Genomic DNA, 72,089 nt, shown 5'->3' with positions numbered 1-72,089 from the left:
AGGAATGTATCGCTAGGACGCTAGGTTTTAGACTAGTTCTTTTGGTTACCTTCACAGATTTCCCAAAGATAATTCAACGCCCTTGCGATTGGAGAACTATAATATAAAGATGGGCAAATGGGTTCACTTTAATGAACCGTTCAGTGACCAACCGTTCACTTAAGTGAACAAGTTCTTTTTAGCAGTTCACTCACTCTTTCGTACATTAAAGGGAGCATGTAAAAAAAAGTGTGAGATGTTATGTAGCACTGTTCTTTTCATTCATAAAATGCTGTTTGTTATCAATAATTATATGTCCGAATTTTGTTAAAAATATTTTAGCAGAATAGAAAACCAAACTATGATTTTGAAATTTTGATTTAGTTTGAACCGTGGTTCATTATTTTCAGCACAAACTAGCGTTGTGCTGCTTTTCTTCAATGTTTTGCAATAACTGCTATAGCAAAACTGTACTAAAACGCGAAAGACTTTCTCGAAATTATCGAGCACAATATGATATAATATAAAAACATTTCATATCAGCGATACAAATTTTTATTTACTGTTGAAAAATACTGTCTGAATCGTTTCGCTTTCAACTGTATTTTTTGTGAGGTAGATTTGCATATCTTACTGAAATATTTCCCCTAATTTAAAAATATGAAACTAAAACTTTATTTGATAAATAATCGAACAATCCAATTTAAGAACCATCGTATCCTGAAATATGTCGTTTTATTATGAAAACGACTATATCTTATTTTTGTTATTTCATGGGGCTATCGTTTGTTTCCTTTCGTTAATTTGAGGACTATTTACCTTGCAGCAGCATTCGTCTATCACTCGTTCGCTCGCCTTCCTCTTATTCACCGATCCCCATACACAGTTCGTTCTGAACTGCACGCACAGTCCAGTCAGCAGTCAGTTCGTTCTGAACTGTATACACAGTTCCGCCAGCGGTCATCGTAAACAGTTCGTTTTGAACTGATTCTGAACTGCATACACAGTTCATCGTTCACCGTACAGTTCGTTCTGAACTGAACTGTATACACAGTTCAGTCAGCGGTCCTCGTACACAGTTCGTTCTGAACTGGGTAAGCAGTTCATGTGAACTGTTGCCCAGTAAAAAAGAACGACCGTTCGTTCACTCTTTTTGGTGAACGAGTTCTTTTGAACAGTTCATGAATGGTTTGCGAGATGGCTCTACTATAATATGTACGCGGAGGGAATAACGGAACATATCGCAGGTTCTATTGATTATAAAGGAGTTCATGCGAGTAGTCGATAGGTCGTGTTTACATAATCACATCACTTACCTTAGTGAATCCTGATTCTTACCTCTACCCACTAACAACTATTCCATCCATGATTATCGCTAGGGAACCACGCTATAGAGGCGACCCTTTTGGCCTTCAGGCGGAGATTATCATACTAACATTCCTTCCCTTCCCCTGGTGACTGTAAGGCCGGCGTCGTTATTAACTATTTAAAGCTTGAATCACCGAAAATTACACAACGAGAATGATTTGCTAGTCCCAAGCGTCATTCTGTGTGTTCTTTGTGCAATGTGGTTGGTTCTGGTCAATCACGGAGAGCAACTACGAATTGTACAGTCTACCCAAGCTCAAGCTCAAGCCCAACGTGAATATGTGAAAACAATACGATCAACGAAGGAAAATATTAAGGAACTATCAACATCGAGTTACTATGCGGAAGAACTTGTTAATACCAAAAGAGCCCCAATTCGCATGTGTTATAAATTTGCTCATGATACGCTCGCGTATAATCAGAATTTTACTTCATATGCAAATGCAACTTCTATATATACTTATTAGGGTGCCAATGAAAATGGTCATCTCGAGTTTCAAAAAGTTACCCCATAAAAATGTTCACCACCTCGAAAAAACACCCTATGCAAAATATCAGCTCAATCGGACTTAAGGGAGAGTGGCGCAAAGCGGTCAAAGTTTGAGTTTTTTGAAAATCGAAAAATCACCCAAGGGGGGAGTAAAGGAAATCGGGGTTTTCGAAAAAAAAATTGATGCCAAATGTTATAAAATTGCATGAAACGTCGAGATCTAGTGTCATCTCGAATTTTTTTTTGTCAAAAATCGACACTCTGGGACTTTTCTTTTTCTTTTCGGTAGTTATCTTTTGGAAACCTGAGAAGGTTACCGACAGAACTCCACTAAAATTAATCGACCAAGAGATTTGTTTCGTTATTCAACTCGTGCAGAAATATAACCCTAATCGCGGCGATGGATTTATGGATTATTTTCGGGAAACCTGAGAAGGTAACCAAGAAAACTTCCCTAGGACCAATCAACCGGGCGATATGTACGGTGTGTATGCGTGAAAAACTATTATATTTATGAAACTAAGCATAATATTTAAAATACATTTGGCATCAAACTTTTTTTTCAAAAACCCCGATTTCCTTTAGGGGGGAGGGTGATTTTTCGATTTTCAAAAAACTCAAACTTTGACCGCTTTGTGCCACTCTCCCTCAAGTCCGATTGAGCTGAAATTTGGCGTAGGGTGTTTTTTCGAGGTGGTGAACATTTTGTATAGGGTAACTTTTTGAAATTTTAGGGTCGATTTTTCCCCATACATTCATTGGCGCCCTAATATTTATATTTGAGGGGCTTAGAATGCAAGGGGTGTAAGTGACTTGATCGATTTCTCTCCATCGACTTTCTCTTTTGATCATAACTTAACTGCAAACACATTTCCAGCTTATTTGACAATGTGGACGATAGGTCAGAACCTCAATTATCGGATTCTATAGCAAAACCAAATTGGAACGTTTTTGTGTGCTGAGTTATTCACGAAAAAAAAAGTTGATGAAGAGAAATCGATCAAGTCACTTACACCCCTTACATTCTAAGCCCCTCATTTGCAATTGTTCATCGGAACACATCGCTCATACATTTTACTTTAGTATTGTATTGTTATTTTTTTCAAATGTATTCTAAGACTCGTGTCGGTGAAATACCATACAGTCTGATAAGTTCGACCTTCAGCTTAACTATACGAGGGTCGTTTAAAAAATAAGTTTCAGTGCCTTAGGAATTGCGGAAAAATAAAGTTAGGACAAAAATAAACTGACCAGACGTACCGCGTTACGCGGGACAGTCCCGCATTTCAACGAAATGTCCCGCGTAAGATTACGTCCCGCGAAACGTCCCGCAATTGGAAAAAGAAACGAAAATGTTCCGCGATATCAATATATTTCAATATAACAATTTGATCATGATGATTTTATTAAATGCATTAACCTCAAAAAAAAAAACTCTTATTTGGCAGACTGTTCAAGAGAGCTTCCAATGCATCCAAAGATTAATACGTTGAGTTGGTTTCATTGCACCGACAGTGGATTTTTTGTTTAGAGAGTGTCAAAGAACTAGTGTATACTCGACAGGAAGAGGCAGGGTTGTTTGATGAAGTATCGTAAATGAAGCGCTTGGCGGCCTTACGGAAGTTGGCCGGAACCTCAACCATGGCCGACCATGGCCGTTGGCGTGTTCTTTTACACAAAGTGCCTCAGGATGTCCAACTCCTTCGCTGAGGTGGAGCTGGCAGTATGAAAAAAATCATCAAATTGCTCATCAAACTGCTGCTGCTGCGAATCAACAACCTTGAATCATTTTTGTTGTAGGCTAAATATACGTTAGATTTAAGGAAAATTTGTTCCATTAAATTATTTTTTGTCGTTTTTTTTTCATCGCCATCCGAAATTAGTCCATTTTTTTAATGCATACGTTAACGCTAATCGATGAAAAATGGATTGGAATTTTCGAGCATTCCATTCGATAATTGGAAGAAAATTGTAGAATTTGAATCGTGCTTGCCACACTTAAATGCTTTGACTGAGTGATTTTCAGGCGTAAACAAAATCTAAACCACCCCAAAATCACAACTGAGTGCAGATACTTATAAAGAAATAATACAGATCAGGTTTAATTGCAAGGACACATGTTGAGAGTTTCACGAAAAAATGAGACTCTCTAAACTATGATTTATTTTCACATAACGTATATACATAACGGTTTTGTTTTTTTTTGTCCCGCGTTAGACCTCTGACCATCTGGTCACTTTAGACAAAAAACAAGGTGATTTTCGTTTTATTTTCTGTTTTTCTACATAATCGACGTAACGTTCGAGGCCGTTTTCATAGCGTGGCGTGAAATAGAAAAACATTCTGAGCGCGAAGTGCGTTGTGTCCAACTGTTTGAAGTACGATCTAACTGCGTCACGAATTTCTTCAGTGTTATCGAATCTTTGATCGCCGAACGCCTGTTTCATGAAAAAAAAATTGCTCGGGTGAAAATAAACAACTTAAACCGAACGATCCGTTCACGAGCACACGTCGAACACACATCGGTTTTTATTTATGAAAATTGAAATAAATCGTTCCATATTTCAAGACAACCGCTACTATATACAATGTTACACTTACGCTTGTGCTAAATATTTCACAATGCATGATCGGTCACGGAGCAACCAACATTGAAGTTCCAAATTTAAATTTTATTTGCTAGTATTAATCGTATCACTCACCTTACTGCCCCTGACTGGCATATATTTGCAATGCCGATTTCCCCTAGGCACCTTAGTTTTGGAATCTCTGTTAGAGAACACATTTCGGTGGGAAAAAGCCTTCCCACCCTAATTTCATGTATTTGCAATTAAATTACATACTAACTACATCCAAATGGCTCCTGAAAGAGCTGTTTTTGTTGATTATTTTCAACATTTGAAAGTTTCATGCATAACAGGGTGTCTCGATTAGCTTCATATGTTCTAAGAATAGGGTGATTGATTTTGATTTTGCAATTGCAATTGATTTTTAGATAAAATATCTAAATTTAAGCACTGGTAAACTTCACTGCCCCTGTTTATTCTAACCGCATTTCCCCTATTCATTACAAACATTTTATTTCAATTCATTACAAAACACACTTAACATTTTCTAAATACACGTAACTGATCAATTGATATATTTAATTTAAAAGTTCCAGCCCGAAACTCCTCTAAAATCTTTTTTGGCGAAAAACATTTCGAACACAAATAGAAATCCAATTGTGTACCGTAAAGACGCGAAACCGGATTCATTTCTACTCTCCTAACCTACTAAGAACTTTTACTGAAACTATCACAAGCGTGCTTCAAATGAGTTTGTCAGGTGCTTTTGCCAATTAGTTTGTAGGACAAGAAGGTGATAGTAACTGAACGATTAGGAACATTCATCAAAACATGGTCCAAATAATCTCAAAAAACCTACAGTCGACTTTCGGCAGTCATCCGATTTTGGTCGGTACTATCGCTGGCGCCACTCGCATCGCTAATCCGCTGGAAATCCCTTACGATGCGACCCTCCCGCATCTCTATTTCCTGATTGATAGCAGCCACCCGTCTCCGTATTTTCTGTCGGAAACTGTAGCACACAAAACCAACGGCTGTGAGCAAAATCAGAATGGCACCGATTGTCATGCCAAAGATTGAGGCAGCGTTGAGCTCTGTTGAGCGTTTCAGCTCACCGGTAATCTCTATAGTAGCGTAATGCTCCACCGTTTGTCCGGCTATTTTGCCAGCGCATGTCCACTGGCCGATATCAAACGGGCTGATATTTTTGACTACGAGCGAGCAGGATCCTTTCTTGGGATCATGATTGGGTGTGGCGAAGTAATTTCCAAGAATCGCTTCTTCAGAGGTTACATTTTCTCCAAGACTGAACGCCTGACCGGAGGGTGTCACATATCGGCAGTACTTCAAAGGAGTACGCTTTGGGATCGAAGAACATTCTAACACCAAAGCAGCACCTAGGGTGGCTCGTAGTGTGTTGGACGAACCAATCATCTGCGAATTACTTATTCGTACATTGATATACCTCGATACTTCTAGTGCTGAAAATTTGCTGCTGCCAATATGGCAGCTCCACTGCCCAGCCATGACGTCCGCAGTTGTGTTGAGTTCTATTCCACAATCACCCATCTGTAAGGAGATGCCATGGTATCGAAAACGGACACCATAAGCATTGTCTACAGAATTATCTGACACTGAGTATATATTCCCCGATGGATCCTTGAACCAACAATAATCTAGTGGTTTATTGGCGTTGCACTGAATGGTTATACCCGTTCCATTTAAAACATCAACGTCTTCAACGTTTATTATGGAAAGTTCGGCTTCTTGCTCACTACCATCCAGGATGGCTCCAGAAAATTTCGTTATAGTATCGTTCCCATATCCAAGCGAACATGTCCACAACCCCTTGTCGATGGAATCTGGTGTATCTATTTGAAGCCCACAGTCTCCGGTTTCGAATCCATTTCCATGGTAGTGATATCGATCTAGCCCTAAACCTTCGTGCAAATTGATACCTCTGTTGTCGGACAGCCGTTGGAAGCGGCAGAATTTGACCGTTTTAAGAGAACCCCGAAGACTGCACAACAGTATGAGGTAATCCCAGCCTCGCATAACCGTGGTCACTATTTGTTCCTCTGAAAGCAGAGGGATAGGAAGAGAATGAATGAACTAAATTTTAATGAAGACTTCTCTAACCCACTAACCTCGATGTTCAATGTCCACGGTAAACTCAATTTCACGCAAATAACCCCGCACTCCCGCTATCACATTCCATCGACCACTGCTGGTAGGGTCCATATCGGACATTTCAAGCGTACACTGACCATACATAGGAACATGTCTGTTCGGAGCGTTTGCATTCCTCAAAACGTAGCAATAGTCCGTTCCTCGTGGCGTTATTTCTTCCAGCCCACCAATCGCGCCCATATCACTGTTGTTTTGCACCGTTGGCACGTCAATGACATTGATCATCGAAAGACCCCGAATCATTGTGCTTCCGCGAATCATTGTTAACCGCCAAAATCCGGCATCAGCGGGTTCTATTTCTAGAATATCGATTGAACATTCGGTACGGTTCGCGAGCGAATCTGCATGCACATCGATATCTTCGACGGATCCTGGTCGACGATACAAGCAGCGATCGTTCGGATTCATGGGTAACACTATTCTCAAGTTAACGGTTCCACCGATGGCCACGGTAACATTCTCTGGGAAAACATATCCATGCTGTGTGATTCGGCTCGACATCAGGTCTTGCGCTAGAACTAGTTTTCCGTTATAGTTAGAAATCGTCTGTTTGTCAATTTTAGACAGATTTTACCGATGTATACGCCTGCAGTTAGTACGAGAACTTCAATGGACGTTTTACGCGTGTTTAGCATTTTGAACTTCGTTTGGAATCGATAAACTGAAACTGTTGCAGTCGGTAGTGGTTCTCCAACTATATTTACTAAATTGGCGTATCGAGCAGACAAAGTATTCTTATCGCCAATTGCTATCTATAACTTAATCCTCGACAGGCTTCCAATGTTCGTCGTGTCAAATATATTATCGGACAGAGTTGAATTCAAAAGTTTTCATATCGCTATACTGCCATTTTACGCATAGTTGTTCCATGTTACTTTTTGACAATTTTCACTTTTCTTCATAGAACTATGCAGACTTCTGGAAAAGCAAAAAAAAAATAGTTTGTTCCAAGCTTTTATAAAAACATCAAGCTCAATTGTCCTATGTTGATATTCGATTCATAACTGTTTCACCATATATATTTTGTAGATCCATATAAAAAAATCGGTTCAAGTACAAGAATTTTATGTCACGCTTTCAGCAGGGCTAATGTACTCATTTCTGGTTTGGAAGAACTAATTCTCAAACAAATAAAAGAAAGTTTAACAGAACACGTATACACCTTGTTAGCGAATGCCTAATAACAATGAGATTTACATTCTGCAATGTATTGCAGATCACTCCCTTCTTCATAAAACGATATTTTTGTGCATAATCTATCGGAAAAATACAACAAACTTATTGTTTGTTCCCAGTATTTCAAAAAACAACATCAAGTTCAATTGTCCCATGTTGATATTCTAGATTAATGAGGGGATTTTTTCGCATTTTATTAGACAATAGTTCTTTGTTTATAAAAAACCTAGTGTATTGCTAAACCGAAAAGCTTAAAGCTTCTGGTAGACAAATATACCAGAAAACTTTGAATGCGTTTTTCTCAGTTACTGATTTTGGAACATGGGACAACTATGCGTAGTGCGGCAGTATAGGCAGTGTCGCGGTTCCTCTCGCAAATTTCGTGGTATTGGTACGTTCGTCTCTCGTCAGTTCGTTTGACATTTAACTCGTACCGAGTAACTGACAACGTATAAATGGGCCTTTATCTTAACCAGACTTCCTGTGCGCGCGCTTTATTTTCGAGAGACGAGTATCGATTTTCTCTTCCTCACAACCCTTCCATGTGTAAGCGATGAGATCGGGCATTAGCACGTGAGCTTGGGAATAGCTCTTTCTATTTTCTTTCGTAAAATATTCAGAGGTTTTCAGACTTCCTGTGCGCGCGCGGCTAAATTTCGAGAGACGAGTATTGATTTCCTCCTCCTCACAACCCCTTCATGTGCAAGCGATGAGACCGGGCTATAGCACACGAGCCTGGGTTCGCCTCCTTCTTTTCTCTTTCGTAAAATATTGAGATGTGCTCAAGAATACCTCGTTGCACCACTACATGAGTGATGCACAAGTGTTGGTGCTCGCGAGACTTTCTCGTGTGCCTGCCTCAAAGTGACATTTGGTGCTGTCGGGGGAAGTTGTGCTTCTGTTGTTAAAATTTTAATCTTCGTAATATGGCACGTAGAACAATTAGTGATGAAGAATTGTTTCACATAAATATCGCTGCTAAAGTGCTGAAATATGAGGTGAATAGGGCAAAGCACATTGTCTCTTCTACGTGCTGTGCGAGATCTCAGAAGGCCTAACCAAATGTCACTTTGAGGCAGGTACACGAGAAAGTCTCGCGAGCACTAATACACGAGCATCTCTTCGTGTACACAACACATGTGCATCGTCCGCATCGAAACGCGATGGGGCATTTCCTGAACACATCACAAAATTTTACGTAAGAGAAGAGAAAGAGCCAATCCCAAGCTCGCGTGCTAAAGCACGGTCTCATCGCTTGCACATGAAAGGGCTGTGAGGAAGAGAAAATCGATACTCGTCTCTCGGAATTTCAGCGCGCACAGGAAGTCTGCTCGCTCGGCTGCCTTCTACCTCGTTCATTTTTTGCAGACAGCTTCCAATAACTTTGTGATCTGAAGCCTCCATTCAATAAACCATGCCTTGACTTTCCGGATTGGGTGAATTGATGCTAAATTACTCAATTATCACATTGTTTTTGATGTGAAAACAGCACTAAATGATTCTGAAGTACTTCGTTGCACTTGTTCATTCGTGTTGATGAAAAGCTATCCGAATCAGGCCGTTTTAAAAATATTTTCCTCAAACCATCAAACAGCCGCCTGCAACGTTGAAATATTACATGGCACGTTCCGTAAGTCCTTCCAGTATGACGAAATTCTATTCAAGTTGAATTTCTTTCTATCAGAGAAGTTCTCCTGAAATAGTGAGACCAATGGGATCACATTAGTTTTTGGACCCGCAGCTTCGGAGATGGGATTTTTATGGTTTGGGGAGAATTTTCTCAAAGAGGCCTGGTTTAGATAGCTTCCAACAGCACGAATGAACAGTTAGAAGTGCAACGATGTACTTCAGAATAATTTACTGCTGTTTTCACATCAAAAACAATGTTGTAATCGAGTAATTTGGCATCAATTCATAAAATCCGGAAAGCCATGGCGTGGTTTAATGAATAAGGGCTTCAGATTCTGGACTAGTTTGTTTAACAGATCAAAACCCTATCAAGAACTTATGAGGAGTGATCGTACGAATAGTAGAAGCAGCTTACTAGCAGTATAAGGGCCTGATCACGAACGTCACTTCACGGTGAAAACGAAATGAATTGTATGCAATTTGTATGCATTTCACTCCGTTTTCACCGTGAAGTGACGTTCGTAATCAGGCCCTAAGTGATTTGAAGAGTTTAAACGAGCAGTATCCTCTGCGTAGAACGAAATACACACTACAACATGGCGCAACTTGGTCAAAACCACCCCGAATGGATTATTTGATCTGATTGAGAACTAAAGATGAGCTACGAATTAGAAACTTATTGTAATTCATGTGAAATTGACGTTAATTTTGTAAAGGAGTGAGAGTTTTTCCATCTGGTTCTATAGTTATGAAACACTGGAATTTTAGTTTTTTTTATTGTTTCGCGCTTGAACACAACAATAAAGTTTAAATGGTCAGTATTTTAAATGAAGATGGTTATTATATCCTACACTATATACTTCAACTCAACAGACTTCTTACATATCTCTGGAAACTCGGAGAAAATTAGTGGTTCTATAGATGTGAAACGCAGTGTATTAGGTTGGGGAAAAAGTTATCCATTGTTTTTTCGATAGCGGCCTTTAGTGATCAATATCTCGCGTAATATCGATCATACAATTTCAAGTTTAGGCTCGTTGTAAAGGTGACATTTTACACTAAAAAACATTCGTTTACTGTTTTCGTTTGTTCCATTCAGTTATGAGTTACAGGGTGTTAACAATGGAGGTCAACAAAGAGAAAATTCGGTACATTGTACACTTTTTTTTATGAAGGCGAAAATGCAAGCCAGGCCGCTGAAATTGTGAATGGTGTTGATGGTGCCGATAAAGCAACAGAAAAATATGTGCAATTTCGTTTATTTAAAAAAATCTTTATATTTTCTTTAGTACAATACACTAAAATAAGATCACTTAATGGTCCGTTTGAAGCCGATTGACCAGAAACGTCCAGAATTGACCAACAGAGGAGGTATTGTGTTCCATCAGAAAAACGCAGGGCCAAACGATTCCGAGAGCTTGATTGGGATGTTTTAATGCGTCCGAACGTGGTACCAAGCGATTACCACCTTTTTCTCGCATTGCAAAAGCCCCAGAGTGAGCCCCAAATTGAGACTAAGAGAAGATTGTAAAAATCTGTTGCTAGAGTGCATAAAGCATAAATTTCTGCATAACTCAAGAACTAATCAAGCAAACGGAACCAAATTTGGCATGTGGAGGTTTTAGGAGACAAGAAACGTTTCTAAGGTGGTTCAACACTCCTCCCATCTCTCTAAAGGGGGAGTTGCCATACAAATGAAACACAAATTTCTGCATAACTCAAGAACTAATCAAGCAAATGGAACCGAGTTTGGTATATGAGGGTTTCAGGGGGCAATAAATGCTTCTATGGTGGTTTGACACTCCTTCCCCTCCCTAAGGGGAGCCTGCATTACTCGAGAATCTATCAAGCAAACGGAACCAAAATGGAGGTTTTAGGGAGCAATACATGTTTGTATGGTGATTCGACACACCTACCCCCTCTCCAAGGGCAAGGGGGCTGGCATACAAATGAAACACAAACTTTTGCATAACTTGAGAACTGATCAAGCAAACGGAGTCTAATTTGAGATGTGAGGGTTTTTGGGTGCGAGAAATGTTTCTATGATGGTATTACACCCCTCCCTCCTCTGGAATAGAGAGGGGTCCCGTAAATTTGAACCAAACATGACAATTGAAAATTTTCGGAAAATTCTGAAAATTTTTAAAGTTAGGCTCACAATACAGATATCATGCTTTAAAATTAGACTCACAATACAGATATCAGTACAGATAATCTAGAAAAAAATTATTATTAAAGATTTTTTGAAACGAAAACCCAGATTTCATTATGGCAACCCTGCTAAGCAGGAGGTCATGGACATCCTTACGGAGTGTTTCAGCAGCTAGCGGTCGTAGCCTAGTGAGTCATCCCGTCATGAATGGCTTTAGTGAGCTAACATATCTATGCGAGTAGATGTTGGTGATGTCATGTTTTACACTATTAAGGGCTGAGCTTGAAGGATGGGTTGATAACACGAGGTCCCACTGCTTATATCAATTCCAGTTAATGTTTGAATATTTGATGAAGGTACTCGAATGAGAAAACGGGAGTACCACCTTCCTTTAAGAGGTTATAGAAGGTGAAGAGCAGTGATTTTCAACCGGTGGGGAATTCCCCCTCTAGTGGGGAATTTGGTCATCAAAAGGGGGGAAATGTGCAAGGGAATATTGCATAACTAATTCGCATTGAAGATTACAATGATTAGCAAAAATTGTCACAAAACCTTCTTGGATACGCTGAAGTTTGCGATCCTCGGCAAACATTTTCAAATCAGAAATGTAATGTTCAATTGGACCATTGAAAAGCAAATTGTACAGCATTTGTCAAGATTTTTTACATCAAGTTAATCTTGAAACATATTTTCCATATATTAAAGAACATGATTTGGGCAAGGTTTGAAATCCCATTCGACAGGCAGTGATGAAGGTTTCGGATCGTTTTCAGAACAAACTAATCGATCTACAAATGATCAATTTTTATCCTGATATGCGAAATAAGCGTTACGAACGTTGTTGTCTTTTGCGTAGTATTTATGTGAATCTGGGTTTTCTACAATGCTGCTGATGGAAACAAAACATCATAACAGAGTGGATATCGAAGATGACAAGAGGTGTGCTTTTCGACAACGTTCTCAAGAATTACAATTTTGGCGGAAATCATTCAGCCGCAGGTGCCTTACTGATTTTATATACCTTTTTTGTAATCAGATACATGTATAAAATCAAATTTGTTACGAATAAAGCTTGAAAACCGTTTATAATCTATTATTTTACTGATATGCTACAGACTTTCTTTCATAATACTGATAGGGGGAAGCACTGGAATTATTTTTCGTAAGGAGGGGAATGGAGCAAAAAAGGTTGAAAACCACGGTTGAAGAGGATTGTAAGCCTTGTGTGAAAAAAAAATGTACCATTCAGTTCATGTGCACCGTTGTATCATACATGACTGGAACACGTGACGGAACAACCTCTCTGCAGAGCATTGGGGTGGAAATTAGGCGAAGAACCGTCTCGCCAGCCTGTGTATGAGACACGATAGAGCACTGACAAGAAGGTAATACCAAGGGCACTCAAATGAATTTCGGATGAAAAAAATTACGACACATATTTGTAATATATCTTATCAAAACATAAATTCCTGCGTTTATTCGGATAAAGGAAGGAGTTCCCCTAAGGTAGTAGACATTTTCTTCGAGCCCTTCCCTTTCCCATCGAACCATTCTGCTTAGTTCTAGTTCAAGTTCGAAGGGGGAAAATATTTATCAAAAAACGTTCCCAATCTGGAGGAACTGCATCTAAAAACAATCGTTGGATTCAACGTCCGAGAATACAAACACAGTAAACAGTATGTAGTTTGTTTCTGGCGATAAATCAAATTGTCTGTTTTGATTCTAGAGAAAACGCGAATACAACAAACTCTACGCAGACTCATTTGTGTCACTTGCACTTTTTCTACATTTGATGTAAAAATATGTCCATTTGATTTGCCTCTTACTCAAAATATATTTTTTAGCGAACAAGTAGTAGTAGTACAAAATAATTTATCATTTTGGATCTCAGTAGATATTTGCTCACACTTCCAATACAGTAACTATGTATATGCATGTTTCACAAAGATGACAATGGTTTTGTTTTTTCTTTATCTTATCTCGCTATCAATAACTATTTCAACATTTCTACTTTTAGACCAACGTAAGCATTTCTGTTCGTTCAAGGAATCTTCGCATTTGGCTCTTCTTCTTCACTTACGGATCTTAAGTATGGGGAAAATATCTTTAAAAACACTTTTTTTGTTATTGTATAAAAATTTAATCGTTGCCTTTCAATTATCACCGGTAGTGTTGTTGCTTTCTTCCTGCAAACCGCACGTCTCTCTAAAGATTCACAAGCAAACATATATCATGGTAATACAAAAACAGGGATTTAAAAAGAGGAAGCGTTTCAGTCTTAATGGATTATAATTTCACCGGTAGAATTGCTGCAAAAGTTTTCGGAAATTTTATGCCTAATCGATTCGCTACTCCTAGTTTAAATTCGTTTAAAAAAAAGACGCAAAATTAAATGCTTATATTGGAATGAATGTCTTCTAGAAGACGTAATCCATGCTTGAAGCAGAATGTTTTGTTCGCAACTGTTAACGAGTGCTAGAAGAGAAGTACGAGGTATGGCTATTAAATAACGAGGGCGCCCTAGAGGGGTGGGGGGAAAACGAATAGTGCGTTCGGTAGCTTGAAGTGTCTGCTATAAACGTATGAAAACAAGTTTTTGTCACTATAGTAGTTTGCGAGCAGCAGTGGTTTGAATGAAACGTGCTTTGTAGTGCGTGTCGGAAATCATTTGTGACGAAAAACACGAACAACAACGCACCTGACCATAACGCGCTGTCGGTGAAGCAATTTTTAACCGATAAGGGCATTCCAGTGCTCGACATGTCCCGTACTCGCCAGATCTAGCCCCATGCGACTTTTTTTTATTCCCCAAGATCAAATCCATGTTGAAAGGAAAAAAGCGACGCGGCTTTTGAACGCCATCACAAAAGAAGAGTTTCAGCACTGCTTCGAACATTGGAAAAAACGTATGGAAAGATGTGTGAGGAGCCAAGGGGAGTATATTGAAAGGGAGCATATCGTTGTACCGTGATTTTAAAAATATAACCATTTTTCGTGACCAGTTTCGTTATTTAATAGCCATACCTCGCAGAACGCGCAATTAATCTAAATAATAAATAGCTACACAGATACACATCGATATTGGAGAAAAAAGGAAGTTTGGCGCTTGTGGGAACGGTTTGTTGAGGTTGATAATAATGACGAGAGCCCTGTGTTTCATGATTTCATTTCTTGCTTGCTTTCATGGATAACATCTAACATTAAGGTATAAATATATTCTTTTGTTTTCACTTAACTTTTTTTTCTTCGTTTTGCTTCAGCAAAAGCAAAACCTTTCGTTTGCTCAATTAGCTAACAGTTGCACGCACGCACTTTTTATCAGTACAGGGCGCGCGTCGTGCCCTATGTTCAAACAACATGAAGTTAATACATATTTCAAAAAATATTAAAAATATGTCTAAACTATTTCTTTTTTTGTTTTCAATAAATTCATCATCTTTATGTGTGTTGTGATATTGTATGAATGGATGTGTTTTCACAGTTACACCCGTAACTGGCAAAACATTTTTTGAATTATATGTTTCTTCGTCTTAAATTAAAAGCAATAATTATAGTTATTATTAACATAAGCGTGTTTTCAGTATGTTTCAAATGTGCGCCTCATCATTGTTTGAGTTCTGAAATTACTATCTGTGTGGAACATCAAGTCACCAGAGTTTTGTGCCACGATTGCATGATATGTTCCTGGATCATCGAACACCAACGCGATTCCATCGAACACAAACGCGATTCTTTCAAAGGTTGGGTACATGGATATTACAGTTTACATATGAAGATTCTAACTTAAAGTAACAAGAATATAACTTCGTTTCACAGAAATAACACGCCTGCTTGCTGTCAAGATAGATTTTTTTGTTTGATTTTTAGAGTGGAGAGAGAACAAGTTTTGGGGTAGGAGTAGAATGCATTCGCTGCTTTTATGTGATATTGTATGAGTCTTTGAGAATGTGTGCGCATTTTACTTTTTCAATTTCGTTGTCCGCCCGTCATGATTTCGTTCAGAACAGCCCGCAATCCTTGAGATTGTTTTTTATGATGACGTCGGACACGGCATCGAACACGAACTGGATATTGGTGGTGTCTGTTGCACAGGTAAGATGTGTGTAGATCTCTTTCTGGTCTTTTCGTTTGTTCAAATTTTCGAACTTCATTCTGATGTAGCTGGAGGCTTCCTCGTATGTATTCGATCCTGGAATAGGAATTTTATATAAATACATGTATCTGTATAGATGTGCGTACCGCTAGATGCAATATCCAATGTAATCCTTCGCTGTCTACAGTGTTTGCGACAGATTATTCTTCTGATTTTATTGTTGGCGGTGAACATGGTGAAATAATAAAAACAGTTGCGCCATCGACTCGGAAAGTTGGCGACAGTAATAAAAATAGGAAACTGCTTCCATACAGGTAAACCTGGGTTTTGGACGAAAGATAGGGATCGTACGAAAAACCACATAAAAGTTCGAAGAAAACTTCACGAGTAATTTGAAAAAAAGTTTTTGTTTTCCTGCTGTACGTTGAGACCGGTTGCTTTTTAGCTGTCTGGTTTAACTTTCTATGCTTTTAGCTGCATGTAAGAATTTCTTGCTATAAGGAATCATGTCATGCATAACATATTGCATTTGATGGAATGATGGAATAATTCAAGGAGTGGATAAATGAATGCAAACTCGGAACTGAATTGTGAACAAACTACAATTCACGCTTTGAAATGAATCTTATTGCAATGGTCCAGGAACGTGAATGTCAATTATTATTAGATGTTAAAATTAGAACACACGTCATGCTATTTGTTTATTTTTTGACTTTATTACAAATTCAACTCTTTGCTTTTCAATAAACCCCTTACACTTAAAACAAAGAATGAAACTGGTAATTGGCTGGAACAACTAGTGATGTCGTTTCGATTATTGATTGCGCAGTAATCGTTCGATTAATAATGAGTTTTTGTAGTCAGTATTCGAATAATCGAATAGTAAGTACAGTAGAACCCCGATTTTCCACGAAACAGTCTGGAAAGGTCACATCTTTGGATTGGCTTTGGACTAGAGGGCGCTATATTTTTTATATATTTTTTTTTTTGAGAGCTGAGATTTTTTCACATAACTTATCCAAAAATCAACGATTTGATTTTTGTCGTTTTTAAGTTATGATTTTTCAAATTCAACCGACGGTCCGAAAAATCATTTTTTGCCTTTTGCTTTTTCAAAAATTCATCACTTTTGAACTACTGGACCGATTTAGATAATCGACATGTAGAATAAGCTAATCCTTTTTGAAAAAAATGTTACACCTGCGAAGAAATTGGATTCTAGTCGCATTGATCTAGTCTAGATGCATAGAAATATTGAACGAATACTGAAAACAAGTTAAATTTGAAAAATCATATCTCAAAAACGAAAAAAAACACATCTTTGGTTTCGGGCTATATTATGTAAAAACCTCACCTTTCAATAAAAAAACATAAAAAAATAAAGCGCCCTATATCTTTAAACGAGAAAACTATGAAAAACTAACACAATCAATAATTACAAAAACGAAAATCCAAATTTTTCGCATGTGTAAGAAGACCAGACCATCGAGTTCAATCTGATATATCATATTTTTCCAAAAAAAAAAATTGGCTTTAATTTGATATATCGATTATTTGAATCCGTCCAGTAGTTCAAAAGTTATTAATTTTCGAAAAAAGTTATTGTAAGGAAAATGGCGAAAAATAAACTTTTCGGACCACCCTAAAATGGAAATTAGCAAAATCGCAGTTTTTACTCTCTTTCTCTCTCTCTCTTTCTCTCTCTCTCTCTCTCTTTCTCTCTCTCTCTCTTTCTCTCTCTTTCTCTTTCTCTCTCTCTCTCTCTCTCTTTCTCTCTCTTTCTCTCTCTCTCTCTTTCTCTTTCTCTCTCTTTCTCTTTCTCTCTCTTTCTCTCTCTCTCTCTTTCTCTCTCTCTCTCTTTCTCTCTCTACATATAGATTTGAAAAAAATCAGGATCTCATTTCTTGGAAGTGAATTATCTGTACGAAGAGAAACATCATGAGAAATCATGCTTCGTCTTCTGATTGAATTTAGTCATTAACTTTACTAAAACAGAAACACAAAAATGTATTATAGGCTATGTTTGTGAAATATTTGTTATGCTTCGATATAACGTACAATTCGACACAACGTACAATTTTGAAAGTGAAATGTACGTAATATCGAAGTTACCCTGTATTGCTTTGAAAACAGGCTATTGAAATCACAAAAATCTGTATATAAACAGGTTTCCGCTCGGTTTTTAATGATAATTGATAATTCGATTCGCATTGCGTGCAAATGGTGCCATTGGCTATGTATTCGATATTGGAGAATTCGAAGTTTTGATAAGGTGGTTTCTTTAATATGGCGAAAGGCCTTGTTTGATAAAAGCAACAGTGCCGATGTTGAATGTACACGAAAGCTTGGAACAGATTGGTGCGGAAGCTCACATGGGCTCTGCAACTTCAAATAAATGATTACTAAGTCAACGGTAGTCCTACGTTCATTTTGCGGTTATATCTCAGTTATAACCTACCTCTAGTTTTTGTAAAATTTTATTCTACTTATTTTTTCCTAACATCAATATATCCTGTTAATATTAAACCCTCAACTCTTTATTGATCTCTTACTATGGCTGAGGATCCACCCCATCGATCACACGCCAATGTACATTTTTGACAGCAGAACCGAAGAATGAAGCAGAAGTTGAGAAAGTAAAATTCTGGATATGAGGAAGGAAGTTCCGAGGTTGAGATAATTAAAGAAAAGCAGCATTTTCACCCAAAGGCTTCTCCCTAGATTCCTGTGGACTACAAAAGCTCATTCATTGTGTACTTGAGATCAAAATACAAACTTCTTAACGTGATTCGTAACTTATAAGAACATATCCTGATGGGACGAAATAGACGGCGTAATTACTAGACAGGGTTTGATCCGTGAAGTTTCACAGCCAGACAAGCTGTGGAGGAATGGAGATAGAAATATTTCTCGTACCCAAAAACCCTCACATCCCAAATTTGGTTTCATTTGCTTGATTAGTTATGCAGAAGTTTGTGTTTCATTTGTGTGGCAGTAGAGAGGGGATAGGTGTCTCACATGCCAAATTTGGTTCCGTTTGGGTGATTGATTTTCGAGTAATGCAGAAGGAGATTGCTTTTTTATTTTAAATCACATCAGGATTCATAATTTGTGGTTGAAAATGATTGTTATCATTCTGAAATTCGAAGTTTCGAAAATTCATAAAAATTCGATGTTCCACAAAGTTCGCCAAAAAATAGTTTTACCATTTGTATCCGTTTTTTAACTTTTTTACATGACTTCTATTTTATATGAAAAAATAAAAAAAATTAAAAATGTGTATATTAGATATTGCAAATGAAAGTGTTTTTTGTAAATAAAAGAAAGTACTATTTTTTTCTCAGTGTATGTTTTTTCACGTTTGAACATAAATACTCTATAACTCTTTCTAATGGCGGGTTTACATTAGGGAGATATACAGGGAAACTTCGATATAACGTACTCTCGTTATAGCGTACCCTCGATATAACGTCACTCGATATAACGTACATTTTACCTCGATATAACGTACACATTATCAAAGTCCAAAAAACAATTTTTTGAATATTTTTTTTCTGAAAGAACAATAAATTATCTGTATTTTGATACTATAGCTTGTGTTGTAAATTCAAACAATCCAGAAATACAACTGTTTTGAGCTTCCGGATTTTAAATGAATCAAACTTCAATCAACAGAACGAAGCGAAACATCATGAGAAAAGTTGGCTCCGTCTTCTAATTGAATTTATTCATCTACCTTACTCAAACAGCAACACATTAAAGTAATATAAGCTATGTTCCAGAGTTCTTTATTATGCTTCGTACGTTATATATGTACAATTCGATACAACGTACAATTTTGAAAGTAAAATGTACGTTATATCGAAGTTACCCTGTATAGCTATAGATGGATTTATTCACGTGAAAATAGGTGTAAACGGGTGAAAATAAATATGATACACTTATTCGAGGTATATATAACTTGAATAAATTCAGCATATTGAATTGTGAATTTCTCACTTGTGAGAAATCACTAAAGTTGGATGCAGTTCTACTTCAGGTGAATAAATTCACCGAAGATATGAATATATTCATTATAGAAGTTCACGCTAGTGTAAACGGTTGATGCGATTTCTATAAATCTCATCATATTTCTTCACATGAATATATCCCTAGTCTAAACCCACCCTAAGACACTATTTCGATACGACTCATAGTTTTTGAGATATAAATTATCGAAGATTTCTCTTACTAAAATGGAAACGCCCTTTTCAAAAGTTACACTTGACTCAAAACATTCCCTAATGCTGTGGAAAACTCATATTTCCTCCAGCCCAAACAGAATACAAACTTTCATTCGAATAAAAAATACTCATGTTTTGTCATTTGTCGATTTCATTTGGAATCGCTCGTATGGTTTTCCCAGCCTTAGGACGGATCATATCCTCTTGGCCGGGGCCTGGGTTTTCCGAATACATTAATTCGATTTATCAGAGCTACCAAGGAGCAAGTGATGTGTTTCGTGCGAGTTTCAGGGATACTCTCGGGTGTCTTCTAATCGCACAGAGGATTACGCTAAGATAATGGTTTATCATGTTTGCTGTTTAAAATCACCCTTGAGGGTGTTCATTGACATTAATATTTTTGAAACTTCATTTTGCCATCTATCGCTTCTCAAAGTACACGAGAGACTATCACCAAAAATCTATTTGCGAAGTGGATGCGGGTAGTTAACTTACCGGTGTATTCCGGGAAGCAGATGGTTAGTGACGATCGGGTGATTTTCTCCTCGAACAGATCCTTCTTATTCAGGAACAGTATGATGGAAGTATCGACGAACCATTTGGAGTTACATATCGAATCGAATAACTTCATCGACTCGATCATACGATTCATCTCTTCGTCCTCCGCAAGTACTAGATCGTAACCTAAAACAGGACACGATACGTGTCATCTTCAGCGTTCTTCGTAGCGTATTGAGTAAGACAAACCTGACAGTGCTACGCAGAAAATGATTGCCGTTACACCCTCGAAACAGTGTATCCATTTCTTCCGCTCTGATCTCTGTCCACCAACGTCAAACATTCTGCGAACGAGTACAAAATATAAACATTTGCAAACGTAACCATCATCATCATCTAGACTTACTTGAAGTGTATTCCCTTAAAGCTAAAGTGCGTTTCGACGATACCAGTGGTTTTGACACGCGTCCGAAGCACGTCCTGCTGGGTGGGGATATAGTTTGGCTGCGAGATCCGATCCAGCGAGTTGAGGTAGTACGCTGCGGAATCGTTCAGCTGGTACTCGCGCGACCGGGAGAAGCACAGCTGTACGCCCGGATCGGTCCAGAGTTTCTTCATAAGCGAGACCAGCTCGGGCGTCAGTTCGCCTTCCTCTGTGGCGGAGGCGTATGTGAAAAACTGGCGGGCAATGTCCTAGCGATGGGGAAATTTGAAAGCACATTTATGAGTCAATAATGGAACAAAAATTCACATTGAGAAGGTACGTACTGTTTTGCTTGGGTCTGCGAAGTCGATCCGCAGCTGTCCCATCGCCCTGATGATTGCCATTAAACTCTGGATTGTGTTGCTGTACACCACTGGCCTATACTGTTCGCATTCCTCTTGTGAGTAGCCTGTCTCGTGGATAATCTTCATCTGTTTGACTATTGTTGATTTTCCGGACTCTCCCGCCCCTGAAAAATTCACAAAAAAATGGGGATTAGTCGTTGGGAATACATTGGTGGATTTAAAGAAAAGCAAATAAGTGTGAATAACAATCGTTGAGTTCCTTTTGATTAGGCAATTAGAGTGAATATTTAAAATCATTTTACTGATTATTACAGAGCTTAATTTTGTTCGAAACTGAATTCACGTGACTTATCTCAATGTCGTATTAGATCTTACAAAGGATTCTGCTTTGCCAGAGTAGTATTACTCAATGATAAGAAGTGTTTCCATTTGGGTATCAGTCTAATTCTGTTATACTCACCCTGCGACCCTTCTGTGCCCTTATGATTGGCCCGCCTGGTGTTCCTTTATTTTAAATCATATTGAATGTGTATGGTTACGTTTTTCAGTAAAAGTTTCAAACCAGAAAACAGGGAACGGTTTTATGAAATAGTTTTAACGATTTTTGCTGCGACCATATTCGAGAAATTCGATAATCGAAAATTTTGGAAAATGGAAAGAATTACTATTTTTGTTCTGCCCATTTGTGTGCTTATCTATGCGTGCTGTCAATAACGGGCAACTAATGCAAGACACATAATTTATATACGGAATCGATTATCTACAGTCTCCGATTTCTTTTCACTGTATGTAATCGAATCCTGTATATAATAAGTCATTTTTTTTTATTCGTATCACCAGTATCACCAGAAAAACATGACAGGGTGTATAGGTTTCCTATAATTTCATGGGAAATATTTTTCCATATGGACCATAAAAGTAAATAAACGAAGAGTTAGGTTTATTATATCGGTATTTTATTTATTGCTTTGTAATACAAAAAAACATAATAAATTTTAATAATTATCAGAAAGTATAATAAATAGTTAATTATGGTATTCTACGAAACAATTTCGGTTACTTGTGAAGCACAAGTGGACATTGCACCTAACAGATTTATTATGTGGCCGGTGTTAAGTCAGACCGGATCATGTTTGACAGTTCTTTTTTTATTCGTTTAGAAACACATTTGTTGCCTTGGACATACGTTTTATTTTGACATTCAGTCAAAAATATCGATTCAATAATAATTGAACAATCGATAACGGTTTTTGTGGAAGGGTAAAATATTTCATAAACGTTAAGGTCATAAAATACATTTGTCATATAAAAAATCCGAATTCTTTCAGGAGGTGATAGAGGATCATGATTGATGAACAAAATTCTTCTGCGCATATGTTAGAATTTCAACAATGACAGAATTATCGAACTTTTTCTCTATTTCGGGCCCTCTTCACCTTTCACTGGCTCTAACTCGAAAATTCCACTACGTAAAACAATTCTGCTTCCATTTGATAAGTTAGAAAATGTTATACAGGATACGGTTGCGAAACTTCCAAATAAGTGAATTTAAGTAACATTTCAGAAGTAAAAACTTAAAAAGTTAGTGATTTGTAAGATCAATCAAATCAAAGTTCCTTAACCGCTCTACAATTCGTTCTTTGACACCCAACTTCAATATTTTTTAAATTTCGCTGCATTATCATTTTGAACAATTCTTGGTGAATATTCCACTAGAATCCACCAAAATTTTTACTTCACTGTACTGATAATAGCCAATAAACATTCACTTTAACGTTGAACATTCGAAATGTTTAAAAAATATTGTAACTGTATATAATCAAGTCCGACCCTGTACCACTGCGAGTCCGGTACGCGTGAATCGCTCGCTTGAAATGAAAATGCAGCGGTTGTTCTACAGACGATGTGGATATCACAGAACTCACGATTCATCAGTTATCCAGCTAGCGATCGTATGGCAGCAAGGCTTTCCAAATGGTCATTCTGAAGGCCAGGAGCTTAGTTTAGTTCTTCAAATTGAGGCTAGATTCGATTGAACTGGGAAATTTTGAAATCTCTATAATGCAAAACATCATCATCATTCAAGTCACACACTCGATCCAGCTGGCAGACTGCAGTCTTCCTCAGAGCTGATGTTACAGACAGCGGTTTTGCTCGATGAAAAGGAATAAAGGAAGAATGGAAGATTGATATCGCACATAGCGGTGTGATTTTGTTCGGTGGAGACACTGCGTTGATTTTCATGCCGTCTAGCGTACAGTGCTTTTGTATTTTTTCATCACATAATTTTTGCATTAGTACTGGGGTGTAAGTGAAAAGTGTCCAAAATGAGAGCGTTACGTTTGGGGTTTGGTTCTGAGCGTTAATACCTCTTTGAACAAAGCGAAGTGGCATGAAAATCAGTTAATTCGAAAGGTAAAAAATGTACGAACGATGTTTGTTACTTATTGACTCAATTGTTTGAATAGTTCAAAAATTGCTTTGAAAGAAAATTATTGAAATCCCAAAAATTTGTAAACATAGGTACCCATTTTACAGACGAGATTTGAATAGCTTGCTTGAAAGTCCATTTCAGATAAGACCGACCAGCAATTGATGCATGTCTTCAGCTGGCAATGAAAGTACTATAAATATTGGGCTCGCTCCGATTTTGAAAGCAAAGCAGAAGTCGGTTTCCATACCGTTAGTTGGAGATTGTTTACGTATGATTGAATCACACGTACGAATTGTTCATTTTATGCTCTATCAAATAGATGGTGGTGGACAAATATATAATCGCCTGGGACCGCACTGCGTCTAGCACAGTGATGTTAAATTGCAGCGCATTTCGGGCCGGATGTGAAGAAGTTATTTTCCAGTGCTGAGAGCTGTTTTCTTCAATGAAAAAGAGAATGCGAAAGTTTATTCCGTTACGATTGCTGTCGCCAGTTGTTTTTGGGTGCGTCGAAGATGTAATTTTGCTAAGAGATGCTAAATAACCACTTGGATATTCAATAAATCCATTGTTTCAATATCGCTCTAGAAAGCGAGCAATAAACAGTACATGTTAATGCTGATAGTATGAGAGTGTGTTCGCAACCTACAGATAGTGAAAGCATTCATTCATCGATCCTTGCCAATGCTACCAAATGTTTGAAGTGAAGAATATCGTTCTTTATTTTTCAAATGTATGCTCTCGTCGGTTATAATTTCGTTGTCCTACGTTAACAATACCGTCGTGTCTTAGACATCATCCTTCTTTATTTGTTTTTGCGGCGACACCATGATCGTGTGTCTGTTTTCTTCTGATATGAAGAAAAGATTGAGTATCGCTGTTCTAGCTGGTATGTCTTGTTCTTTGAAAGAACGATTTAGTACATGAACTAACAGCTTGAAATTAATGTTATCGTCATAGATATAGTCATATGAGTTCTAAGATTTTGACTACCGATTCCATGTCTAGCAGCCTAATAATTTTTCCCTATTTATGGTATGGATGTAGGATTTGCATACCTACAAAGATACAAGAACTAGAATTTAGCGGAACGCTTCAAAGAATGTTCCGGTAAATTTATACATCGAATATACCGGTTAGCAGTCAAGATTCTATCCTAAACGGTTAAGAACTCAAACTAGATGATGATGTAAACAACCGGATAAAGCTTTTTTTAGACCGCTGAAGGAAGAAGCATTGACCGTTGATTCAAACGATGAGTGAAAAATACTTCAAGGATCTTTGACATGGTTCTGTGTGAAAAATTACTAGAGACAAGTCCAAAAGTATCTCACAGTAGCGATTCTATGAGGTTCACGTTTGACGAATGATGCATTTGTATTTCAACTGAGATAGACAATGGAGAACCAGCTGTTGGCAAGTGTTTTTAATAAATTGGTGCGTAAGTTTGTTTGAAGTCAGTAATGATAATTTTAATAAGTTTAAAAGTGATTCATAGTATTGGGAAAGTAATAGCGTGATATTAATTCAAAAGATATAGAAGATAAATAAATATCGACCACAAATGAAGTGGGGGGTCTTCGTAGCCACATTGGTTGCGCGTTCGCTTAGTATGCGATCGATCATGAGTTCAGAACTCAGGGCCCTCAATTGACCATCTTTGTGTTGTTATAGTGTAATAACAGTGTCGGTTAGGGTGGTAGCGAAAATGGTCATGTCAAATTTCAAAAACCGATCATGTCCATTTTGTTTATTGGCCCAAAAAAATTATCTGTGCAAAGTTTCAGCTCGATCGGACATGATTTAGGGGTGCCTCAAAGCGCTCAAAGTTTTAGGGAATTTTTTTTTCGAGATGACGACAGATCTCGACATTTCATTCATTTTTAAGTCATTTGGCATCGAAAAAAAATATCGGTTTTCCAAATTTCCGTGGAAGATTTTCGAGGATCAAAAAATTAAAACTTTGATCGCTTTGAGGTACCCCTAAATCATGTCCGATCGAGCTGAAACTTTGCACATATTATTTTTTTGGGGCAATAAACAAAATGTACATGGTCGGTTTTTGAAATATGATGATGAAATTTTTCCCATACATCCATTGCCACCCTAGTGTCGGTGTCTTGGCCTCTATCTATATGCAAGCTTTGTTTGCAACAATAAAAACATCGGGCTGTTGTGCTATAAATAAAACAACAATGATCACCGTTTCATTTATTCAGTAGACCGCTGTCCGGTCTACCGAATAATTGAATAACAAAAGGAATACTCTTATGCCTTAATCGGCTACTACGTAATTTACAATTTATAGATATCATAAACATGTAACATGTACACGACTAAATCCGGCTCCGTTACAGCTAAAATGCTAATGAGCCTAAATAAGCAAATGGGATAAAAAAAAATTATAGGAAGTTGTGTCCAAGATACGACCGCATTGTTGACGTAGAACTACGCTGTTATTATATATAAGTCGCTTGTTTATACCTTCGGATATTATTCTATAATGCTGTGAAATTTTAGAAACAACTGCTTAGTAGAATAATCTCTGGAATGGTTTTTTCATTGTAGAATCAGTTGACGATAATTGATTGATGATTCATTCTTACCCTCGCAAAACAATACACTAGCTGATCGCAATTTATTTCATGTCAATGCATTGAAAATTTACCTCGAATGCTATTCCGGTGGCCTTTTTCGCAATTGACATAGACTCGGCTACAGTCGATTATATACATGTTGCACCGTACCATTATTCCACATCTCATAACTACATAAATATATCGTTGGCACCGCATGGAAACAACAACAATGGCAACACATGCAAGTGTCAAATATCATCTTCTTCTTCTTCAATGGCACTAACGTTCCTAGAGGAACTTCGCCGTCTCAACGTAGTATTACTTGCGTCATTTTTATTAGTACTTAGACGAGATTTCTATGCCAAATAACACGCCTTGAATGCATTCTGAGTGGCAAGCTCTAGAATACGCGTGATCACAGTGCAAGTCGGAGGAAATTTCTTTGACGAAAAATTCCCCCGACCAGAACGGGAATCGAACCGGAACACCCGGCATGTTAGTTATGACGCAAACCACTCGGCCACGGGAGCACTAATATATCATGCTACATGTTATTTAGCATTGCCTCAAAGGAATCGTACCTCTAGGCATCGTTCGAACAACGTAAACCAAGCGCCAAACAAGCGTTCGCCATAGCATGCATACAGAGCCATGCATTGGTGGCTTGAAACTAATAGGAATATACCACTTCTCATCATTTTGCGCTATTCTCAAAAGAAACGCTTCTGTTAATATTACTGGCCTCGAAAAAAGTTGCATTACTTTTTCATGCTTGAGAGAAGCGCAGCTGTAACCCTCAGTGAAGGAAGTTTTGCTACTGGCAAGCGAAACCTAATCATATACAAAATTGCAGAACGACATTTACTTTCTTGGTGACTAAACAAGCGAAATAAACTATTTTGGTTAATATCAACAACTTCGAAAACAGTAGCATTGCTTCATTATGATCAATATTAGCTCAAATGCAATCCTAGTTGAAGGCAGTTTTGCGACTGGCACGCGAACCCAAATGACTTATAACATTCCAATAAGACATTCAAGATGCTTAGTATTCCCCAAATAATTTTTTGGCGCACAACCTTAACGCCTGCTTCGCCATAACGTCAGTTTAATGCGTTGATGCATTCTCAGACACCAACGAAGTCCTTATGATGACGGAAAACAAACAATGTTAACTGCTTGGAAAAAGACTGAATTATGCCACACAGCTTGTATACTACTGTAACACCCATCGATGCGAATTTGTTTGAGTTTGATGAGTTTGTCAAGAACGACCGCCTTCACCACCAGCGGGGGGAGCTTGATTTTGGTTGCTGCCTGGGTAACGGCGTTTACATTTTCGACCGACGCGCCGAAATCGCCTACTTTGCTGTTGTTCGATGCGGTGTCACACTCGCGAAGGCTCGGTTTAGTGCGAGCGCTTTTCACTGCACCAACATCGCGTGCATCAATAGATGACGCTTGCCTCGAAATTGTATTGCCCCTGGCAATGCGTTAGTTTCTTGCAAGGCTCGAGCCTGCCTTCCACCTCTTCTTGTTCATCACACACTACGCGAAGCGTCCAATTTATGACGCGGAAAGAAAAAACACGATACGAAAAACGCGAAAAACGAACAGAAAAACCAAACGGCGATATCCAAGTTGGATTACCACTGGTGGGGTCCAATCTTAGATCGAAGCGCTACGAAAGCAAAGTGAACTGGATTGCTCAACAGTCCGATGCCGAATGAAGGTTTGCCTCAGCGAGATCCACTGTTTATACTCTAGGCAAGTATTCCCCTTTATTCTTCTACTTTTCCTTTGTTCACGGAGACTTTAAATCCTACGATTTCCCCTTCGTTGGTCATCGATAAGTTGCTCGTTCTTGACAGCTCTGTTCGGGAAAGCACACAAATGGACAGAACAAATGTGTGGGAAAATGGAAACGCTTAAAGTTTTCATGAATTTTAACCATTTACAAACCAGGGGATTCTAATGTATAGCATATTAAACGAATCTTAGGGAATTTCCGATTCGTTTAGTATGTAAATCGTCAAAATCCGTTCGCGGCAACGATAGTTATTAACGTTAACTTTATTTCATAAAAACGTGACCTGTTTTCTGATTTGGCACCCTTCATGAAAGACATAGTTCTACGTCAAAAAACAAATGAAGTTATTACAAATGTCAGTTATTAAATATTCAATTCATTGATCAAACCCAGATTTACAGAAAGTAAACTGTTCAATTTTGTAAATTTATGAATAATTTTGATAAAAATTGTTGTAATTATAAATTTGCCATGTGTATATTTTCTGTATGTTTCGTACATTTAAGCCTCTTCGTAGCAACCACCTTTCGGTGAATCAATCTGATCTGTGTTCATCCAGTTTGTAGAGAACTGATCCAATTATTGAAATTCTAGATATTACTCACGAAGCTGTCACTCCAAGCATCTTACGCTACGTTCCGTTCCGCATCTAACAACAACCATACATCTTCCTTGATGATACCATTCGCCTTGCAATCTGAGCGGCATTCTGTGGGAGGGAAGGGGCCTCTGAGCACCAGTTGCTGAGTCAAATTTTTTGCCATCCACTATATATTTACGAGCGGCATCAATGGAGCAATTGCTGAACGTGAGCGGAAAAGACTGTCGTACACGGATGGACGAACGAACAGACAGACGAATCCCACATAAGAGCAGACCGTGGTGCGAATGTGAAGTGCGATAATTGACTACATTCGTGAGTGACATTCATGTTCGTCAACCAATTGGCACTACACACATCAGATGTGTTCGAATTGCTTGAATACGGTGTCGAGCAGCTTGTGAACAACACGGTTGGTAATATATGAAACAGATGGAAAACTGCAAATACGCAGTATTGCAATTTCGAAAAAAAAGAATCAATATTTAATTCTATCCAGATTCGTACCCGGCGTAAAGAAATCTTGTTTATCGTTGGATTAACCAACAATACACAACCCTATTGCAATTCATTACACTGGTAGAAGCGCAGTGTGTTCTGTGGCACGGAACGACAAAAACAACAATGCGTCAACAGGAGACCACCACCACGACGTAAACGAGCAATTAATTGCCGTCTTCTTGCATGGCGCTAGTAAACTATTCAGCACTTGTTATACTGCCAATTAGCGTCAAGTGTGCGAGTTTGATGATGAAATAGAATCGAACTCTTTTTACCTATCGATAAAGGTGAGAGGGAACGGGTTTTTACTATGTTTTCAACGTTTATGTTCTTTTAATTACCAACCGTGTTGAAATTTAAGCAATTTTTGGATATTTATGTGATACCAAAGGATATGTTTTTCATCGATATACCACGCAGTTAGCGTACATATTTGTTGACGAATTCTAATCAGACGTTACCAATTAACCTTTTCAAAAGTTATGCATGGAAAATGGGATGTACGATTTGTCGAAAACGAAATTGACCATACGAAGACATCGTGGCAGAGTTGATGTCCATCTGAACCTGAATCATTGGGCCTCGAATGAAAAAATACTCTCCAAATGCTCCAGGTTGAATAATTCTATTCGAAATGACTGCAATACCTAATATTTGTGTATACATTGAAACCTTTCTTGACAGCAGTTAGTACGCTAAACCGGAGTAATCCTTTCTCTTCAACCGACAATGGACCAAATGGCAGCATAATAAATAGGCTCACATGAGGGGTTTATGTTTACCTGCGATCAGCCCAAAGCAGGAACGTATGTCAATCGTGGAAAGACGAAAGACCCAATAGACTTCATCCCTGAACTGGAATCGACTTCACTCTGATCAACACGACAACGGACTTTGCCACTAGGGTCGAATACACGTTGAGCCAAACCGTTTTGAAGTATTTTCCGGAGTTTGACGGAAACTCAGAAGATTGGGTGCTTTTTAAAATTTCAATTTATCCACCCATCTATGTGAATTTTCAAATGAGAACAATGTGCTTAGGCGGCGAGAATGTCTTCAAAACAAATCTCTAGAAGCGGTTAAATGTCGTTTACGCCATTTCATCGAACGTAAACAAAGTGATAACTACCCTCAAGATACTGTGTAGAAGGCCTCAAACGGAAAAATAAGCAATCGTCAAGAAGATTCGATAATTGCCGGCTCCTAGTATTGACAGAGACTAGACACTGTGATCCATTTCGCGCTCAACCTAGAACATCGTGTAGTTACTGTCGAAGCCTGTGAGATCGGGGATTTTATGAATAATTTTATGAAATATGAGTTAGTGGAGCGACAGATCCCGATATCTAGGAAGCTGGACTGGGGAAAAAGGTTCTAGAACAACCCAACTACAAATATCTAGGGCTGAATGTTATCTATATCAGATAGCCCAAAAAAACGTCTGCAGACAGAAAAATTTATATTCATCCATCAACCATCAGAAACGAACAAGAAAGCTAATTCCCAAAAACAATAAAATCGATTGTTTGATTTTGCATTGCGTAGTTCCGGAGTCTCGATAGTGTGTCTGTAAATAAAAGATGTCGCACATCGCGGTCCATTTTTTCTCAACTTCCAATCCGGTGAAATGACACACCGGATTGGTTCTCATGCCGTCCACTGCAAAGTGCTTTTGTGATTTTGTATCACACGCACACATTTGTTGTTGTTTCCATGCGTTATCAAAGTAAGCTTATAGTGGTTACCATGATATGTTTTGTTTATTGGAAACGTAGAACAATGGTAGTAACGAAACAAATGAATAATCGTGACCACAAAGTATCAGCTGCGCAAAAGACCGTCGCGTTAGCTGTTACGATCAAATATCTGTTTATGATATCAGCAATCCAACATTTCTCTAGCCAGCGAACACTCAACAACAAATGCAAGAACTGAACTTCTAAGGCGTCGTGCACAAATTACGTAACGCGATAAGGGGGGGGGGGGGGGAGAAGGTAGTCCAAAATCCGGATTTTTAGCGTTACATAATTTGTGCACACGACGCCTAATTTGCATTTTGTTTCCTTAGTCGCTGTGCGAATCGTTCGCGTCGCTCTGTGTTCTTAGCCAGCACCTGTACTCTACGAAAATTTGAACCAAACAGGCTTTTTTAAGGCTAACATTGACCCGGGTGATTTTATCGTAACCAACAAAAAAAATACATTTCGTCTCTTCCTCTGATAATAGGCCCCGTTATGCAAATCGAATCGAACGTTTGATTCGATTATCACATTTAGCAACATTTTTTATTATGTAAAACAACAAAATCCGATCGAATCGATGTTCTTGCTCGAATCTCATATGTTTCGAATTGCATATATTGCATATGTTTCTGAAATGGTTTCCCATAGAAATATATTAGGGATGCAAACCTGAACAAACTGGGATGTAACAAACGAACAACAACAAACAAATGCGACTGTTGCACCGATGACTTCCACTTGGTCGATACGACCGACTAACTTGGTATCCATAATAGCAATGTAGAGCTAACGAGCACAATTCTGTTCAACTAGAATTACATAATAGGGATCAAAATTCGATGTTATAAACAGGCGAATTGAATAAAATAATTTCGAAATCCTAAAGCAGTCGTGGCTTAGACACCATCCTTATGTTTGATCTGATCTGAATGTATGAGTATAGTAAGGCGTGGTGCACAAATTACATAACACTAGTAATAATTTTGGACTGGCGAAAAAATCGAGACAGTCGATTTATTCAAGCTTTACTTTACAATCACTATGAAATTAACATTGTCCACTCTTAGAACGAAAATTTAATATTGGTTGCAAGTGTACTAGTAGTGGCTTTGCGCAGTGGCGACATCGTAACAATTGACGTTTTATTGAGGTGCAATTATTGTAATTAATAATACATTCCATATTCCAAAACATGGTGTCGGCTGATTGCTTTCTAGAGTAAAATTCAAAATTGAAGAGAGAGCAATTGAATTATGAAGGTTTTAAACGCCCGAAATGTTACTTGTTGCATTTTGGGAGAATGTATGCGGCGAGTAAAATCAGAAGCTTCAATATTGCCCCTAGACGATCAATTATATTGTACAAACCAAAATATTGCGCCATAATATTGAATGTTTATGGGTGGCTTTTCGGATATGGAAAAGTATCCTGAAACGTCGAGATCTGGTGTCATCTCGAAAAAAAATTTTTGGCCGAAAATCGACCTTTTGGGACTCAGCCTGAGAGGCAATGAAGGTATGGAAAAAAAATAATTCTCGAATTTAAAGAACCGACCATGTACATTTTGTTCATAGGCCCAAAAAATGACATGTGCAAAATTTCAGCTCAATCGGACATGATTTAGGAGTGCCTCAAAGCACTCAAAGTTTTGATTTTTTGGCCACTCAGGCTAAGTCCCAAAAAGTCGATTTTCGGCCAAAAATTTTTTTACGTGATAACACAATATCTCGACATTTTATGCATTTTCAAGTCATTTGGCATCGAATTTTTTTTTTTCGATTTTATAAATTTCCTTTCCCCTTGGAAGATTTTCGAGGATGAAAAAATCAAAACTTTGAGTGCTTTGAGGCACCCCTAAATCATGTGCGATTGAGCTGAAACTTTGCACAGATCATTTTTTTGAACCAATAAACAAAATGTACATGGTCGGTTTTTGAAATTTGACATGACCATTTCCGCTGCCACCCTAATGGACATACACTACATTTATTGAGATAAACATATCATTCATGGAAGTATGCTTTTAAATCCCCATCATGACACCATCACCACAAACGCACCACATCGCAATGCGATACAGATGTGTATCTAACAAGTAATGATTTGACATCACGCGAATGAGGTCCTGACCTACATTCAATTTTTTCAACCATGCGTTTGTCTTGTTGCATTTTGGGATAATTTAAGCGGCGAGTAAAATCGGAAAAAACTACCTTTTTTATTCTTTACTAGCTGACCCGGCAAACTTCGTCTCGCCCAAAATTTATGTTTCGTTATCACATCCACGGTTTCTTACTAAGTTCACATTCATGGGTCCAGCAGCCCCCATGCACTTAGAGAAGGGGTAGGTGTGTCGAATCATCATAGAAACGTTTCGTGCCCCCTAAAACCTTCGAATGAAAAATTTGGTTTCATTTGCTTGATTAATTCTCGAGTAATGCAAAAATGCAAATTTCATGTGGAAATCCTGGTTATGGGCTATGGTTTCAGACATGAGATTATTATCTGCTTATTCAGAATGCACAATACATAGGTAGATTGTTTATGGGGTTTTCAAAGCTCTAATTAGAGTTCAGGAACCTATACCCAGGCCACCAAGTGACCTTTGTTGAACCTGTGAGATTGACATAAAACTCTAAGTACCTGTTTCAAAAATATTTTTTACACATTGAAAACGTGTACGTTATATCGAAGTTTCCCTTACCTTCAAATAACAATAAATTGAGCTGGCACGCTTCCCGTTCAAATTACATAATTGAATTAATATCTCTAATTGACTTTTTTTTCAATATTTTTCCACAGCTGAGAAAGGAACGTCGAATTTTGTTTTAGCTGATTTTATTGCACAACTTGGTGTAGTAGATAAACTCCAACATCTGCCCGATGTCCGCTGCCAAAAACAGAAAATTCCGTCCATTTGATTGGGACACGGCAACATCTGGTGCTATGCATCACCATTCTATTTCAGATCGTTTCCCCCATTATTCTTCCTTTTTTGATCCTTTTCGGGACATTAACACCTGTTGCATCCACGTGTTCATGCAACATGTCCTAATACAAGAGTGAAGAAATACTGCAGAGCTTTGGTAAAATTCCGATCACATTCCAATATCGTATTATGAGCGTATTTCTTATTGGTTTAACGAATTAAGCCAGTATCACTTAACTGCACCCGATGCTACTTTGTTCGCGACGGTCGTCATCTTTTCCGTGCGGAATGCATCACGCTAGCGCGATCTAGATCGTACATCTCAATTTCTTCCGCCGTAGAGTATCTGGGGAGCGCTGCGACGCGCTGAACTTATGAATGAATGGTTCATAATCCGCGATTGTGTTGCCACTTGACGTTTTGTTTCTCTCCATTTTCTTTCTACTCATTAAATGAGAGAACCAGCATCAAAGCTGGCCGATATGACCGACCGGTGCAGCAGCAGCAGCAGCGGCATTCAACGTTGGAAAAGCGAATCGGCGTGATAACATATCCAATCCTAATACACACTGGCGGGAGGTGGGTGGATGGTAGGTAGGGTAATCAAGTGTACAACAGCGAACAAAACGAATCACGGCCGCAATGGATCTGGGGAAATGCGAGTGTGCTTGCAATGGCCAACAGTCAGTCAGTCAAGTGTTCGCGTGAATGTCGATAATATGACGTCAATTGGCAACGGCTTCCCTTGTAACAAACCTTCCATAGCTTTGCTCCGATCATTTGTGGAAGATACAGTAAAGATTGGCGGTGGTGGAATATTTCTGTTATGCGTGAAGTATGCAACTGACCAACAAGATGAAGCTGTATTAACGTTGAAAAAAGTGTTCATTATTTTTGCCTTCAATCAGTACTATCGTCCTGAATTCGCGTAACAGGGACACGTGCTACTTCGTAGCTTCAGATTGGAACAATATATGTTTCTAGTAGTTTTATAGCACATTGGCTGACCCGGCAAACTTCGTCCCACCCAAAATTTGTTTTTTGTTATCAATACCTTCAAACATTCACGTTTTCTTACTAAGCGCAAGTTCATGAGTCCAATCGCAGAACTGTTCATTGATTGATCTTCTAATCGGCCCCGTTGAATTAAACTTTTACTAAAACAAATCCTAGTACTTCTACCAAAACTCATCATTATAATATCAGATTATTTTCGAGATCAGAATTCTCGAGTAACGCAGAAATTTGTGTTTCATTTGTATGGCAGAACGAAACACACTCCCCCACCCCTTTAAGAGATAGAAGAGTATCTTACCCCCATAGAATCATTTATTGCACCCTAAACCCTCCATATAATACAATTTTGTTTCATTTGCTTGATTAGTTCTCGAGTAATACAAAAATTTGTGTTCCATTTGCATGGCAACCCCCCCTAAGATAAACTAAGAAAATTAAATTCGTCTGCCAGAGCAGTGCTGACTGAAAATAAATTGTCGTTCAATGGGTTAATGAAGATAGATTTTGCAGTTCCATAATCCATGCCAAAAGCGGGTGTTATGGTGCATTCGTTTGCTCTACTAACTTCTTATCACAATAGGTACCTAAGAGGAACCTAAGAAAATTAAATTCGTCTGCCAGAGCAGTGCTGACTGAAAATAAATTGTCGTTCAATGGGTTAATGAAAATAGATTTTGCAGTTCCATAATCCATGCCAAAAGCGGGTGTTATGATGCATTCGTTTGCTCTACTAACTTCTTATTCTTCTTCTTTCTTTGTTTTTAAGAGGCTTTAAACTTTTGCAGTTCATTCGCCTCTAAACTTCTTATCACAATAGTTTCTAGGGCAATCTCCGATACATTTCTGAGTGAAAATGTTTCTTTGTTGTCCCATAAATGGAATTCACCCTTCCCAACAAATGATAACATCATTCCTGAGCGATTTATTGCTATGAATCATCATATGAGCGCGCTGCTGCACTTGTCACCGGTGATTGCGTGAAGTTTCCTCTTTCTCCACTCATCATGAAATTGTGCGCTTTTATCTGAAGTAGACACGTTAGCGCGATTGCATTTAGTGGTGCCGCACGTCGTCGAGGAGAAAATGTATGCACACTCCAATAAGTTTCGAATGACGTTTACCATTTCAACTCTCCCACAGTATTGTAGAAATCACATATATTCAACCTTATATGGTTGGGGAGGCGATCTGGCGTAGTGGTAACATCCATACCTCTCACGCTCAAGATCACGAGTTCAATTCTCACTCCCGATATTCTTCCAAAAATGGAAGCAAAAGTGACGAACCAGCCAAAAGTGTTGAAAATCACTATAATACAGAAAAAAAACCTTATATGGTGCAAGAAATGGAATATGCATTTCTTACATTTAGAGTCACCAACAAACGAAGAAACAAAACTGGTCAAATGAAGAAAAAAAAAACTAGTCAAACGAAGAAACAAAACAGTCCATGTAAAATTTCGCTAGTAAAATTTAAGCCTTTTAGTCAGAAAAGAAATTTGATACTTTTTGTGACCCTAATTCATCTTTGATCATTGTTCAGTGTATTCTGTGAGGAGGTCCCGGTTTTGTTGCTTATCGATGCTCAAAAGCTTTGTTTTAAAATTTCGAGTATATTCGGGGTAAAACCAATAATTTCAGTCAGGATAAATCCGACACCTGGTATGGGTTTCACTGACAGGAAAAATGCGTCTTTATTTTTATTGTAGATGCCTCGTGTTCGTGATGCCTAATATTCAGTCAAAATGAACGTTGAGCAGGGCATGTCAAAATAAAGACTACCAGAGCTTGTGGTTTTCTTCGATCAACGATCGGCACATCTCCGGTGGGTCCTGAGCTAATCTGAAATCAAAACTCACGTTTTTACTCTGGACCAGGAGCGTAAATTTTTCCGTCACCAGCTCGATTTTGCGAAACGTTTTGATGAGAACCTTATTACCGATATCCGCGTGTAGCTGTTGAATCGTCAAAAAACACGTGGAACACCTTTTTAATAACAAGAAATCCTGACGCAAAGGCTATATCAGCAGCGAGAATTATGGGGTTCAATAAGCCATCAGCGAATAGCTTTTTTGCAGTCGAAGGTCAATTCTTCCGTCTGGTTCGTTCAGCAGACGATGAAGGTAAGCCCTAACCGAACCGATAAACAGAATATGGTGGCCTAATCCCGCGACAGGATGCTGTATCGCGAGTGGTTGGTGCAGCCAAAATGCATCGTCATGGACGATGAGACGTACATTAGAGTGGACGCCAAGCAGATCTCCAGCTAGGAGTTTTTTGTCGGCAAGTCCTGTCTGGATGATTCGAAAGAAAAAGGTCGACAAATATGCCAAAAAAGTACTTGATGTAGCGCAAATTCAGCAAGCCGTACATAAAGACCGGCACCATCAACGGTCAAATATATTAAAAAATGCCTCCACAAGCGCCTGATGCCCTTCCTTCGGTCCCACAAAAGTGATACAGGTAAACCTTTTTTTTTTGTACGGGGGATAGGGACCGCATAAAAAAATCCAGCAAAATTTCACCAGAAGCATTAAAAAATCGTGTTCGGTACACATTTTGAAAAAAACTTTTTTGTGCGGTAGATAGGGACCGCATAAAAAAAGTTTCCCCTAAGAAAATAACTCAAATCCACGCCGTTCACTGTTCAATTTCCTTTTGTTTCCCTGCTTTGTGATGGGACAGTTTGCCTTTTCGGTTGCACGTGGCTGTTTTGTGCTTTCAATTGCATTTCGAAACGTGTTGCTGTTAGGAATCATGTCATGCAAAAACTTAGAAAAACTTAGTGCATTTGATGGGAGGAGGGGAATGATTTCAGAAGTGGATAATTGAGACGCAAATATGCTTTTTTCGCACTGAAATGCAAATGAACCATCGAAAAAAAACTAAATGGACAATAACTTCGTCAAATATGCTTCTTTTCATATATCGCACAAAAAAAATCGCACAAAAAACCGCATAAGAACAGAAAATCGCACCAAAAAAAAATCGCACAAAAAAAGGTTTTACTGTACTCTGTTTTGGCAGGCATCGTAACCGGCAGTAAAACCGTCGATGGAGTGGTACGAAGCCAACGACGATGATGGAAACAAATCCGCCAAGAAGAAGGTCTTCAAAAACGACCAGAATTTGAAGAAAGGTTGGACGAAAGTGTGTAAGGAAGATGGCGCAAGTGTTGCACAGGATTTGATGGGTAGCGTTAAGTTCAAGGTGCGGCTTTTAGCCTAGGAGAGGATATTGAATAAACCAGCTTTGAAAAACATAGCTAATATGTGTTTATTCATTTCCTGAGAGTTTCAAAAACATCCGATTAAAAACGAATTTTTGGTGATCATATTTGTCTGTTGCTTTTTTTCGAGTAAGATCTTTATAATCGAATCCTGTATTTAATCAAAATAATTTTCATTATTGTTTTTTAAATTGAAAATATAGTTTTTTTTAAATAAAAAAAAAATCCACTTAAAGTCAAAAAACACCGTTCTCACATGATAAAAATTAATTTATTAAGAATCTCTCAGGAGGTGACAAACGATCATATTTGGTGAAAAAAATCCTTCTACGCATTGAAATTCGACTATTCAACAATGACTGAGTTATAAATCTTTATTTTGTTTCGGGCTCTGTTTGCCTCAACTGTCTCTACATTAAAAAGTTGATAAAAAAGTACATTAAAACGTTTGCTGTTGCTTCCGTTTGAAAGATGGTTCAAAGTAGTGATGAAACGGATAGTGATTTGACCGCATACCGGATATCCGGCAAGCTTCTAGGCCGGATAGCCGAATATCCGGCTCTTTATTTGCAAATACGCAACGGGGAGAAAGGAGTTAATGAAGGAAAATCTTTTAGAGACAAATAAACACATTTTAACTTAAATGTAACGAACGATGAAAAAGGGTTTTGGTTTTTTGATTTTCCGTTTAGAATGTGTATCCTTTGATTGGGTATCAAGTTTTCTGCAAGGAATTTAGAACAGTTTTTTTTCTGATAAGGATTTTCTATTACAAGAGTAAAACCTACGAATTTAAATAAACATCATTTAATTATTTTAATTCAAGATTTAAAGACCTAGAACTGTTTTCAGGGATAATAATCTGAGAGACGGCACACACACTCACTAACTATACGACACAACAGTGGAACTTTATGGAGCAGTGCGTTAGGCTTCTTCAGGCATTTGAAGAAATGACAAAAAAATAGAAGTTCTGGTCTCTCCTGTACATTTCGCATGTTGCTGCATAAAAAAAGTATTTGGACAAGAACGAGACTGCACAACACCGTTGTTACCTCGCATGAGAGTAAGAGTTCTATAACTGACGCTGAATTGTAAAGTCATTTTAACCACTTAGGAGAAGATCTAAATAATCTAATTGCAACCTTCTTGGGCCCGCGACTCAAGCTAGATTATTTAGGAGTACGGTAACAGCCCGGCAGAAAATCTTATTAGAGTATATAAAATATATAGCGATGAACCTTCTGAGGTTCTCAGAGCATTTATGATCTTTTCAGTAAGTAAACATTGTTTTTAATTTTGTATGAATGTTATATGTCTGTGTTAATGAGAAATTTTTGATTTTTTCTAATATCAGCAATCCGGCTGGATAGCAAATATTGGCCAGATAGTCACCGGATATCCGTTTAATCTCTAGTTCAACGTTTCGAAAACGAAAGCGTTTGATGATTGGGCAGAATGTTGATAGTCTATTACTGCGGTAACGTCGATTGATTGAACAATATGCGTTCGACGCGCATGTCAAAATCAAAACTTAGTGCCTGTTGATATTCATCAAATCAAGCAAACGAAACTCTTCACTTACAAAGTAAATATCTTGTATTTAATCGAGTTCGGAAATTGTGTCATTCAATCAATAAACTTATTCAATACAAACAATTGATTACTGAGTCAACGGTAGTTCTACGTCAACCTTGCGGTTTTATCATAGATATGACCTACCCATTGTTATTTTTACATCTCTTTATACACTCATCATCAGCCTTAGTTTGAGAGACTTTAGTAGACGATGAACTGTTCGATGTTTTTGTCGTAGGACTACCTCTTTGGTTCCCTTGAATGTTATATGCAACACAAAATTGTGTGCAATAATTCGTTCTATCAAACAAATTAGACATCCAGTCAATGTGTAGGAATAAGGGTGATGTAGATGGTGCACCCAGGGAAAATCCTCGGTAAAAAACTACCTTTCGATAATGCAAACATTAGTAGAATGTACATATTATTTGTACATATCACCAACGGTATGAAAAATAAACGTCAGACGCAATACGAACCAATAATTTGTACGGTAGAAAATGACTATAGATTGGTCGCATTGGTAGTTAGTAAAATGGCTGCTCCATAGAAAATCATTATTTCAATGATATTTTCATGGGCCACACTGTCAGTGTTTGTGACGTGAAATGTAGCCTGCAAACATACATTATTTCACAGAAAAAGCTACTACTCTCGATGACTTAGAATAAGACTAATAATAAGAATAAGACAATGGACAGTAATCACAATACTATAGCTATCCATTAAGCAGCTTCATGATACAGGTCAGACTCGATAATATATAATCGCAATTTCACTTTCAACGTTAATTTTCGAATCCAATACATAATCGAACCACAAAAAAGCTATTTTTCTATTGATGTTTGACATTCATACATTAGTGAAAAAATTGTTTTCTTGAGATTTGATTATGTATAGGATTTGAATATAATTGTTGAAAAAAAATGGTCGACTATATATAATCGAGTCCGACCTGTATCATGTGTATTTTGCCTCAAAATATCACGATATCGTAAGTATTCTCAACGTTTCTTTGTTTTTTCCTCATAAACTTTGTATGTATTCAATGACGACATATTTTTTTTGTTTGTCTATTCACATATATTTCGACTACCATTTCACCCTTTTATGTGTCACATGAATATTAATCATTTTCAGACAAACAGTTGAACCTCCTGCCAGAAGTTAATTTTGTTTTTTGCCGTTTGACGGTTATGAATATATGTGGTCGGTGTTAAGTCAGAGGGGACCACCGGCCCGTTTCAGGGTCCCCATTTGGCGTTACGAAAGAGTTGAAATAACAGATTTCTGAACAATTAAATGTATTATACAGGTAAACCTTTTTTTGTGCGGGGGATAGTGTTTTTGTGCGGTAGATAAGGACCGCATAAAAAAAGTTTCCCCCAAGAAAATAACTCAAATCCACGCCGTTCACTGTTCAACTTCCTTTTGTTTCTCTGCTTTGCGATGGGGCAGTGCTTTTAGTTGCATGTCGAAACGTGTTGCTGTTAGAAATCATGTCATGCAAAAACTTAGAAAAACTTAGAGCATTTCATGGGAGGAGGGGGATGATTTCAGAAGTGGATAATTGAGACGTAAATATGCTTTTTTCGCACTGAAATGCATATAATCCATAAAAAAAACTAAATGGACGATAACTTCGTCAAATGTGCTTCTTTCATATACCGCACAAAAAAAATCGCACAAGAACAGAAAATCGCACAAAAACAGGTTTTACTGTATTGAAAAAAAAAAGAACTGTTCCGAACAACCACAGTCCTACGTCAAACTTCCTTCCGTGCCCTAGGCTCAACCTTCCATTTTTTATTTTTCATAATAATCATCAAGAGCTGTTAAAGGAAATGGGCAATTATTTTGCCCTCTTGAAAGGTACTCCGTCATTTTGTCTGCTTCCCCCATCCCGACTCTGACGGTAAGAATCCGCAGCCATCCGTTCCGGACCAGCGGGTCCACGACGATAGCGACTCCAAAACTGATCCACCAGATAAGTCGTCAATTGTTCTGTTGGTCCGAAGAAGCTCGGAACGTTCTGTGTTGTTTTCGGGGAAATGATTCACCGTGAGAGCTTATTGGGATTCCGCTCCAGCGAATGACAGCAGTCTAGAATTAGCTATCCCTTACGCTTCGATCATCAACGCGAGAAGAATTTTGACTTCCGGTTTTCTGCTACTCAGGGATGCCAGGTGATTTTTGACGTAGGATTACGTCTTTCTGGAACATATTGGGGTAGAAATTGAAAATCGAAAATCGAGCGCACCGTGAAAATTGTCCAATTTCAAATGCTTATTGCTCGGTCATTTCATGATGGATTGATGAGATGTTTGCGTCAATCTATTTCGGCACTCCATAACAATTTCTCACATTGAATAAAATAATATATGTTATGAAACTAAATATCGAACAATTGAAAAATCTGAACCCCTATCCTAACGGAAATACCCACTTCTGATCGGTCGAAATTGACGACACATGCGGCGGGTCCCTAACAGAGACATCAAAACCAAGCTGCCTGGGGAAAATCGGCATTGCAAACACATGAAAGTAGGGGGAACTTTTGTTCCCATCGAAATGTGTTCCCTAACAGAGATTTCAATTCAAGGTGTCTGAGGGAAATCAGCATGTAAATACCCTCGTGGTCGATAGTTTAACTAACGACGCGCACAAACGGATAGTGCTCATTGCAACTAGCGTCGGTATTGCTGATTGCATACATGCTGGCGAATAAGTTGGGAGCGATGAACAAGTGTGTTTTCGTTCCAATAAGAATATTTCAATGGGTTGATTGAAGAATGATGTTTCAATGAACTGAATAGAACTTATGCTTGATGGAAAATTTAAATGTGGAACTTTTATGTTTGTTGCTTCGTGAAAATTCATATCAATGACCGATCATGTGTTGTAAAACTTTTAGCATAACTGTGAGTGTAAAATTGTATATGGTAGCTATTGTGTTAAAATGACTTGAAATATGAAACGATTTTTTTTCTCCCAAGGAAAGTTCATGCGACGAGAAAAATTGGAAAAATGAAGGAATATTCGAAAAAGTGATTTCACATATGCTCTACATATCGTATTGGGTGCTGTTAGCCAATTGAAATTCACACTGAGGCACGTAGCATCGTGTTCCGTTGGGTTTGGAGCGAAAAGGAAATGGGTTGAATGAACACTCAGAAAATAAAAAAATTATGAATGAAATTACCTTTTCCATTTCAAATATATTTTCTCTATACTATAGTAACACTTTTTTTCTGGTGAGAAAACTTGTGCTCGATATTGATAATTATCTTATATTACTTTGATGAGCTTTTATTCTTTAAGTCATCCATACATAACACAGGAGCCATCTCGTCCAGGACCACAGAGGGCGGCTTTGGTACGTGATACGCACCATCTAATGACTAATCACCATCCTTCTATCATTATCACTCGGTAATGGACACTAGTGGAGTGAACAAACAATACCTAACAACCAGACAAAACGGACCCAAATCATTATCGAAGAGTTCAACAATGTAATTCTTCAAACATATCTTAAATCAGCATGCAGCAGATAGCCTAACGAAATCCTACGTCAAATATGCGGTCGTGTCTTGGAAACAACCCTCCTGTGACTTTTTTAAATGTCTTCACATGGTACGAAAAAATGTCTTCAAATGTCTTCACAATTATATCGAAAGAAACTAAAATTCATAACTTACTTTTGAACAAAGTTTGATAGCTTATTTAATATTTATTCTAATTGGCATTGTTATACAGTGCATTTCATTAAACTTACCTTAAGGTTTTAAAGTTTATTTCAATACATGTGAACAAAAAAATATGTTCCGCAACCGCGAACTAAATTTTGTTAGTTTAGAAATGATAATTGGCTTGATATAACGTTGATTGAGTAAATATCGCCCCAGTTCTCCCACAATAACGGAATTGTGCTAATTCAACGTGAGTTAGAGGCGAATGATCTGAAAAGTTTAAAGCCTCTTAAAAACTAAGAAGCGAAATGACGTGAGTGGCGTCATCTAGCGTAAATAGTCGGTATTTTAGTTTTACTTCCATCCAATACGTCATCTTCAATCTATGTGGATTTTTATAATTGTTGTTCCATTCTCGGGTTATAACAATCGAGGGACTTACTCATGTGTGCCAACATCCCGCTTCCTGTATCCAAGGAATTTAAAAACGCCCAGACCGCTCTCAAATATTTGTTATATTCCCTCTTTTCTGTTCTTCCACCTTCTTGCATCGACTGTTCTACGTTTTCGAGACCCCTTTTAACACTTACATATTCTCATCTCTCATTAGTCAGCGGAACTCTGCTCCCTTGAACAATTTTAGGACTCTGTCCTAATCCACGAATGTACTGTCCTTGGTATGGTGCAATTGATTGATTGCGGATCATGGGAGCACACCGCCCATAGGGCACCAAGTTCGTATCACCTTGCTCCGGTAGATGTTATCAACTATCATCAGCAGGAGCTGGCAGGAAAGGACACTGTCTCTCAGCAAATGAAGCAGAATAAAACGACAATGATGAGTTGTTTACATACTTAGATTTATGGTATCCAGTAACCGACTTTATTGGCTCGAACTGTATTAAATGAATGAAAAAACTCGTACGCGTTGTTGTCTCGCTCTCGACGACTGATTCATTCCTTTTCCATGAATCGTAAACTGAAATCATTGGCAGTGTTATCCATGGTATGGAAGAATTAATCAGTCCGTTCTTCCGTTGTTATCCGTACACATCACATGAGGGCCTTTTTTTCTAAATGCAGATTCCCTTACAATATACTATTTTAGCTCTGTCTAACCCCAATAACGCGGATTGATGTGATGCCGTTCAACGGAATTCCGTTCGCATCGAGGGATGATTGCTAATTACAACGGAAGCTTTCTGTGATGAAATAACTTCGCCACCCCTCTCTGTCCACGGACGACGCGTTTCCAACAGAGTGTTGTTACTCTTTTCACCCAACGCTGCTGCTGCTGCTGCGGCGTTTACATGTTTACGTGCAGTTGCAAGAGTTCACACTAATGTTGCCAGAAACGTACGGTATCGTTTCACCACAATATCAGTTTCCCCCTGAATTAACGATAACAAAAGTATCGATAATTCAGGGGGGAAATTCGTGTGTTAATCAAATTTTAAAGTGCTTAATGCATTATTTCGTTATCATATTTGGCCAACCATAAACACAGCCGGCAAACAGAAACTCATTTCAGCTGGCAACCCGGATGCCAACTGTGATTCAAAATATGGTTGTGTGCGTTCAGCAGAATGTCATTTTTTGGGTGTGTATCAGTGTATCGGAGACACACCGTACACATCACTTTTTCTTAGCGGCCAGCATTTTTTCCCCTAGCAAATTGCAACTTTCCTATCCATTAGCACCGAATTTCACCGATCGCCGATCGGACAAATGTCAGCCCCAAAAACACAAAAAATTACCTAGCAGAAGTAGCTTCACCTCGCTGGCCGCACGTTCTCCATCGGCACGCAGGGCTCGGTCAATATTCTTCGAACGTTCGATAGCTTCCTTATCTCTACTCACAGCACAACCCATTTTTCTTCACTTGTTCTGCTTTTTCACCTTCTCTTCTTGTTATTTCCCAAACACACACGCTCAACAAGATCAGCACATCAGACACCACTGCTTCTGCTACTGCAGTGCAAAAGATGAAATTTCACTCGCTTTTCCTTTGGCAGGCGCCCCAAAACTGCTAGCGGGGACCTTAACTTCGGAAGTTTTCGCTGGAGGCACACACTTGTTGAATACTTGTGCTTTCGATTATGTTTTCACGGGCTTGGGGTGGAAATGCAAAGCACGAACTAAAATAATACTAACAAAACGAAAACAGCGAACCGATCCCGTGCAAACTTATAAGAGGGTACACAACAGCAAAAACGGCGACGACGACGATGCATGGAAACACGGCAAAAGAAACGGCTGCCTCTCGCGGGACTCGTTTTTCACTACTGACTGGAGGATACGCTGTGTGAGTCACAAACTCACTGGGCTTTCTTTCGCCCGTGCTGAAGTGTCTTCCTCGCCGTTATTTTCTGTTTGCGATTTTGACAGTTGAGGGGAAATTTATTCGGGCGGCTGGAAACACTGTTGCTGGAGAAGGTGTTCCAGCCAGTGGGCGAAAATGGCGATAAAAGTTTCCTTCAGCCAAACGGTGCGTTTGAAATTACCGCTGTGTGGTGTGACTCATTTATATCACTTGTGATATATTTATATCACAAATCATTCAATTTTGAATCTTTATTCTTCAGATTCGTTAAAATTTGAATAGATTATTTTTATGAGTTAATCGTTAAAGAACCTCTTGATATGTTGATCGGCGAATAATAACCAGAAGCATTGAAAACTGGAATACAGAATGAGAATGAGGAATGAGGCAACTGGCAACTTAGGTCGGACCAACTTTTTCGATTCAACCTAGCATGTCGAGTCGCGCGCGATTTGTGTCGGCAACCTTTTCGTTCAATTGCTGTTGATATTTCGATTTCTGCGTTCGTTGAGTTTCAGTTATGGATGCCAGGTGATTTTTTCAGATGTTTTAACATGGTACGAAAAAATGTATCCAAATGAAATTATATTGAAGGAAATTAAAGTGCATTACTTAAATTTGAACAATGTTCGATAGGTTATCCAAGGTATATAATAATTGTTATATAAGTTTAAAGTTTATTTCAATTAATGTGAATAAATATAAAGGTGGCGCCAGATATATATATTTTCTTACAACCCCATCAATATGGGTATCAAATGAAAGGGCTTGACTAGTAGAACACAGTTATTTATGAAAAATGCACATCCAAAATGGCGACTGCTACAAAATGGCGAATTACATATTTTTTCAGAACCCCATCAATATGAATATCAAATGAAAGGAATTGACTAGTAGAACACAGTTATTTATCAAAATGAATTCATGTATTGTGCATCTGCCACATCAGAAGGAATCAAAACAATAGCAAACTATTTTGATTTTTCCTCCGTCCCACACATAGGGGTGCCAAGTGATTTTTTCACACAATTTGAAAAATGTGAAAAAAAATAAGAAAATCATAATTTAATTTTTCAACAACGTTTTATATATAACTAGCTGACCCGGCAAACGTTGTTCTGCCATATTATTCATTTCTAGAGAATATTTTGATTAGTAAAACTAACGAATATGTTTCAAGAGAGTTTGTATGTTATCGTTCAGATCTGTAAAATTGATCTAAATGATGATTTTCACACCGAAACATACATTTTCGTACCTCTTATTTTCGAATTTTTTCTTTTTATTTTGAATATTCTTGTTTTTTATATAAAAATATGCATAGTCAATTTTTTCGAATTTTTCTAATCATCTCAAATATTTTCCAAAGTGCTCTATCATTCTAATTTGACAAACAAACTCAAAAAATATATTGACCGCGCTGATCTGATCAGCCGTTTTCCTGTGATGATATTTTACACGTACGTGGGAAAATGCTTCTTTTATATATAAAAATATAATATTTATTCTGATTGATTTCCGTAATATGAAGACTTTGACTCATAAAACTGGGGCTTAGGTAAGTTGCCTCATTCCTGCATATACAGGGTTTTCCAACTTTAAATTCCGAAAGTAATTTGAAATAAAACACACTTAGAATTCGAATTTCGATGAAACTTTTATTTCAAATTAAAGTTTGGTTTATGCCATTATGTGTGAAATACAACATCATTCGTCGCGCGCGAGACACAGATATAAAGAATATTAAATTGAAAGTTTTTTTTTTAAGTGCCGGTCTAGGAATTTTTCGTAAAGGAAATTTTCTCGATTTCTCTGAATGAGGGTATTCACAGTCAATCTAACACAAGGCTGGCGGTTGGACTTGTGCTCTGGTGGACCATTTGGCTGCAAGGGCCTCGTCGGGACCGTATCGGCTCTGTGGCGGACATGACTGAGTATTGGCTTTTTTGGACATTGCAATTTTTTGAACTTATATCTGTAAATAAAATCAGTTCGTTTTTCATGTTTGCTAAACTGATTTCAATGTTGAAAAAAAATAAATTATCTTTTAGATAACTCGTCTTGCTGAAACCTCTGTAGGGGAAGGAGGCGGGACCATCATCATCATCATCATCATTCAAATGTCCAACTAGGGCTTTCTCGCACACCTTGATCCGGAACAAGTAATTTTCGATGACTTTTCGGCACATATGGGGCGGTATCTCGGTCATAACTTCACGAATGTTGTCTTTCAAATCTTCAAGAGTTTGCGGAGAGTTGGCATAGACACGGTCTTTCGCATAACCCCACAAAAAAAGTCTATTGGGTTCAAATCGCATGATATGGACGGCCAATTGGTATCACCAAAACGCGAAATTATGCGTTCCTCAAATTTCGTTCGCAATATGGCCATGTTCAGTCGTGTTGTGTGACACGTGGCGCCGTCCTGCTGAAACTACATGTCATCCGTATCCATATCATCAATTTGTGGCAAAAAAAATCAGTTAACATGCGGCCATAGCGCTCATCATTCACAGTTACCGTCTCGCCGTCCTCATTTTCAAAGAAATACGGCCCGATGACTCCACCAGACCATAATGCGCACCAAACAGTGACATTTGGCGGATGCAATGGCCTCTCAACAATCACGTGTGGATTTTCTGAGCCCCATATACGGAAATTTTGCTGATCCATCCTCCAGTGATCTTTTGACATAATGGGCTGATCCCAGGTTCAGCATAAAGACCACATCACCTTCGCAACTTCCGGTAAGCACTTCGTACTGTATATCTCCCCGTTCACCATATGACTCGAAAGAAGAGCGGCTTAGACATTCTCTTCACGTCTGTCAGAGAAGGACCTTCTTCGAGAACTTGATATATTCGACGTCATCGCTTACCTGGGGAACGTAAAGTACGAGCATTCCATTCGGTAATTTGAAGAAAATTGCAGAATTTGAATCGTGCTCGCCAGGCGTAAATGCTCTGATTGAGTGAGTGATTTTCAGGCGTAAGCAAAATCTAAACCACCGAAAAATCACAATCGAGTGCCGATACTTGGAAAGAAATAACACAGATCAGTTTAGACTCGCTAAACTATGGTTCATGTTCACATAACATATATACATAACGTTTTGTTTTTTGTGTCCCGCGTTAGACCTCTGACCATCTGGTCACTTTACCTATATGCACATTTAGTGCTACCATATAATGCTTACAAGCATTAGAATAATACATATGAAAATAAGCATTGATGAAAGCCCTATATGCGCATTTAGGGCTAACATATAATGCTCACAAGCATTAGAATAAAACAAAACATACATTGGGCATTGTGTATCTGGCTGCAAGTGATTGTTTGAAAATAAACATAACGTAGATGATCAACAGAGTTGGAGGAAAACTTTGAAAAGCGGAAATTTTTGGCGAAATATATGCTTCCAAGCCCGTTACTACCAAAACAAGGTTTTTTTCCGGTGTTACATGATCTTCTTTAGCAGGTATCTGAGCGGTTGTTCAAATAGGACTATTTTCAACTCATTCATCTATATCGACGATGGTCCAGATAGCAAAGGCACAACAGAGAAACACCCATGTTGCGGATGTACCCCGGTTCGAATCTCATAAGGTAATTTTCATATTATAATTGTTTCTCATTTCAAACAGTGTGCCGTAGTTATAAATAATGAAGAAACTTGTTATAACATATGTTCGATGCCCGGAGAAAGATACCTGCAATATCTGTACGTTAGCTTTCCCCGCCCATCGAATTCAATCCCTTGTTTGTCGAAATCGATGAACATGTCAAATGACAAGTCTGACGGAGGCCATACTAAACGTCATGGAGACCATAACGCTTCCGTTGAACTCATTATATAAAGGCCTTCGAGATGACTCATCCGGCTCCTTTACCTCTCTGACGGCTGAAGACGTCAACCTTTGAATTATTTTGATTATTTTTTAACAAAGTGAATTAGAAAGTAAATAAAGTGAATGTACTTACCGGATGGTTTTCGCGTAGTGCCAATATCTTCTACCATTGCCGCCATGGTGTCCGCCGAAAGCTGAAAGTAGGGTTACTTACCTGGCTCCGCTGCTACCGCTTCGTTGTTCCCGCTCCGCTGCTACCGCTCTGCTATCGCTAACATCAATAAAAAGGGGTGCAATAAATCTTGGGTGGTCCCATGAAATGTATATGATTTTAATTATTTTTGTTTTTTTATCGAATTGATTCGATGACTTTTTCCTAGAAAAAAGGAAGAAAAACCACTTGACGTTTTTATGGAACATTATATAAGCCAAGGCGCCTAGAAGTATATCCTAAGGTGTGGACGTTTCGTCACTAAGTTGATTAGGGGAGCGGTATATGAAAACAGTAAGGAAGAAAGCAGAAGAGGAAGAGACAGACTGACACAAGCGTATTGTGTTTTGTTTAGAAACAAAACACAGTAGACTTCCAAGATGGCTGAAGAGTGGTTTTAGCAAGTTGGTCCACCTTAGGATATACTTCTAGGCGCCTTGATATAAGCATCAATGATGCTTATTAAAGGCTGCTATCGCAAGTGACGTTTTCAGTTAGCCCTAAGTAAGCTTGAGTAGCATTATATCCACCCTATATTGGTTTATAGTAATAAGCGTAATAAGCAATTATTCGGTATTCTATATGTGGATACAGTACTGATTTAAGATCATTCATTAGTGCTTACTGGTTACCTGGGTATTGACTAATTTGAGGGTTAAGCTCCTCACATCATCGGATTTCAACATTTTTGCGCACAGTATCCATCAGGGATACAATGGTAATTGATAAAATTTGGAATATTTTCATCAATTTTGCAATGATTCATAAATCCATTATTATTTCCAACCGTGCAAGAAGCTTCATCAGTCGCCATCGATACCAATTTTTTTTATTGGAAATCATGTTTTAGTGATGAAGGACTTGAACGTGTTGTATATATATTTCGACATGTCGTTTGTCCCTTCGTTGATAAAAGTTTGTTATAAATACTTCTTTAATAGACTTATCCTGCAAACAAGTCCTTATTGATACACATAACTGTGTGGCAGTTCATTCGTCGAGTTGCTTCTGTTCTACTTATAATTGTGTTTCTTGACAGCGACTTTTTTTAATCTAAGCAATTATTTCTGATTCTTTGTTACACCTTTGCGGTCGGAATCAGTTTCCCTTGGAAGAGATCTTCTTATTTTGAATTTAGTATGATTCGTTGTTGTGGTTGCTCTCTGCCAAACGACCGCAAAGGGTTAAAATGTTCAAAAAATAATTCTCTTGATGCAACTAAACTCCCTTCATCGTCTTCAAATAGCTTCTCATGCTTTAAAAAAATTCAATCACTTCAAATGATGCAATTGTGGCTGTTTTCGACTTCGATTTTGTTGAAAAAACCATGATAGGCTATGATTTCCAGTTAGTTTCCTAGGTTTGTTTCATATAAGTTTCATAGCAACGACGGTTACTTTGTATGATGTAAATAACAACTGAATAACAACCACTAGGGTATAAAAAGAACCGTTGTCAATAGGTTAGGCATCAGTATTGCTAAATAAAGCCACCATTGTATAACTCTATTATCAACAGATTTCGACCTCGAGAAAACTCGAGAAAACAAACTCTGCAAAACGTTCATTTGGAGTCAACGATACTTTGTTTTTGTTTTAATAATTTTTGGGAAGGACTGCTTTTGTACATGACGTGTAAGTATCATACAGGCGGTCTATTAGAAAAAGCTACGCCGCCGACCAGTCGCCGCGGTCAACGCTTCGCTGTTCCAACTGTATGCACAGTATGCGTTCTTATAATGCAGCTTAAAGGCCGTTTTATATTATCAGGCACGTAGCGTAAACGGCACGTACCGACACCGGCAGACAAATACATGATGTATTCATATCATCAGGCATAGCAACTTCTCTGTACGGACCGGCAGCGCAGACGGAGCGGAGAAATGCTACTGGTGATTGAACCGATGTCGTACCGAAGAGCGACGAACGCACCCACACCACGAACTTCGACGTTGGGTTTGAATGTATGGTGCTACTCGCCCATGTAGTTCGTGCCCGGCACCGGCAAAATATTCTTTTCGAGAATTCCTTCATGCATTTGTCTCAAACGTGCTGTGTATGTCCGGAGCCGTTCCGCTATATATACGCATACACATTTGAAACACACGCAATAATATTTGTCTTGCATGAAACGTGCCGTGCCGGTTACGCTACGTGCCTGATAATATAATATTACCTTAATACTTTCGTCGCTCCGTCACCCAGATATGGGTGAAACTTTTCTCGTTCAAATTGAATAGGATTTTTAAATGATAGCATAGACACCTAAGTGTAACTATAGGATATGTGGAAAATAATATGACTTTGGCATGTGTTATTGTTGTCATATAATATATATATATATATATATATATATATATATATATATATATATATATATATATATATATATATATATATATATATATATATATATATATATATATATATATATATATATATATATATATATATATATATATATATATATATATATATATATATATATATATATATATATATATATATATATATATATATATATATATATATATATATATATATATATATATATATTAAAGATGGGGTCCACCAAGCGAGAAATTCACCATATTTTACGTTTTTACTACGTGCGATGTAAAACAAACTGCAACGAAGGCGGCCGAAAAAATTCGTGTAGTTTATGGATCCGATACTGTAACGATTCGCACAGCACAGCGTTGATTTGATCGATTTGATCGATTTCGTTCTGGTGTAGTGGTTGTCGAAGATACACCCCGCACTGGTAGGCCAATCGTCGTGGAAACCGATAAAATCGTTGAAATCATCCAAGTAGACCGGCATGTGAGCACCCGCTCGATTGGCCAGGAACTGGGTATGACCATAGAACTGTTTGGAACCATTTGCAGAAGATTGGAATCCAAAAAAAAAACGGATGTATGGGTGCCACACAAGTTGACGCAAAAAAAATCTTTTAGATCGAATCAACGCCTGCGATGCACGGTTGAAACGGAACGAACTCGACCCATTTTTGAAGAAGATGGTGACTGGTGTTGAAAAGTAGATCTCGTACGACAACCTAAAGCGAAAAAAGTCGTGGTCGAAGCGCGGTGAGCCGGACCAAACCATCGCCAAACCCGGATTGACGGCCAGGAAGGTTTTGCTGTGTGTTTGGTGGGATTAGAAGGGAATCATTCAATATGAGCTGCTCAAATATGGCCAGACTCTCAACTCAGTTCTCTACTGTGAGCAGCTTGACCGTTTGAAGCAGGCGATTGACCAGAAGCGGCCAGAAATGATCAATAGGAATGGTGTTGTTTTCCATCAGGACAACGCTCGGCCTCACACATCTTTGATGACCCGCCAGAAGCTACGGGAGCTCGGATGGGATGTCCTATTGCACACACCGTATAGTCCGGACCTGGCTCCAAGTGATTATCATCTCTTCCGGTCCATGCAAAACGCTCTTGGTGATACTAAGTTGGCCTCAAAAGAGGCTTGCGAAAACTGGCTGTCTGAGTTTTTTGCAAATAAGGAGGGGAGGTTTTTTAAGGGGGGGATAATGAAGTTGCCTTCTAAATGGCAACAAGTTTGCGAACAAAACGGCGTATATTTGACTTAAATTGGATAATTTTAAGTATGTTAAATAAAGCGTCAAATTTTGATCAGAAATACGACATTTCTTTTTCCCCAACCCTATATAAAACGGTGAAAAAAAATCAATTGAAAATTCTTGGATTTAGGTGCCCCAAAGGGTCAGTGCCCCCGGCAAATGCCGGGTTTGTCGCCCGCATACTACGCCACTGGCCAGGGGTTACCCAAAAATATAAATTTGTTTTTTTTTCCGGATAAATTTGCCGGTAAGTTGATGATATGGCAGGGAATCTGCAGTTGTAACCGAAAGATTCCGTTTTTCATAACAACCATTAATATATACGGACAGCAATACATCAATGTCTGAAAACCAGTGCATTGTCGTTCATTAGTTCACCCCGGAATCCTGCCAGATTTTGGCCGGATTTGGAGAGTTGCAAAAGATGACTCCCCCAAACTTCCCAGAATTTCGTCCAATCGAAATGTATCGAAGTTTCATCAAACTGGAGAAGAGCGGAAATATTGCGAAAAATGCTACATCTATTGCCATATACTGAAAAAAGCAGCTGATGAGATTGACCAGCAGCTTGTGTGAAGTTGATGGCACGGATCAAGCCCAATGTCCGAATTTTCATTCGAGAGGGTTAAAAGTTGCACAATCTATATTGTATCTGCAAACTACAATAAATACAGAACATTTTGTTCTAAAGTTGTTTTATTCAAATGAGACAGAGGAGTCTATTCCGAGAGTCGCTTCACGACGTGACCGTCAATTTGCGCACGTGTCAGTATTTTGAGAATTGGTGTAAATAAAAAATTGCCAGGTGCAATGAACTCTGTTCATTTGTCATTGTACTTCCGAGTTGTCTGACTCATAGAATTGGGTGGGAATTATCATATAACTCCGAAGGGAAAAACCTCACTTATGTCGACTTGACTCTCAGAATAACCCCCAGATTCTTGACATCGTAGGTCAGTTGTTATTAATAGATTTCGTAATTACATGATTCGGGAACATTACGTGCAATGATGCAATGAAGCCAGATTTGCGTGAAATTTGACAGTGCCTTCAGTGAAATAATTAATATTTGTTACATGTTATGCGGATGTCTAAGGATCCATATTATAAAATGGCAAGCTTGACAGCTTTTAGAATACAACACCCCATTTGAAAAATATAAAATGGTTCACCCTTTGGATACAATATACAGAAAAACACGTTGAAAAAAAGATATTATGTTTATTATTATGGTTTTTAAGCCAACAAAACATAGATCTGCGGGTTTCCATATTTTCCCTTCAGATTTGTGGGGTCCAACCAATGTTTTTGTTTGCTCAATGCCTCATTTTTGTGTGAGTAGTATCATGGTAATAAATAAACAATAAAGCAACATGGAAGACAAAACAAAGACAACAAGCGTACTTTTGAAATGTCGATCACTTTCGCTGCGGCGCTAAGCCCTTCAGACGTACTGTATAAAATACATTGATATTGGCTTATGTAGCTAGCAAATATGTCCACTAAACTCGTAAGTGTCACTCGGGATATTGTTCATAAAATCCACCGTCAGTCGGCAAAAGATTAATGCGAGTTGCGAGTTGTGATATCTGTTTAGTTTAGGTTTTGCGGCTTTGGAAACCGATCGTGCAAGTCGTCGATTATTGCCGTCGAATGAAATGGATAATGGATAATGTTTATCCTTCGGACGGGGTTTGAAATCGGATAATTTTACGACTTGACTCTTTGGTATAGCGAACCGATCCCGAGTGAGAAGCACCAGAATCGCCGTTTATTGGACCGTTCCGACAGAAGACTTTATTTGAGTACAACATTTTTGGAAGGTTATGTGAGACATATGTTTCTGGTATGCTTTCGTTCTGATCAGTTTTGATTGTTAATACAACAAGTGTTGGCACAAAACTGTGACCAACCTTTTTCAATGCTATAGCTAACAAAGATAGCATCTTTCACCTCAAATTCTGGTGTTTCATACTGTTCCCTCACGCTAAGCTATGAGGCACATAATTTATTACCAAAACACACGTTCTGTAATGCTCGCATTCACGGCAAGTTTGACGCCAACTCAAAGGTCCGAAACAGTAATTAACATCATGTAAGTCTGTACATTTGTAAAAAAATGAATTCAAAACGCGTCGGGTCTTGGTTTCAAATAACATGTGTTATTTGCTTTTTTCGTGTATCCTCTTGTGTCTAGTTCTAAGGCAGCTATTAGCTCTGTATCTGTTTTACACCAATAAGGTTATAAAATTAACCTATCCTCAAATTTGTTCGAGTTCTATACTAGGTTCCATGGCACACATCCTTTTGAAGTGCGAGAAGACTTTGCAACCAGTGAAAACCGTTGAGCTCGGTTGATTGATGTTGATTTCAGATGTAACACCACCAGGAGCAAGTTCTTGACAGCTTACCAAAGCTACTTGAAATACTTGAATCTGGCCCGTCAAGAGCCGACGACGGTTGATAACATTGTTGAAGAGATAGACACTTCGGGGGGTCGCTAGTGGCGGGACAACCGTAGACCTGACCTGAGAGGATATGTCTCCAGTATAGTCAGGTCCTGTGCCAGTGAGTTGAATTGCAATTAAAACGGCAGCCAGGAGATCGAGCAACTCGAGTTATGAATTATTAAACTTGAACATTAATGTAAATATTTACACTATCCCGCGTTGAGTAAGAAACTCGTGTCTGGCATGTTCTTGTCTGCCTGGTGTGCTTCACGTGGTGCATCGAAAGAGAAATCTACCGATGGGTGCATCCGTAGCCAGCGTGATCAGTAACATGGTACAAGTGATGAAACACATCTTGATGAATCGCATTGCTGCCTTTCGAATTTTACAATTCTTCTTGTTTTACCCTGTAAGGTTGCAATCATTAAAATCGATTGAGGTGTTGAATGAAATATAAGTGACTATTTTCACTTTTCCCAGGATTAGATCACACGCGGAAATATTTATAAAAGTTACCAGACATAACGACACGACAATATTATTCTATCATTCTTTACACGTCTGCACGATTTCCGGTCCAGTGATCAACCGCATATTGTTTCATAGTTTCCCCCTAGCATTCTTGCATCCAAAGTTACGAGATCAATCCATCGCCCATCATTCGAAGGCCAGAATATCAGCAAGAATATACCCATTGGCTATCTATTTTCACGGCTTTTCCGACGAAACCGCGTGTGTCTGTACAATTGTTTACATGAGCAGCCAAACGCAGAGAACGCGTTTCCCAGCGTAAATAAAGCTTATAATTAGCCATAATGTAAACAGGCTCCGGAATTATGACATTTTAATGTTTTTACACTAATTAATTTATAAATCGCGCCGACCCTTTTTTTGCTTTGTTAGGAACGCCGGAACGGACGCCGATTCCGAGGGATGTTACCGTGGTTTTCGAACCAATCGCATCCAGTTCGGTTGAGAAAGATCAAACGCTACTCGATGCTACGAGTTTCACAACCACAAAGTGCAGCGGTAGACTTTCTTCTAGAACTGAGATTGAGGTTTAACTGGGAATAATTTTTCTTCGGAAGATTTGTGAATGACAGTGCAATTGATCGGTTTCCGGGAAAACTGTGCGCTTTCTAGGTTTTCTGGGTTTGATCTGGTGCATTTCACTCTGCACTCTCGATGCAACGAAGATTAAAGCGATGCCGGATATTGGTGATAGGTCCTAGTTTTATCGATGGCGAAAAATGATCGGTAGAAATGGCCTTTGATTTGTGTTTTCTTGAATTATCAGCATACTTCGTTCAGCCTAAAATTAATTCTTTGATATAAATAATCCGAAAACTCATATAATTTCATTTTTCTCTAGTTTTTTTTTATGCTACATTCCGCATTGATAACAGATAACAAATAACGACTCGAATTTAAATTTTCGATTGAATTAAATACATTCTATTCACAATGTAGGTATAGAGGTCTGGGGAATCATTTTTTAGGTCAATTGATGCTTTGTGCTGAACTACGTTATTTGTTTTGTTGTGTAACTAAAAAAACAGAACGCTAGGATGGAAAGGATAATGGTTACTTCTTCCGGACTAGTCACACAAATAACTGATTTGGACGAATGGCATTGTCCAAGAGCTGCACGTTGAATTACGAAAGTTCTAATTTTCCACTGCCAAATCGTATATGCACTCAACCAATCGTGGTTCATCTAATTTCAACCACATCTTCATCCGCATAAAATAATGTGAAATGACGAAGCAAGAAGAACACCTGTCAAACTATTCATATTCAATTAGAACAACAACACCAACTACAATCTCACTGCTGCACGACATTAAAAAAAATCCCGAATTTTCGATGTATTTTTTTAAAAAAATTACAATTTTTCACACCGTTAAAGAGACTTGGGGGAGACGAACACAAAAAAAAATTACACAGCATAAAACTAGAGTTCTTCGATACTTCATTCCAGCAGCTCTATGTGCTTCAATTTTGAATTTCGTCGTCAGCTAATGGAAACACAAAAATTTTAATTTTTTGTTTTTCATTAAATTCCATTCCATTTCAGAATTCGTGTCCTGTAAAAAATGTGTTTCGAAAACTCGGACCATTTTGCTGTGTTCAGCGGCAATGCTCATTCCCGGATGAATATATACGTGAACAAAATAAATTGTTGCATTTTTTGTGATAAGCAGCCAAGCTCATTATAAGAATTGTCAATGTATCCAAGCTAAAAGCAATGTCAAATCATACCGCACGTCTTGAACATCACCCTTCAGAGTCCTTTCCATTCTCCATATATTAATAGTTCTTTTATGCATGAAGTGACACACACATTCCATGTTCCATGTTCCGTGACTATTTTATAAGAGTTTTAAAAAACTTATATTTTTTGACATAGGATTACGTCTTTCGGGAACATATTGGGGTACAAATTGAGAGTCGAAAATCGGGTACATCGTGAAAATTGTCCAATTTCAAATGCTTATTGCTCAGTCATTTCATGGTGGATTGATGAAATTTTTAATCGATTCTGACACATTTTTTTATACTGAAGAAAATAATATTAGGCTGTCAAATAAGTCCTGCGGTATTTCCGCGAGGTGTCGTTGTAAGCGCGTTGTTCTAGTTGTATTCATTGTATCGAGCCATACTATAGCTTGTTGGAAAGGTATTTTTGCTGTCAAGGACTATATTTGCTATAATATAGTCCTTGACAGTGTTTTGTTATAGTGTCGCAAATATGGAGCAAAATAAAGAGAAAATCCGACATATTTTACAGTACTACTATGACAAAGGCAAAAATGCATCTCAAGCTGCCAATAAAATTTGTGCAGTTTATGGACCCGATACAGTTTCCATTTCCACCGCACAACGATAGTTTCAACGTTTTCGTTCTGGTGTAGAGATCGTCGAAGATGCGCCACGCTCCAGAAGGCCTGTCGTCGAAAATTGCGACAAAATCGCTGAATTAGCCGAGAAAGGCATAGTAGCAGCCGTAGCATCGGCCAAGAGCTGGGGATAAGTCATCAAACCGTTATTAACCATTTGAAGAAGCTTGGATTCACAAAGAAGCTCGATGTATGGGTGCCACACACGTTGACGCAAAAAAACATCTTTGACCGTATCGACGCATGTGAATCGCTGCTGAATCGCAACAAAATCGACCCGTTTCTGAAGCGGATGGTGACTGGCGATAAAAAGTGGGTCACTTACGACAACGTGAAGTTCAAACTGTCGTGGTCGAAGCCCGTTGAAGCGGCTCAGACGGTGGCCAAGCCCTCATTAACGGCCAGGAAGGTTCTGCTGTGTGTTTGGTGGGATTGTCAAGCAATAATCTATTATGAGCTGCTTCCCTATGGCCAAACGCTCAATTCGGACCTGTACTGCCAACAACTGTACCGCTTGAAGTAGCACTCATGAAGAAGAGGCCATCTTTGATAAACAGAGGCCGCATTGTCTTCCATCAGGACAACGCCAGGCCACACACTTCTTTGGTGACGCGCCAGAAGCTCCGGGAGCTCGGATGGGAGGTTCTTTTGCATTCGCCGTATAGTCCGGAACTTGCACCAAGTGACTACCACCTGTTTTTGTCCATGGCAAACGAGCTAGGTAGTCAGAAGTTAGCCACAAAAGAGGCCTGTGAAAATTGGCTATCCGAGTTTTTTGCCAATAAGGAAGCGAGCTTCTATAACAGGGGTATTATGAAGTTGGCATCTCGTTGGGAACAAGTCATCGAACAAAACGGCGCATATTTGACTTAAAACAGATGATTGTAACTAATTTTATGAACAAATGAAAATTCAAAAAAAATACCGCAGGACTTTTTTGACAGTCTAATATATATCATGAAACTAACTATCGAACAAGTGAAAAATTTCAACCCCTATCCTAACGGAAATACATACTTCTGATTGGTCGAAATTGCTGCCTGGGGGAAATCGGCATTGCAAATACATGAAAGAAGAGGGAGCTTTTGTTTATACCGAAATGTATTCCCTAACTGGGACATTCAAACCAAGCTGCCTGGGGGAAATCGGCATTGCAAATATATGAAAGTAGGGGGAGCTTTTGTTTATACCGAAATGTATTCACTAACAGAGATATCTAAACCAAGCTGCTTGGGGGAAATCGACATTGCAAATACATGGAAGTGTGTTCCCGCTCGAGAACGGGTCGTTTGATTTAAGCTGTCTATTTTGTTGTGTTCATTTTCACCCAAGGAAAGTCTATATGGCGAGAAAAATTGGAAAAGTGAAGAAATATTAGAGAAAGTGATTGCTCTACATATAGTATTAGGTGTTGTTAGTCCAATTAAGATTCGCATTGGGTTGAATAAACATTGGGTTTTCCATTTCAAATATGTTTTCTCTATTGACGAATTTACGCAAAGCTGAATCACCTAATGCGACACCTAGATTAGAGCTCAGAACTGTGATATCCTACCACTTGCAGCTCAGTTATCAAAGTCCACCCGCAACAGTGCTTCGCTCTCTTCAGACACACTAATAATAACTTACGTAGTATTGTGTAAATGCTATGAGCAAGATGCCACAGGAACCACAAAAGTGATGATGTTTGTTTATTCTACGTACTGAAAAGCAATAGAATCTTGCTTGCGTGATTATCCATTCTGTTTCTATTTAGATTCATTACAACCATTAAATGTCATCAGTATATGATAAGAAAGTTTGAGTTTTGTATATTTACGATGGTTTCAACACCCGATTTGACCAAAGTCAGAGATAATCTTCGAAAATTTTAAGTTTGATAATGCATACAAGTTATGATTACTGTAGATAATGGTGATAAAATCGATATTATATTCAGTTGGTTGTAGAGTACAGGGCTGACATAATACCAAATGAAATAATAGTAATAATAATAATAATAAAAAAGCATGAGAAACATGCCATGAAAACTATAGACCAATCAGATGAAAGGACAATATGAGCCAGGCTATAAAAGCGCTAGCCATTCCGCGCAGCCGGCATCAAACAATACCATTAAAATGGTGAACAACTGTCAAATTAAAAATAAGGAACTTTTGCTCAACAGTATGATTTTAAATCCAAAAGCTGAACCAAAGATGTAAAGCCCAGACTGTGTCACTTGAACTGTAAAATATGTATGCAAATAGCAAAACATCTGAATAAAAATGCATTTAAGTTGTAAGCGCAGCCGGCATTCTGACAACGGACGTGATACGAGCAACATCTGGAAGGAAAACCAGCAGCAGTGGCAGCAGCGAACAACGGAGCTAACCTGAGCAGCCGATAATCAAGCTAGGTGTCGCATCGGCCTGCTTCAATAGCAGCAGCAACAGGAGCAGCAGTAGCAACGGACATCGAAGTTCATCCGGACAACCAACAATCGAGCTCTGCCTCGCATCGGTCTACTTCGGTAGCAGCAGCAGTAACATCGCGAGCTGAACATTGTCGGCACTCTCTCTCCGCTGATAGCGTGAGGACGCGCTTCCATTGAGCCGGGAGAGTGTCGCAGTGTGGAATCAACGCCGCATTACGTGATTGGCACCCACGTATTGACTAGCTGCAGAAAGGGTTTTAATGAGTTTTCCCCGCTGTAGCTAGCAAAGAAACTTCTAGACTGAGACTTCATATTTGAAGCCTATCCATTGATCACAATGGATAATATCGGCGGTCGCGACATGGCGCAAAATTGGACGGACTGATAGCTCCCGCAAAGTGAGTTATTTGATTGATGTTATGCTCCGATGGAAATAGGCGGAGTTTTCAGGTAAGAATAATAGAAATTCGGTAGAGATAGACGAGTTTCTATGGATATTTTAGACTTCGGTGGAAATAGACGAAGTGCTAATATTGAGAATAAACAAAAATAATCAATTGACACTAATAGAATTTTCAAAGGAATTGTTGTAAAAAAAAAAGTTGTAAGTCTCAAGGCCCATTTATACGTTGCTAGTAGCTGGCTTCACAATGAGCAGCTACTGACCCGGTGAACTCGCTTGACAAATGGTTGACTCGCCTTGTCCGTTCACACAATGTGAGCTGCTGGCAAGAAACTAGATACTACGGCACAGGTTTTCCAGAGATGCCAGGCGGTTTTTCAAATGTCCATCAAATCGTCAGAAACAGCAATCAGATCCGAATTTGTCAGATGATTGATCCGAAATCGACTTCTTTATTGGCAGTTTTCGTCTTAGATTTTCAGTTGAATTTATCATTACACAATTTTATCGCTAAACACACACTGGCCGTGTTTAAAAATACTTTGTGCTGAATTTCTTTGAACTGAAGGTACTATCCGGAAAAAGCAGAAAGAAAAAAGGATTCGGTCCAGGAATTGGATGCAAAAAAAAGGAGCAACAAATACAATATTGAAGTAACTCTACGATGATGATCCCCGAGAGTACCTGAAAAAGTGAAAAAACTGTTGGATTTAATTGCTCCACAAATACAACGCAAGATACACTCATGAGGGATGCTATACCTACATAAGTGAAACTAGAAATGTTGTACCTTTCTTCTGGAATATCGTTCAGATTATTGTCGATATTTTTTTAGAATCTCGAAAGCATCCATAGCTAAAATAATTCCGAAAGTATGTAGTGCTACAAATGGCAGTCTAAAAGATTTTTCAAATTTTGAATTATTTCGCCTTGACAGCAGCTTCGTGTACCAATTTGTGAAATGAAAATGATAGTAGATTTGCAGGAGGAATAAATACGCCTCAAAAACTAAAATAATGAATGAAAATCTACTTTTTTAAATGGAATATGTATTCTGTTTTTTAGAACAATACTTTTTTTGGAAGTTGTGAGTGAATTTCGAATGAAAATTGTGCCCGATAATGATTTTATATTTAGAATCCCAAGAAAACTATCTCAAAAAGAAAACGTGCCCCACCAGCGTGCAAAACAAAATAAAATGAGTAAAAAAACTTTTTAAGTTAAACGGTTTATTTGTGATTAAACATAATAATGTACTAAAAGCTAGAGAAAATAATTAGGCAAGTTGCAGTTAGTAGTTATCACACCTCTCCTTCATTAGTCTAGGGCATTGATAAGACTAAAATAAAATAGTGGGACATATGATGAAATCACTAATTGTGGATAATGAAAATGAATGGATTTTATAATTTAAAAAGTTTTTGTTTACTCATTTTATTTTCTAGTTTTTAGTACATTATCTGTTTCATTAGAATATTTCTCTACAATAAAGGCATTGTACTGTATTCTATCAGTCAAAAAATTTCATTTGATACCGATATTGAGTAGATTGCAGAAAATACATAGTGTGTTCTCCAAGTCAAGTTCGTTGGTTTGATACACATATCTCAATCAACCTTTTTTTTGAGATGATATGGAATCAGCGATTTTGAGCGGAGGCCAAATTGGATTTTTCAAGATAAGCAGTTTTAAAATGACAGCAGTTCCTATCCGGTCAGTTCCTATTGGTCAAATTTCTATTACTGTGGGACAATCCTACAGACATACATACATACATACATACGAACAGTTCAAGCTAAATAAAACCGTTTAATAAAGTATATTGCTATTTTGTGATTGCGGCCATCTTGGATTTTAATTTTTCATGATCTACTGTGATCTACTATTCAAGCCCTTTCATTTGATACCCATATTAATGGTGTTTTGACATAATATGTAGTCCGCCATTTGGTAGAATTTTGATGGATTTGCATTTTTCACAAATAACCGTGTTCTGCTAGTCAATCCCTTTCATTTGATACCCATTGTTACGGGGGTTTCGGAGGTTCTATTCAGCACGCGTTTTTATCAATGTATAGCGAGCTCAAAGCTGTATTTATTAAGAGAAACAATAATTAAACAAGAACTTTACATTATTAGGTTTTACCTACATTTGATCTCCTCGTTTTAAATTCAAAGCACGACAGGATGATTCAATTATTTAACAATTTGGGAATTCAACTTTATTTTGGGTTCTATCTCTACTCCTTTTTTGTGATTAGCAAAGAATGTGTGGTACGAGAGAAGTTTTCAGAATGACAGTGATGACAGCTAGCTGTCAATGATTGTCTGGGTGCGTCATGGAGTGGCACCGTCCGGATGCGCAGGTTCAGATCAAGTCATCAGTGGCGTAGTTTGCTTCCCCCCAACACCCATATTAATGAAGTTTTGGGAAACTATGTAGTCCGCCATTTAGTAGTGGCAGCCATCTTGGATTTGCATTTTTCTTAAATAACTGTATTCTGCTAGTCAAGCCCTTTCATTTGATACCCATATTGATGGGGTTTTGGAAAACCCACATTGATGAGGTTTTGAGGAAGAAAGGGATCCGCCATTTTGTAGCGGCCTCTATCTTGGATTTACAAGATAATGAAATACGCAGTTTTGTAATGACTACAGAGATAAAGGTGTGTTCCAAATTTCAGATCAATCGGTCAACAAGAAGGGGGTCAAATTTCTACTAATGTGGGACATGTTACAAACATACAAACAGATTACAGGGCAAGCTAAATAAAACCGTTTAATAACAACGATTCCGCTTAGAAACTATGAGGGTTTTATTTGTTTTTTCAATAATTTTCAAGTCTATAATAATCTTCGCATATTTTCAAATATCTTAAAAATAGAGACATGTAAAGACAATGTAAAGATTTGGCATCCCTGATTCGAGCGCTAAATTCTGTTTTTGACGTTTTGAGGGATGCGAGTGCGAGTAAATTCAAAAAAATTTGAAGTAGCTCGCACGCCGAATCACACATGACACTAACTGGCATGATGTGTTCACACGGTGTGAGTAGCTGTACTGCAGTAACTGACTAGACCGACTCGTATGCTTACTCGCACCGTCTGAACCCGGCTTCACAGTATTAAGAGGCATTTACTTCAATTATAACTTCCGTCAGGCTTCAACAAATCGCGCAGTCGCGCAAATTTAGACGGACGGAGACGGAGCTCCCGCAAATAAAGTTAATTCGATGGAAATGGGCAAAGTTTCAAAAAGAAGAATAAAAGAATCGGTGGAGATTGACGAATTTCTGTGAATGTTTTAGGCTTCGATGGAAATAGATGGAATGCTAATTCTGAGATTAAACAAATCTAATCAATGGGCTCTGAAAGAACTTTGAAGGACAAATAAGTAGCAAATCTCAGAGTACAACGAGGCATTCTCTTCGATCAGGCCTTGACCAGTACAACGTGCGATGATTTCTTGTTTTCAACAACAATAATAATGAACGGTAGGCTCCCTCAGCATACACAGGAATGTTTAAAGTTGGATGGCGAGGTCGACTTTGACAAACATTCGAGTTACAGCCAATCATCACCGCTGACGAAGCTCGGGATATTTAAAATTAAGTCAGGACCAAAGCTTCATAATCTAGAATGATCCGATGGAAAATCGCTCCATTCCAAATGCATTAGCTCGACCCGATGAATTGTCGATTCAATGTACAACTCTGTCACAGCGAGGAAGACTGCTGATGATTAGTCAAGGCACCTCTTAAAGCAGTAGCACGTTGCATCAGCGTTGGCTTCTGCGTCGAAACATTGCAACTATGAACTAGATAAGGAAATGAAGGCTGTAGTCTGATTTGTTTCAAAAGGTACCAGTTGTAAAAGAATAAGGGTTTTAGCCTACTGAAACGGAGTGATATAAGATATAATGAGAGATCAAATAAATTTAGTACGAGATCAAGAAATTGAGAAAAGTAACTAGGAAGATTTTCGAATAATAATGATCAATGAGAGGCATTGACAGCAGCAGTATCAAATAGATTCCACAATCGGAATAGATAGCTTTCAATGGAAGACGTCGAAGATTTCCGGAACCGAATCATAATATTGAAAGAGAATGAAGAGTATTCAGAGTATTAGTATTAATCAGCGTCGTGATTTTTTTTACAATTTCTGGAGGTGTGGAAACGTTCATCACCGTACGTTGACTTGTTCAGGACATATTTCGCGGGTTTGACAATCAAACTCTTTGTAAGATTAACTACGGCTCTTGAAACGACATCCTGACTAGGAGCCTCCAGTGAACAGAAATGTAGCATATATTGGAATATGGAATGGTAGAATGGAATATGAACTGAGTTGGATACGAAAAAAGAATTTGACAATCACGAAGATTAAAATCAGGTAAAGTACCAATTTCATATTGTGGAGATATTTGGAACAAATTGGGGATTAAATACTGCAATTAGGTATTTAGTTTTGAAAACTTGACAAATTTGGACCGAATTAAATGGAAATGGAGACAGTAATTTTTACACTTATGGAAGTAGGTAAGGGGTTTAGGCAACCGAAACTGAGTGAAACAAGAAACACTGGAAGATGTAATGAATTTAGTTTAATACTAGTAGTTTTAGTTTAGTATGAGACCAAAAAACAAAAAAGCAACGAGGAGTTTAAATGAGTTGCATTGGCAGCAACAGCAGCATTGAATGCATTTCACAAAGATCAGATAGAATTCCTCCGAAAACGCAGAGGATTTTCGGAACCGAATCGAAGTTGATAGAGGAAAATGCGCTTTTCGGAAACAGCAGGAAGAGCATTCTCCAGAGAGAACCAACGTCGCGATTTTATTTCTAATTAGGTTGGACACAAAGAATGATGCATCACGAAGATCAGAATCAGATAAATGAGAGAATTTAATCAGATTTAATCTCCATTTTTTTACGGGATTATGGAGTGCTCATTTTATATTGTGGAGAAGTTTAGAGCAATTTGAGGATCAAATACGGCAATTAAGTATTCAGTGATTCAAATATTGGCAAATATTGGCTGGATGAAGAAATGAAGGGTGTAGTCAGAGTTGTTTAAAAAAGTTCTTGTTACAGAAGAATGAGAGTTTCAACCCACTCCAATTGGGTGAAACAAGAAACGACGATGGATCTTATAGATATATTATGAGACAGGGTAATCGGAAAAAGCAACGAGGAAATGTTTCGGAGGATTTATGGTCGATGAGAGGCATTAGCAGCAGCAGTACCAAATGGATTTCATTATTATTAGGTAGCAAAGAATTTACGAGATCGAACCACGGCATCGAAAGAGTACGAAAACAATTCTTCAGAAGGAATCAGCTTTGCGATTATACTTCCAATTGCTGGAGATGCGGAAACATTTATCACCGAGCGTCGGCTTGTTTTGCGAACGGCCGAGAGTGCCACGTTTATTGACATATGAGTATGTTGTCCATCACACTATACGCAAGATTAACGACGGCCTCCGGTGAACAGAAAGGTGACAGATGTCGAGTGTGAGAAATCTGAAAATAAATTGCACACGAAGACTACAATTCAGATAAATGGGAAGTAAATCAGATTCAATTTTGAAGAAATTCTCAATTTCGCTTTTTCAAGAATTTGAACTATTCGGACGACATAACAATGTGCGGCAGAAAAAGAGAGCACGATGCAAACTAAGAGAATGTGTTAAAAGCTTGCGAACTCATGATGTCGATGTTGATGTAGGAAATGCGCTTTTCAGAAACAGCACGTCAGACAACCAGGTTTTGTAGTAGAAGGGAAAGCTTTTCTTGGATTGGTAAACTCTGTTAAAAATCATTTCTCACATAGCGCTCAATAATAATACTTCACTCGAAAACCGAATTTTTAATGGATCCAAGAATTCGAGTTTCCAAAGACCAGACCAAATTAGATGTGGATGCTTTTATTTTTACTAAAAACTGTTTTGGTACAATTTTACGCCAGGCTTAAGCCAGGCTATAAAAGCGCGAGCCATTCCGCGCAGCCGGCATTCTGACAACGGACGTGATACGAGCAACATCTGGAAGGAAAACCAGCAGCAGTGGCAGCAGCGAACAACGGAGCTAACCTGAGCAGCTGATAATCAAGCTAGGTGTCGCATCGGCCTGCTTCAATAGCAGCAGCAACAGGAGCAGCAGTAGCAACGGACATCGAAGTTCATCCGGACAACCAACAATCGAGCTCTGCCTCGCATCGGTTTGTTTGTTTCTTTGTTTTTAAGAGGCTTTAAACTTTGCAGTTCATTCGCCTCCAGAATCCTCGCATCGGTCTACTTCGGTAGCAGCAGCAGTAACATCGCGAGCTGAACATTGTCGGCACTCTCTCTCCGCTGATAGCGTGAGGACGCGCTTCCATTGAGCCGGGAGAGTGTCGCAGTGTGGAATCAACGCCGCATTACGTGATTGGCACCCACGTATTGACTAGCTGCAGAAAGGGTTTTAATGAGTTTTCCCCGCTGTAGCTAGCAAAGAAACTTCTAGACTGAGACTTCATATTTGAAGCCTATCCATTGATCACAATGGATAATATCGGCGGTCGCGACATTGGCTAATATCGTTGATTATGTTGGGGCCGATACGAGAAGGATTTGCAGTGGTTTTAGCGCAATACATGCCACTCATCGTTTATTTAGTTGAAAAAAAAATAAAGTTACAACACTTATACCAAGCCATACTTCATAATATACATACCTCATTGTAAAATGATAATTTTCTTACCTTTTTAGCGTAGAAAGAATATGTGAAATCAGGTAATTTGAAGAAAACTCTGTTTTTTCTAAAAATAATTGTGCGAATTTCATACCAAAAACTCAGAACATCATCAGTTTACTCACTGCGCCATCTAGTTGTAAATCTAATGTAAATTCGTCAATATTAAAGTAACATGTTTTTACTGATGAGAAAAATTGATAATTGTGTTCGGTATTGGTAATTATCTTATATTACATTGGTGAGTTTTTTTTTCTTTATTTCAACATACATAACACAGGAGGCATCTCATCTAGGATCACAGAGGGCGGTTTACATCATATCTCGTTCCACTTCGGTATCTATTATCTGATACGCACCATCCAACAACTGTTTACCATCCTTCTGTCATCATCACTCGGTAAACACTGTTGGAGTGCACAAACAATACCCAACAACCAAACAAAAATCAACAGATAGCCTAACGGAATCCTGCGTCAACTATGCGGTCGTGTCTCGGACACAACCCTTCTGTGACTTTTTTTTACAAAATAATAGCAGTGTTTGAGTGTCCCACACCTGGTACACCCTTTTAGTCGTCAGACAATCCAGTAAAACGACCCACCGTGGTTAGATCAATTGACCCACAGCTGCTCCAAAATAATCGACCTCTCACGTGAGCAAAAGGATTAATGTAGGCGAACGATCATGAGCTCATAACCCAGGGCCCTCATAACTCAGGGCCCTGACCATCCTTGTGTGTTATTCTAGCTACTACGTCCACGTAACAATCATCATGTGACGGTAATCCCAGTCTCTTATATTACGGTCTGCTGCATCGGTAATTGACACTACTAATAATACAACAATGGAAGCCTCATATCAACAGTCCCACTGTGAACAGCGTGCGTCGTGTGATTAAACGTTACTCGAAAACTCTGAGCAAGAAATGCGGTCAGAATAGATGTTCTATTAGTGATCAGGAATCACAAGGGCAAAAAGATTTCGCTCAAAGAGCCAACGACTGAGACGGACTGCTTACGTACAATGTGCAGAGGGCTCCAAATCGTAACGAACGGCAAATTACGTTAGGAATGTCACGGGCCTGGAAACTGAACATTCATATGCCGACCAATATGATCATTGTCTCATCATAGGTGATAAGACTTACGTCAAGGCGGACTTCCGGCAGGTTACGGGGCTACTGTTCTTCACCGCCCAGCACAAATTGGATGTGTCGGAGGAAGTAAGGAAGCAGAAAGTTTGCCATGAAATTCATGATTTGTCAAGCGATCTGCTCATGCGGCAAACAGAGTGCGTCGTTCGTGACTACCGGGACTGTAAGCGGGCAGATCTATCTCAATGAGTGTCTACAGAAGCGTCTACTTCCTCTGTTGAAGCAACACGAGGTCCCTACGATCTTCTGACCGGAACTAGCTTCGTGCCACTATTCAAAGAATGCCCTGGAGTGGTACGACGCCAACGGGGCAGGGCTGGGCTATTATGAAACAAGCACTATGGAAGCATCTCAAGGAGGTGAAATCTGAGGAAGAAATGAAGAAAAAGTGGATTTCCGTACAGAAGAAGCTGCAGCCAGATGTTGTACAGAACTTTATGAGTGGAGTTGAGCGTAAGTTGCGAGCATACAGTTATGGTATTGAAAACCTTAATCGTCTTCGTACACAACTAACCAAGTTATTGGAAACGTTCTTGGAAAGTTCCAGGTGTCTTTCATAATGTTATTGATCCATTCTGTGGAGATGATGGGTTTTGAGGGTATCCAACATTTTGAGATTTCCGACAATTTTTCCCAACTTTTCCAATCCATGATAATTCTTTCTTCTTCGTTGAAAAGAATGCTACTGTATCCTTTTGTGAATGGATAGCGTTCCTTAACACTTTGACGGCCATGTGTGCCGTACTGCACTCAAAAATTATTCCGCTGGGTCCTTGAGTGTAGCACAGCACACGCGAAATCTTCCAAAGTTTGAAACGCGTGCGCTACAGTATATGTTTTACGTTAAAACTAATGTGTTTTTCGTTTTCTACTGGCCTCAATACATAGTAAGACACTTCGATCTCATAGTTTCGTATTACTGGTTATATTATTCTACCAATTACAATTTATCACTACCCCAAATGCTCCGAATAGTTTTTATGTCTGGATTGTTTCAATAGAAGACATTTTTCGAGTTTGAAATAATATTGGAAAAAATGTAATTTCAAAAAAAAAATTGTTTTATAATGATTTTTATGGATATTTTATTCGTTTACCTTGAGTTGAGGCCGCGTGCGCAGTACTACACACAGGTAGTTGTTACCCATTTATGGCAGATGGGGATGAAATTTTATGCTAGATGGTTTTTTTTTTCGTGATAACACCAGCTCTCGACGTTTCATGCATTTTTAAGTCACTTGGCATCGAAATTTTTTTTTTCTAAATTTAATTTAATAAAGTGGGAGATTTTCGCGGATCAAAAAATCAAAACTTTGAGTGATTTTTAGGCACCCCAAAATCATGTGCGATTGAGCTGAAACTCGGTTCTTTAAATTTGATAATTATTTTTTTCTATACCTTTATTGCCTCTCAGTCCCGAAAGGATTTTCGACCAAAATTTTTTCGAGATGACACCAGATCTCGACCCCCCACCCCTAAATCATGTCCGATCGAGTTGAAACTTTGCACAGATCATTTTTTGGGCCAATAAAAAAAATGTACATGATCGGTTTTTGAAATTTGACATGACCATTTTCGTTGCCACCCATATATATATATATATATATATATATATATATATATATATATATATATATATATATATATATATATATATATATATATATATATATATATATATATATATATATATATATATATATAAATCTCGTGTCACGATGTTCGTGGTCGAACTCCTCCGAAACGGATCGACCGATTTTCATGAAATTATGCATGAAAAACTAAGTAAGCATGGTAATAGGACGTGATATCTCGGCTTATGTCCAATTACTACAACCTAAACGCGCATCTCTATCGCATTGGGCTCGCAGCAAACAATCCTTGTGATTGTGGCGATGGCTACCACGACATCGAGCATGTTGTCTGGTCGTGTATCCAGTTCCATGCTGCTCGCTCTCAGCTCTCTAGAGCACTAAGAGCACAAGGCAGACAATCGGATATCCCCGTCCGGGATATCTTAGGTAGCCGTGATCCTGATCTTCTGCTTCATCTATACCTGTTCCTCAGAAACGCCGATGTCAACGTTTAATGATGTTTCCTTCGTTGTGTCCCCGTTTCATATCCCTCCTATCCGATCGATAAACTTTTACTTAGTCGCGGCAATACATACACACACTCTTTACAGATACACGGGCCAAAGGTCGTGCAGTCCACTGATCATTCAACAAGAGCCAAAGGTTGTACCGCTCATGACAACTCTACACGAACTGATGATTGCGCCGGCTAGTGACCATTCTATCCTGGATTCCTCGAGAAGACGCACCACGCTAGATATGGGGTACAGACTAGGGGGGCGTTGCTGATTAATGGTCAGCTGCATCCCAATAGGAAGTATCCCGTGTCGGGCACACGTACAGAACATTGGAGACAGCAACATCCCAATTACGAAAACACTTGTAATACTAACCTCGAGCCAACCGCGAGTAATCGGTTACATATTACTAACATAGATAATAAGAAAAATTGTATTGAACTCCCGGCCCCGTGAGGCTAACGCCATATGAGCCTTTATAAAAATATATAAAAATTGTCTCTGTGAATTATTTTATATTCTGGATAATATTTTGACTGAAATGCAAGGAGATTTATAGAAAAATAGTTAAGTTAGGGTCAGGACTATGTCTTCTAAGTATTTAAACAACATCGAATAAAAATTTTCATGCAAATTTAACAACTTAAATTTGCTTTTGGGTCTGCTTATGACGAAATATGGGTTACCATTCGATATTG

At 38.4% G+C, this 72,089-nt stretch overlaps 2 protein-coding genes across 2 annotated transcripts; both read right to left on the bottom strand.

The window, feature by feature from the left end:
* Positions 1-4,964: 4,964 nt before the first annotated feature.
* Positions 4,965-7,274, bottom strand: LOC129770919 (uncharacterized). The gene is made up of 3 exons (XM_055774111.1): positions 7,169-7,274; positions 6,552-7,112; positions 4,965-6,482 (listed from the first exon to the last, which is right to left on the bottom strand). Exons 1-3 carry the CDS (start codon positions 7,227-7,229, stop codon positions 5,260-5,262), a joined length of 1,845 nt encoding a protein of 614 aa, XP_055630086.1. The 5' UTR covers positions 7,230-7,274; the 3' UTR covers positions 4,965-5,259.
* Positions 7,275-12,989: 5,715 nt separating this feature from the next.
* Positions 12,990-45,588, bottom strand: LOC129768838 (G protein alpha i subunit). Its single transcript, XM_055770759.1, has 6 exons — positions 45,023-45,588; positions 21,134-21,318; positions 20,772-21,058; positions 20,615-20,709; positions 20,363-20,551; positions 12,990-15,740 (listed from the first exon to the last, which is right to left on the bottom strand). Exons 1-6 carry the CDS (start codon positions 45,135-45,137, stop codon positions 15,550-15,552), a joined length of 1,062 nt encoding a protein of 353 aa, XP_055626734.1. The 5' UTR covers positions 45,138-45,588; the 3' UTR covers positions 12,990-15,549.
* Positions 45,589-72,089: the final 26,501 nt, after the last annotated feature.

The sequence above is a fragment of the Toxorhynchites rutilus genome, chromosome 2 (assembly GCF_029784135.1).
Source record: "Toxorhynchites rutilus septentrionalis strain SRP chromosome 2, ASM2978413v1, whole genome shotgun sequence".
In the NCBI taxonomy this organism is placed as follows: domain Eukaryota; kingdom Metazoa; phylum Arthropoda; class Insecta; order Diptera; family Culicidae; genus Toxorhynchites; species Toxorhynchites rutilus.
Note: the sequence above shows the minus strand (reverse complement) of the source record. Positions and strands in the feature narration are given on the sequence as shown.

Bases quoted from the DNA above. Each gene is read 5' to 3' on its own strand.
- LOC129770919 (XM_055774111.1), bottom strand. From the start codon at position 7,229: ATGCTAAACACGCGTAAAACGTCCATTGAAGTTCTCGTACTAACTGCA. The intron at 7,113-7,168 runs GTAAAATCTGTC...ACGGAAAACTAG, and splicing joins AACTGCAGGCGTATACATCG to TTCTAGCGCAAGACCTGATG. The intron at 6,483-6,551 runs GTTAGTGGGTTA...CTCTGCTTTCAG, and splicing joins CGTGGACATTGAACATCGAG to AGGAACAAATAGTGACCACG.
- LOC129768838 (XM_055770759.1), bottom strand. From the start codon at position 45,137: ATGGGTTGTGCTGTGAGTAGAGATAAGGAAGCTATCGAACGTTCGAAG. The intron at 20,552-20,614 runs GTTTGTCTTACT...GTCCTGTTTTAG, and splicing joins TTTCTGCGTAGCACTGTCAG to GTTACGATCTAGTACTTGCG. The intron at 15,741-20,362 runs GTAAGTTAACTA...TTCCTATTCCAG, and splicing joins CTGCTTCCCGGAATACACCG to GATCGAATACATACGAGGAA.